Source organism: Canis lupus, chromosome 33 (assembly GCF_011100685.1).
Source record: "Canis lupus familiaris isolate Mischka breed German Shepherd chromosome 33, alternate assembly UU_Cfam_GSD_1.0, whole genome shotgun sequence".
NCBI lineage: Eukaryota > Metazoa > Chordata > Mammalia > Carnivora > Canidae > Canis > Canis lupus.
In genome coordinates this window covers 2,897,328-2,969,416 of record NC_049254.1, presented here as the reverse complement: position 1 = coordinate 2,969,416, position 72,089 = coordinate 2,897,328, and the positions used below count along the sequence as shown (strand labels likewise).

At 36.4% G+C, this 72,089-nt stretch overlaps 1 long non-coding RNA gene across 1 annotated transcript; it reads left to right on the top strand.

Moving 5' to 3' along the window:
• The first annotated feature begins 35,862 nt into the window (after positions 1–35,862).
• LOC111093697 lies at positions 35,863–50,248 on the top strand. The gene is made up of 3 exons (XR_005383028.1): positions 35,863–36,002; positions 47,097–47,178; positions 50,116–50,248. It is a non-coding gene; the product is annotated as an uncharacterized LOC111093697 (long non-coding RNA).
• Positions 50,249–72,089: the final 21,841 nt, after the last annotated feature.

Genomic DNA, 72,089 nt, shown 5'->3' with positions numbered 1-72,089 from the left:
CATATCCATACAAAGGAATGTTTTCCAAATTAACCAAAGATAATGAAATACTAGTACATGTTACAACATGTATGAAACTTGAAATCATTTTGCTAAAAGAAGCTAGTCACAAGAGATTACATATTTTATGGATTTCATTTACATGGGAAGTCAAGGATAGGCAACTATGTAGATACAGAAAGAGATTAGCATTTAATTAGATTCAGGAGGGGAGGAAGGAGTGAGTGCAAATGGGTAGATGCTTTTTTGGGATAATAAAATTTACACTGTAGTGATGGTTGTACAGGTCTTCTTGGAATATACTAAAATCATTCAATTGTATATTTTATGTTTAATTATATATTTTGAATGGATGAATTTTATGGTATGTGAATTACATGTTAATATAGAAGCTAAAAAGTATGATTATAACACTTATTAAAATATAACTTTCATATTAAATATACTAACACACTTTGTTTTTTTTTTTTTTTAAGACTTTATTTATTTCATGAGAGACACACAGAGAGGCAGAGAGGGAGGCAGAGGGAGAAGCAGGTTCCCTGTGGGGAGCCCAATGCGGGACTTGATTCCAGGACCCAATCACGCCCTGAGCCAAAGGCAGCCGCTCAACCACTGAGCCACTCAGGCATCCCCTAACATACTTCTAAGTGAAATCCCAACACCATTTGTTAAAAAATAATGTTTAAATGAAGTTAAACTGGAGCACCTGGGTGGCTCAGTGGTTGAGCATCTCCCTTGGGCTCAGGGTGTGATCCTGGGGTCCTGGGATTGAGTCCCAAATCGGACTCCCCACAGGGAGCCTGCTTCTCCCTCTGCCTGGGTCTCTCTCCCTCTCCGTCTGTGTATCTCATAAACAAACAAACGAATAAAATCTTTAAAAAATCAAGTTAAAGCCAATTAAAACACTTCGTTATTTTTTTTAAAACAATTTATTTTAATTTTATTTATTTATTTATGATAGAGAGAGAGAGAGAGGCAGAGACACAGGCAGAGGGAGAAGCAGGCTCCATGCACCGGGAGCCCGACGTGGGATTCGATCCCGGGTCTCCAGGATCGCGCCCTGGGCCAAAGGCAGGCGCCAAACCCCTGTGCCACCCAGGGATACCCTAAAACACTTCGTTAAAAGATAAACTGAGGCATATTATAACTTGCAAAAGTTTATTTGAGCAAAAAAATCAATTCAAATCAGGCAGCACCCCAATTTAACAGAAGGAAAGGAGCTCTGAGGAGTTGTACAAAATGAAAAACTTTTATAGGCAGAAGGGAGCAGGAATGAGCAAGTTGTACTAGGCCAAAGGGTATATTTATTATCGTGAGGTTGCTTTCCTACAGAAAAATGTAGGGGCCTGTCAGGCCGATTACCTAACTGCTATTGATCAAGCAATTCCTGATTGACTGGTTTAAGACTTCAATTCTGGGAGAGCCACGCTGTAATTAAGCTTGGTTTGGTGATGTCGGGCTTAGACTAAGGGGCTTCATTTGGGGCCTATTGTCTTGCTTTTTTTTAACACTTCATAAATTTCCCTGTCATTTGTCTTCTAATAACAATAAATATGTAATAGTGACAAAAAATACTTAAAAAGAAGCCTAATCCTTTCTGACACCTACTTATAATTTGAAATTTTGAATTTATAAAATAATGTTTTATTTTATATATATTTATAATTCATATGTTATATTATTTAAGTATGAACATAATGTTGCTTTAGGAAAAAAAAAGACAAAAAGGCCCAAAATGAAGCCACTTGTGCTAAGCCTATGTCAACAAACCAAAGCTTAATATCTAACCTAAATGCAATTTCAACGTTTTCCAAGATTTCAGTCCTAACTGGTCGGTCCGGAATTTTCTGGTCAGCAGCAATGAGAAAATCTGCTATGTAGATTATTATTTTGTGCCCCAAAGGAAGGAAGATGTAGTAATACACATTCCTTATCCCTTCCCCTTTCTGCCTGGAAGAGCTTCCCATTTTATACAGTTCTTTTCTTCAGAGCTTCTTTCTACATGGTAAGTGGGTGTTGCCTGATTCATAAAATCACTGAATAAAGCCAATTGGATCTTCAAATCTACTCAGTTGAATTTTGTTTTTTGACAATTAAATACTGATGTCATTTAAGAGTGGTATGCTTCTGAATATTTCATACAAAATTTATCTAATGAGGAATGTCAAAAAATAGTATCTTACTACAAATTGAATTTAAGCTATCAAATCTTTTGAAAAGTAAATTGTATGCCTTAGCTATCTGCATTTTTTTATTCAAAAAGCTCTAACATATAGGATAAGAAAATAAAATTTTAATTATCTTTGCTTTTACACTCATTCTGCTGCTTCATCCTGAATGTCATAAAGTCAAATGAGAGTGGATATAGTTTTAAAAGAGATAACTCTAACGCTCTCCCACACACTCTTACCTTCATAGGAAGACTTGCTCATTTATCTGTTGTCTGAGAAGCTTAATTATCTCTAATGGATTCTGTTGGTATTTTGGGTTAATAGACTTTCTTCATTTCATTAAGCTTTTATGAATTTTATAGGTTTTCAAACTAACTAGGTTGAATTTATTCACGCATATGCTCAATTGATGATGTATTTTGACTTTGTTCATGTAGGATTATAATAGGAGAGTAATTTTAAATTACTCTGTGTTTTCTGACCTTTTTACTAGTACTCTACACGGTAGTATTTCCCCATCTGCTCAGTGAAACGTGGCCAGGTACATCACGTTTTGACTCAAGACCAAAGGCTGTACTGAATAGAAAGCCACAGTCCATCCTGAGTAGGCTTTCAACCTTGCACAAGGACAAGGACAAAGACAAGGGAAAAGGAGGAGAAAGAAGGATAGAAGAAACACAAACCAGGAAAGATAAAGAGACAGAAAATAAGAGTGGACAGAGACCAAGAGAGATGCAGAGGAAAATGGGAAACGGGAGAACAAAGGTAAAAGCAGGGATCACAGTTCCAAATGGGCTTAAATATGAATTTAAATAGATGTATATAGAGGCTCTTACTTACAAAGAGAGGGGGAGGCAGATTATCCTACTTTCACCAACTGGAAGCTTATTTTACTGAAACTTTGCTTCCAAGGAAATTTAAAAAACAAAACCACCACAAAACTAGATTTTTAAGGTAAAATTTATCTGAGGTATTAGTATAAAACTGTTTCTGGTAAGTAGAGTAGTGATCATTAAAGACTTTTTAAAAAGAAAGAGAGAGAGCATTGCAAGGATAGCACTTCTTTGCTGCCATTCTTCCTATCTTAGTTTTTCTTTCTATGAGAAAGTCATCTTTCTCTACTGGAGTTCTTTTAATTTCATAAAACTCTATCTCCATCATTTTTTTTTACATCTAATTATTTTAGAAATAAGAGATGGAATGAATATAACCTGCTGTACATATGTGCCAAAAGATGGATAGAATTATAGGCCATATGTCCAATGAACTATGAGTGAATAGGAGGTACATTTGCTGTAAGCCACAAGCTCTGAATATCAGTGCAGTTGTAAGTAATTTTAGTGAATATATTCATAACTGAGTCAAACATAGGTACAAAAAAAATCTTGATTTGAGTCATTTAACCGCAAATGCTCATTAAAGAATTTTGGTTACAGTTCATTAGTCCTGAAGCAATCTACATTAAATTTCAGAGAGAGTACAGATTTATATTAACTTACACATAAAAAATAAATGATGAAAGGAAAGTGTATCTTGGATTACATTTTTACTTAAATGAAAACATGTATTTTTAATTTGAAAATAAATAATCCATGAACAAAATAGAAGACTTAACTTTACAGAGAATTTGAATGAAATTACAGTTTAAATGATTGACCAAGAAATTAAGCAGCCACTGTTAAAATTTTCTGTATGTAATATTGAAGCCACTAAGACACTTTTCAGATAAAGGCACATGAACATGGAAAGAGATATCCTGAAGTCCTGGTTGGAGCTACAAGAATTGAGCAATTGGCATTCCTTAGAAAGGCAAAATACCAGTAAATAACCCAGAAACAATACAAGTACCCCTTAATAACTTTTCAAAAAGTCATATAACTCAATGGAATATTACAGAATTGTGAAAATGGAAGAAAAGCAAATATTGATATTTATCAATATCAATAAATCTAATGGGGCTGTAAAATATAATAACTAAATTTTTAGAGCCAAATTTTCTGGTTACTAAGCCTGGCTTAGCCACATACTAGGTATTTAGCTTTATGCCTGATACTTAACCTCCTCATGATATATTGTCCTCATGTATAAAGTAGGAATAATTGAAGAAAACGTCAAAGATTGTAGCAATGTTAGACTACTTATGTTCATTTTAAGCATCACAGAATTGTTAATTTTTGCTATCTCACAAATTCCCCCCAAATATTACTGAATAAACAAATTTCAGAAGAATACATAAAACTTGCTAACATATTTAATGTTAAAAACAAGTAAACAATAGTAATTACTTAAGGAATATTTATATTGTAAATACATTTTTGAAAAACGAGAACATCATCAACTAGGAAAAAAAAAGAGGATAGAAGTTAATGACTTGAGGGTCAGAAAGGAATAATATGGCACGGTTATCAATCTATCACAGCTGCTAACTGAGGAAACAAATGGGTTAGCTGCCTTGGCCAACTGCTCCATCCCAGGGGATCCTGAGGGGGTTGGACAAATAGAAAGCACAGCTCCTGGCTGCATTTGCCAACACTGTTGCTGAACAAACCCAGATAAACTCATCCCAAGAGAAGCCAGTAACTCAAGAGATCAGGGTTTGGAAAAGACAAAGGGAGAAATTTATTTGGGGTGCCGGTAGCCAGGGGAGGCGACAGGTCAGGCTTAAGCCTCAACAACTGACTTCTCTGCTGGCAAGATGGATACCTAGTTTCTAGGGAGTTAGAGGAGGTGGGTGCGAGACAGCAGGCAGAAAGCATGTGATCATGGCTGGGACTGGTATGTGTTCAACAGATGACCATGGGCCAGGAAGGGATGTGTAGGATTAAGTCCCCTAGGCATTCCATTCCTACCAGGGCTTTTTTGTTCTGAGAGTTGGTGTGTTCTGACCATTGGAAAATATCTCCATCAATGTCTCAAGAAAGTTTGATAGGAAAGAAGAACGATGAGTTTCAGTGAGAACATAAATTAAGTGGTCTTGTCCATTTCAGGTTTTAACTGCTGGGGTCTATAGTTGAGCTAGAGGGCCTGCTGACAGAGCAAGGAATGCCAGTTTTCAATAGTGTTGGTAATATTTTATTTTAATTTATTGTAATATTTTGTGATATTTTATTTTTAAGCTAAGTTAAGACACTTGGTTGCTCAATGATTATTATGCTTTAAATTGTAATTATGCCCTATTTTTTTCAAGATTTTATTTATTTATTCGTGAGAGACACAGAGAGAGAGAGAGAGGCAGAGACACAGGCAGAGGGAGAAGCAGGTTCCCCGCAGGGAGCCCAACGTGGGACTCGATCCCGGGCCCCCGGGGTCACGCCCTGGGCTGAAGGCAGCACTAAACTGCTGACCCACCCAGGCTGCCCTATGCCCTATTTTCTTAATGCGAAACCAACTACAATAATTTTGTTAACCTAAAAAAAAAAAAAATGGATTGCCTACAACTATTCATGAATATTACTAAGTTCCGTTACATTTCTTTTTTTTTTTTTAAGATGTTATTTATTTATTCATGAGGGACAGAGAAAGAGGCAGAGACACAGGCAGAGGGAGAAGCAGGCTCCATGCAGGGAGCCCGACGTGGGACTGGATCCTGGGACTCTAGGATCACGCCATGGGCCGAAGGCAGGCGCTAAACCACTGAGCCACCCAGGCCCCATAAGTTACATTTCTTAAGAGCAGAAAGTTTTGTGTACTGCTGGATCTCTAGTGCTTACAAAAGTCACTGGTATATAGGGGATACTCAGTGCATATTAATGATCAAATTAATGTTAGTACCATTAGGTACTTAAACGAGATTAGAGGAAAATTATATTGAAATTTCACTGTAAGATTATTAAAACTTTATCTTCTAAGTACCTGAGATGATTGGATTTCTTCTTGATCTAAGTATTTCCTTTGATCCTCTTTTCCATGATATAGTTCTATCTCCAACTCTGGTTTCTTGGTCTTTTTGAGATTTGTCTCTTCTCCTTCTGCATATAGCCCTTATTCCCATTCTTAGTACTGCCAATACTGCCCTCAAATTCATGCTTCACACCCAGGTATAAATTCCTGTATTTGAACAATATTTTTAAGCTACCTATAAGAAGTTAGGCAAACAGAAATCCCCACAAGCCAGAGAGTAGTCTATAGATAAAGGAGAGGGAAATTATTTCCATTCATCATATTTTTAATCATAAGAATCATTTCTAAAAAGGACAAAACTCAAAGAAGCAAACATGAAAAATAAAACTTGCTAGGGAAAACAATGAAAATCATAGTTGTTCAATTAGAAATTAAAAAAACTAAATCTCAAAAGAAAAAAACAATTTCAAAATGAGGAAATTTGCCACTTTCAAACATTGGGCTGGTGTGAACATTGTACAAATCTAAGAAATTACTCTGTAGAGTAAAACATAGTTTGAGCCCACTAATCAACATGAATCCCATCTAAAAGTAATTCTCAATCTAAATTTTCTCAGGGAGTATAAGCTATGTAAGAAATAATTTACTCTTACAGTATATAACAGGTGTTACATAATTTTATAATTGATGATGAGAAGAAATGAACTCAATATGGGAAATTTAAATTTCATGTCCCACAAACAATACAAATATTACAGGACTTAATATTCATTTTTGAGTAATTTCTATATGTCCAGGGTTAGGAAAATTGCTAGCACCATGAAGATTAAGAAATACATGGTCTCCACCCTCAAATGGCTTGTGGTCTCATTAGAAAGATAGATAACTATAGCACTTACTGAGTGCTGTAAATAAGATTCACAGAAACATGTGGAATCCTAGCCAACAAATTCTAGCATAAATAGAAAAGCTAAGTTCCAAGTAGATATTGAAGACTATCAGTTTTCTGGGTGAAGACTAGGAGAAAAGGGGCAAGAGACATATAAAAGCATTCAGGTAGATGAAACTGCACGCAATGACAGAGCTATCATATCATGTGAAAAATCTGAGGAATACAGTTTAACTAGAGCATGAGTGTATTTGAGGCAATAATCAGAATTCACTAATGAAAATTCAAATTTAAATTTGGAAACAAATTTAAAGTGTCTTGCATGCATATTAAACCATATACCTTACTGAGCATAAATTTTGTTTTGTTTCTTTATAATTAGTCTCCCGGTGATTGCTAAGATATAAAATAACATTTTGCAGTCATCCTCACCAAGGACCTTTTTCCAGGATGTAACACTTTGTATAGATGCCAAATCTGAAGTTTGGATTTGTTATAAAAATCACAAGATAAAATTGGTAAATGGAAATAGTAATCTATTGAGATACTTTTAAGAAAATAAATGCTTTCAATTCTATCATTAAGAGATAATCCTGGGTCCATAATATCCTAGGACTGAAATTTTCTATTATTTATAGCTTCTAGAGTACTTCTCTCTGTTCCTAGTTCCCATCAGGCCCATTTTGTAAAAGGTGAACATTAGAAATGTGGTTCCCATATTCTATCAATACTGTAGAAAACTAGATTTCCTGCTACACTGAAACAGAAAGCTTCATGACATTGGTCTTGAAGATTTATTGGATTTGACACCAAAAGCACAGGTAACAAGGCAGAAATAGATGACATCGTATCAAACTAAAAAGCTTCTGCACAGCAAAAGAAATAATTAACATAGTGAAAACTCAATCTGTGGAATGCGAGAAAATATTTGCAAACTCTATAGATGATAAGAGGTTAGTATCCAAAATACAGAAAGAACTACTACTTCACAGCAGAGAAGCAAACAACCCAATTAAAAAATGGTCAAAGGACTTGAGTAGGTATTCTCCAAAGAAGATATACAAATGTCCAACAGATAAATGTAAAGGTGCTGAATGTCACTAATCATCAGGGAAATACACATCAAAATCTTAAATGAGACATCATGTCATACCTGTTAGGATGTCAATTATTAAAAGTGTTTAAAAAAGAACAATAACGAGTGTTGGGGAAGGTGTGGCTAAGTTGGAAACCTTGTATGCCGTTGGTGAAAATGTAAACTGGTACAGTTGCTATGGAGAACAGTACCGAGGGTTCTCAAAAATTAAAAATAGAACTACCAGATGATCCAGCAGTCCCACTTCTGGGTAGACATCCAAAGGAATTAGAATCAGGATTTTGAAGAGCTACCTGCACTTTTGTGTTTACTGTAGCAACATTCGCAAACACCAAGATGTGGAAACAGCCTAAAAATTTATCAACAGACAAATGAATAAAGGTAATGTCTTTTCATCCACAACAAAGACGGGAACTTTGTCTCCATATTTCATACCCTGCTGTCTTGAACAAGCAAGCTTTGACAGAGTAATCACTGCTTCAGTACTTATGATACTCCTTGATAGATAAAGGTTCTTTAGGGCTCACCAATAATTCCCCTCCAGTCCCCCGATTCTCCAAGTGTGGGACAGCTGGCAAAGACTTGAATCCTCTCAGATGGAGGGAACAGATGGATGATTCTTGCTGTTGGAGCTTCAGGATCTGACATTCATCCTTAAACTCTGAACTTGTTCCCTAACACAGACTGGATTCCATTCTTTGGGCATGTTTTTAGAGTCAGTTCCCCTTTGAGACTCTGTTTGTGGTTCATCCTGTAGTTTCGAACTTACACTGACGTTTCCTGCCTCCAGACACAACCTATTGTATGAACCTTGCTGGCGGTCTGTCCCCATTAGCTTCATTCTCCTCAGCTGTGCCTCTCTTGCTTCTGTCCCCACTGATTCATCAGACAACTGCCATGTCTAAGCCTGACGAAGGCCAATAAGAGGACTGGTCTCTAAGGGTGGTGTTTAGAGGCAGTGACATTGGTTTCCAGGAACTTGGGAAGTGGCAGGAACTTAGTTAATAAGACACTGGAGGTAAAGGTCAGAGTGATACCGGGAACAGAGCGGACAAGGCTAATGCTAAGTACCCAGCAGGGATTCCTATGACTAGAGGGGGGAGAGGAAAGTAGACCGAGATCCTGAGTCCTGCACGAAAATATAATATTTTATGTAAGTTTGATTTACATGCCATCCTCCAGGAACATATTTGACAAGGGTGTGAGGATAGCTCTGTGACTGTGAAGAGTACAGGCAGAGGTGTGATTGTTTCCATTTGACTCGTGAGAATGCAGAGAACAAAGTTATCTGCTTTGAGTCAAGGCGGATATTTTTAAGAGCAGTTATTTATACGACCTGCATCCGAGTTATAGATCCAAATGTTCTAAATACCATGCCAGTCATGGAAACATTGAGTTATCAAATGAATTTGCAGACTTTCTAAATATTAATAAAAGTAATTGGGCAGCCCGGGTGGCCCAGTGGTTTACCACCTGCCTTCAGCCCAGAGCTTGACCCCAGGGTCCTGGGATCGACTCCCACATTGGGCTCCCTGCATGGAGCCTACTTCTCCCTCTGCCTGTGTCTCTGCCTCTCTCTCTCTCTCTCACTCTATGTTTATCATGAATAAATAAATAAATCTTAAAAAAAGTAATTTGCTAGTAATGTCTATTTGAAATAATTTATAAAGAGAAAAAGGCTATTTCCCCCACATCTAAGGTCAATAAATCAGATACTACTAAATGTCTTTGATGGATAGGATTGATTCACTGATTTTTCAATATTCTAACATTCCTTTCAAACGATTGTGTTAACTGTACAAAATTTCCATTTAAATTTGGTCTATTATGGGCCCCCGGGTGGCTCAGTGGTTGAGTGTCTGCTTTACGCTCAGGGCGTGATCCTGGGGTCCTGAGATTGAGTCCCATACTGGGCTCCCTGCAGGGAGCCTGCTTCTCCCTTTGCCCGTGTCTCTGTCTCTCTCTCTGTCTCTCTCATGAATAAATAAATAAAATCTAAAAAAAATAGTAAATAAAAATAAATTTGGTCTATTATATTTTATTGAAGCTACAAAAATTGATTTTAACTATTATCATCTTCTCTCACAAAGCAGTTAGAAGAAACAAAAAACTTGAGAATTCAATGTAAATTGCAATAATTACCAACTGCATGCTATTATAAAAATACCTACTGTTTCTGACCTAATGTGTTTCTTAGTAATATCTTGAGTCTTGACACATTTCATGTAGGTGGACTATTAATTCTGACTACTTTAGTTTAATTTAATACTATACTATTTTGGAATGCTGTTTCTAAGTACATACGCTACTGAAAATTTAGTTTTTGAAAGTTATTATTCTGGTTTTATAGGTATGGACGCATCTGTTACTATTGTAAAGTTTATATAAAATGATCCTCTTATATTGTAGTGGGCCTTCAGATTTCAATCTTAGCTTTTTACATTATGATAATAATACTAAAATTATTTTATTCCAACTCATGGAAATAAGAAACTGCTATGTTATATTTAATTTTTAATATTAGTGCTGAAGTAGTTCAATGAATATGACCAATTATTGGAATTTGGTTCATTGAAAATTTTGAAACTTGTCTAAATTCTATACTAGAAACATAAACATTAGGATACCTAACTTTTGTCATCCCCTTAGTTTAAGATACTATTATTTAAAAGAGGTAGTAGAACTGAAGCACATATTATTTAACTTTATGTGTAAATGTTTTTTGATAATAAAACAGATATGTAAAAATGCAAGTCCTTTCTTTTTATATTTGAATAATGCTACTTTATAAAAACATAATTGTGTCTGCAAAGTTCAGAGAAGTTAATTTTGATTCCAAAAACAAACAAAAAAACTACTTTGGTTTGTCTTAACTTTCAATGACATTCTTCGGCTAATATTTGAGACCCCCACCTGCTGACATCCTGTAAGAAATATACTGCACTTTGGAATAAAGACACAAGAATACCATGGAATCATCAATGTGATGCTACTCAGCCTTAATGGTAAAACATCTCTTAGGAAGTTTTTATAGTATAAATGTCCCACTAAGAATGAGAAAATATTCCTAAATTTAACTATGGATCATATATTCCTGGGTAGCAACTATAAGAAGCATCAAAGACTTTTATAATGTTTCATAATGATGTAATAAAAATTGAGGTATTTCATTTATACTTCATTGCATTTATATACACCCATGTGGTTTGATTTTATGTCTTAAAAAAATGTATGCTTCATTAAGATCAAAACAATCGTGATTATCCCAAGTATCACTTCTATTAACAACCTTTGATATTAAATAATAATAATTTCTTAGACTTTTTACTTTGATTCATGTTTGAAGCCTGTTGCAGAAGATAACTCAGATATCTAAATAAGACCGCTGAGTACAAAAAAATGCATATGTATAGAAATACATAAAACCACATTTACCAGAATATTAATTCAACATAAACTATGATCATTAAAGAGCATAGTTCTTAATGCAAAGGTTTTATAAACAAAAATTATATTCCTCTTATTTCAATTTCACTCATTAACTAGTATAGTAAATGTTGACCCTAAGTTATACTTCTTCTACAAGTATCTTAAAATACACACGTCACTACACTAGGGTCTGGCATTGAAGATTGGAAATCAACTAATTTGATCAACTCAGCAAATCTGTAAAAACTCCTTATAGCTTTCTTTCCTTGAAATAAACTAAACCTGGCATCACACAATGAATGAAATATAAACAGACTGGATCCAGATGTTCAATCATCAAGATGCAAGATGGTTCATCTGCAGGAGAGGTATGTGATTTATGTGCTTTGACTGGGAGAGCTTTAGAATGGTAAGAATTAGATCAAAGGAGCCAGGAAAATTATCAATATAAATGCCACGCCAAGTTATTTTTTTTCCAGCCAATACCTGGAGCACTCTGTGAGTAGTACAGCAATCAAACGAACCAATAGAACTGTCTGTCATTAGTGGTTTTGCACTCATGCCCTACTAATGAAAATTGACAAAAAGACGGATAGTATGCAAAGGGGGCATAAAGGTTTGAAGTCTAAATTGAACAAATTAGCAGAGAAAGTTAATAATCTGGAAACAGCAATCGATGGCCCAAAGGAATAAACTGCTAGCATTGACTGAGTCATTATGTGAAACTCAAAGGAAATGATACACTCTAAAAATTTTGCAGCAATGGAAAAGAAAGAAGGTAAAGTTTTGTGACTTTAACTAGAAACTGGTGAGAACTGTACATGCTCCACAAACATCAAATTTACCTCAAGGGATAGAGAAACAAACCAGGTAGCCTATTTGAAAAATGATGATTCCTAAGTCTTTAAATTGAATGCGAGATGCAGTTAGCTAATTCCTCAGGTAAGAAATCAGCAGAGCAACTATACTCTGGGTTTTGTGTTTGCCTTTTTTTTTGACCTAGTTTTCAGGAAAAGTGTCTATGTTTGTAAGTTGACTATGGTACAATAATCTAAAGTGATCTCATTTTATTATTTTAGAAATGTTAATCCAAATTAATTTCTCTCCTGTATGAGATAATACAGTATAATAAAATGCATCACAGTATAATAAGACTCTTGGAGAATTAATGAATGCAATAGCAAATGGACAATTTAAAAGTGGATCTGCCCTTACAAATAGGCTCTACTTTCCCGGAATTATTATTATCTTTTTAATTTATTGATTATAGATTTAAATAATGCCCAAACAATCCCTAAATTTTACAGGAATCATGCATAGATATTTGGAATTAACCAGACTTGTCTAAAGTAACATATAAAAACATGGGTTTTGTCAAAATGCCCATTTTTGGACCATCTTTTAAATTCACACAAAAACCCTTCGATTTATATTATGGTCCTTGTTCAGAGCATTCTTTGCTCTACCCAGTTCTGTTTGACAACATTGTTCCACACTCTGAATAGTTTGGAATGCTGAAAAAATTCTGTATAGGGGCATCTGGTTGGATCAGTCAGCTAACCATCTGACTTGATTTCAGCTCAGGTCTTGAGCTCAGAGTTGTGAGTTCAAGCCCCACATTGGGCTCCATATCCAGTGTGGAGCCTACTTAAAAAAAATCTGTATGATATGATACGTCATAGGAAATAGATTCTTGGAACAGAAAGAAGAGTCAGCACTTCACATGCCAGAAGCCATTGATAGCTTGGAATTGCTGATACTGAGCACGTAGCAGAAGAGATCAGAAGCTAGTAAGGTATATATTAACATAGATCTAAAATTTTTATCTTTGTTTCACATTTGTTCTATATCTACAGGGTCAAACCAATAAATTTTCACAGAAGGCCAACAGGAATGACTAGTTAGAGTAACATGCCTAAGAAAATCAGAGGTTTTTAAATGGCACATGGACTGACCATAAAGGATGGTTCTGGGGCCCATTAGAAATAAAAGAACTAAAAAAATAAAAAATAAATAAAAAATAAAATAAAATAACTAAATCACAATAAAAAAAGTTGGGCCATGGAAATATTTAACAATTAGTTTTACAGGTGATTTTAACGTATATTCTTTGACTTGATCCATCAATGTCTTTGTTAAAAGAATGGTTTCTCTGAGTACTTGACTATGCCCATGTCACTGCCTTCAGATAATGGATTTTGTTTGTTGGCAGGTTTGTTTTCTGTAACAAAAGGCCGAAGTATTGGGGGATAGTCTCCCTTGTTATTCAACACATCTGTGTGTTATATACAAAAATATATATTGCAAAAAATAAACCTAAGAGTAAATATAAAAAATTAAAAATGAGTAAATATCACTTTACAGTAAGGATTTTGTTTCATATTTAAGATGTAATAAATACTCATAAGTTAAAAAATTAAATAGAAAAGAGACAAATATCTTATATTCCCCAGAGACAAACACTTTCAATGTTTGTGTATTTCCATTCTTTTTGTCAACATATTGACATATACATTCTGCATATAAATATACTATGTGAGTATATCTAAAATTCTAATTGTTTTATAAAACTTTAAAGAGGGCATGATATATCCATTTCTTCCTTTTTTTAAGATTTTATTTATTTATTTGACAGAGAGAGCACAAGCAGGGGGAGTGGCAGAGGGAGAGGGAGAAGCAGGCTCCCCCCTGAGCAAGGAGCCCAATGTTGGGGGCTCGATCCCAGAACCCCGGGATCATAACCTGAGCCAAAGGTAGATGCTTCACCGAATGAGCCACCCAGGCACAACTGTCCATTGATTTTCAACTAGATAGTTTAAATACACACACACACACACACACACACACACACACACACACAGTAAAGAATGGTAGCCTGAGGAAAGAGGACCAGATGTGCGTGTTGCAAAGAGACGACCTTTCTGTGAGCCCAGGAAGCACAGCTCCATGAGAGGGTACGATCATGAAGACTCAGGGCAAGGAGAAGCCTGCTTTAACTGGGTGAGTTCTTCACAGGCAAAACTATTAAAGGTTCAAATTAAATGCATAAACATGATTCTGAGGGCAGGGGAATCACCAGCTGGAAACAACAATCAAAAATGTGTCATAACTCTCTTTTGAAAATACATCCAGGATTCCTTTACCTACTACAGAGAAGTGATTAGAGAGATGACCGTGGCCAAGGGAGAATTTCTGCTTACAAAAATAATAAACGGGTGTTACTGGGGGGGGGGGCACATTCTTGAAGGTAAAGATACATCGATTCTCTTCTATCAGCAATTTCTCTGACTTCATCACCATTCTACCACGATTCCCTTAATATCCATTCTCTTAGTCACCTTTGGAGGCACAACGACCCTTGAAAGCACGTTGAAACGGACGGATAATGCAAACACAGCAAGAGAAGGTGTGAACACACTCAACTGCTCTTCTGCTTTATCTCTTGCACCAAAAGGAATTTTTAGAATAGTAAGATGAATGCTGATGAGAAAGTTAAACCCTGAGATTGTTCTTTATTCTTTTTTTTTAAGGTTTTATTTATTCAAGAGAGAGAGACAGAACAGGCAGGGCGTTGGCAGCGGGAGAGGCCACCCAATGCGGAGCTTGATCCCAGGACCCTGGTACGACCTGAGCCCAAGCTTAAGCCGCTGGGCTACTGAGGCTCCCCGCACCCTGACACTGTCAAGACGACAGCATTAGAGTTCTCGAACTGTAATTCATTTTAACATGAAGCACTGACTTTGACACGGCTGAGTCATCTCAAGGATGTTTTAAAAATCATGCTTTGAATAAATCCTCATAATCATTATGCTACCAACTTTATTAAAGCTACTTGTGAATTTAATTAATTGCAAAATGGTTATTCTGTTCATCATTTAAAAAGCACATTAATATACACTTCAGATTTGGAAAAAAGGACACTACGGGCACAAAATCACAAGGAAGTTTCCCTACCTTCTGATAACTTAGAATAGCACGGTATTGCCAGAAAAGTCGGAATATTAGTATAAGAAGAATCAGTTTCTTACTTACAGTTAGTTTATATTTGATCATGGCACGACACATTAGTTTATCATTTTAAATTCTTTTTTAATTTTTATTTATTTATGATAGTCACACAGAGAGAAAGAGATAGAGAGGCAGAGACATAGGCAGAGGGAGAAACAGGCTCCATGCACCGGAGCCCGATGTGGGATTCGATCCCGGGTCTCCAGGATCGCGCCCTGGGCCAAAGACAGGCGCTAAACCACTGCGCCACCCAGGAATCCCTAGCTTGTCATTTAAAAAAAAATCTTTTTTCTTAGCATGTAATGGGATTTTATAATACTCGGTGTAATTTTAACAATTAAGAAAATTATATCCAGAGGACAATTTTATGAAGCCCATAGACACAATGTAAAACTGTATTAGCATTATCTCTCTTTTTTTCTTTACTTGTGTAGCTATTATTGGATTTTTGTAGAATAGAAGAGAAACTATTCATACATAATAACAAAGAAAAATCCCCAAAAGGTGGGATAATTGATAACCTATTTCCCTAGGAAAGAGTGATGAGAAAAAATGCCATACGGTTTGTGGATGGAACTTGAGTTAGAAAGCATCCAATTCTTTTGCAACAAAACAAATAGCCTATAACCAATATATAGAACACTGGTTGTTCAGTTTACATTGCAAATGAATTTTAAAAATTCAATCTTGATTGTCGGTAATTCAGTAACCATTTGACTAAATTGAACATAAACATTTTATAATTTGTCCTCCTATGTTTAACATGTTTTTAACACAAACACGTTGAGAAATAAACATGAAGATTTTATTTTCTCAATTTTTATTCTGCTGTGAGTTGCCAGCATTATTGTCAAATTTCACTAACAAAGGAAAAAAATGATTTGCATGGATCTCTTCCATGTATGTATATCGAAGTAAAAATTATTTTCACGAGGAAGAAAAAAAGAGACAATTTGTGATCTTGTTTTTCCATTTGCCTGGTACTCTAAATTACTTATCTGGAATCTAATTGGAAAATCATTAAAAATTAGGTCCACTAATCATTTAAATCTGCCTCTAAACAGTTGGACAAGAGCAATAGTGTTTCTGTCCTTTATCATTAGTGTAATAAATGCTAATATTTGTGTATCATCTTAACCAGACTTCCCTGTGTGTGTGTGCGGATGTGTGAGAGAGACAAGCACACATTTGGTATCAATAAAAACAAACATAAAATTCTCCTTAGCTAATATGTGGGTCCTCCTCATTATTTGAAAGTGTAGACCTCATCTCGGGGCCAAAGTCCAAATATAGAATCCAGACAACCTGGGAAGATATTATTAAAGTTTGCATTATAAATGGGTAGAATCAATACAGCAAGAACTCTGTGACATTCAAGGTGAATACTTTTCAGGTGGCTCTCCACGTCCCCAGGGGGAAGCCCGGGTATGTGTGGGACTAAGAACGAGGGGCTATTAATTAGGATGCAGGTGGCTCCACTATCTGCCTCTCTCTGCCTCCCATTTCTTTAATTTTTAAAACTCCTGTGTTATACATACAAGTTCAGAATTGTTAACCCATCACCACATGGAGACAAATTTGCCAGTGAGAATGCAGTGCATACACGTAGTGCCACTAACATCTTCCAGTCATTTCTAAATTTCTTTAGCTCAGCACCTTTTCTACCCACCCTTGAAGTGAGGCTGTTTCATGCATTGTAAAACAGAAAGAGTCTCTTATTACCCACTGCTTTCCCTGATAGGATCTCTAAAGCTTGCATATATATATATATATATATATATATATATATGTATATATATATGTGTGTATATATAAATTTATAGGAAATATAAACTTAATATGTATACACATATATATTAACATCAAAATATACATGTCAAAATATTTTATAAAATATATTAATAACATATAATGATATGTTATATTAAAAATAAAATACATATTAATATATTAAAATTAAAAGCATATTATTATATATAATAATTCACATACATTGTGGCTCACATTTCATATACTGAACTTTGTGTTGTGACAACTGCATAATGTCATGTGTTCATAGCTATAGGATCCCATACGATAAACTTGACCACTCTAGACATCCTTGGTACCCACTGATATTTTAATGTCTTGTAGTTTTACCTCTGACAGAAGGTCACTAGTTAAAACCATACAGGATGTAGACATTTCAGACCTGGCTTCTTTCACTTAGAAGTAGGCATTTAAAATCCCTACTCAAGTTTTCAGATCACATGAATGAAGCCCCAGGAGTATGGATGCCGGGTAGTCTGGTAGCCCTGGGTTTAGATTTGTAAGAAAATGATATACTGTCCTCCAAAGTGGAGGTACCACTGTGCCATTTTGCACTTGCCTCAGCAACAAAGGAGAATCCCTGCTGTTACACAACCTCGCCAGCATTTGGTGTTGCTAGTTCGTTTTTATTTTCATTATTCCTTCTAAGTTCAGCTGGGGACATCTCTATTGATTTATCTTCAATTTCATGGGTTCTTTCCTCAGCAGTGCCCAGTAAAATGATGAGTCCATTGAAAACACGCTTCCCTTCTGTTACACTGTTTTTTGATTTTTTTTTTTTTAGCATTCCCTTTCAATTCTTAGCTTTTCCATCTCTCTGCTTGCCCTCCCCATCTGTTCTTGCATGTCCTCTATTATTGTTTTCCATTAGAGTGGTTAACATACTAATCATTGTTATTTCAATGTCCAGTCTGATAATTTTAAAATCTGTGTCCTACTGAGCTTGTTTATAAAGCTGGCTTTTCCCCTTCCTAATGTGCTTTTCCTTGCCTGTCAAGCACGCCTTATAATTTTTGTTGAAAGCTGGACGTGATGCATCAGGTAATTAGAACTGAAGTAAATGGGCCTTTAGTGTAAGGTTTTAGGTTCATTTGTCTAGGAGTTGTGCTTTGTGTAATGTTTGCCACGGTTGCAGGTGCCAGAGTCTTCATTACCTGTAATGTCATTGTTTTAAATACCCTAGATTTTAGACTTCCCTAAGAATTCTTTCTTAAATACAGTCTGAGCTGTGCAGTTCTCTCGGGCATGATTCACTGTTACTTTACTGAAATGTCGATGTGCTGGTAATGCTGGAAAGGTGTGGAGAGAAGGAAAGTATTCTCTACTTCTATGATTACATCTCAGGTTCTGTGAGGTGAAGATGTGTATCTCAGCTTCCCCCTCCTCCCTTACGTGAAATCAGAATGCTAAGCTGGAAAATTTCCCTTCCTCCAGGCCTAGAAAGGCTCTAGTCAGAGCTTCTCTTGTTGAAGAAATGTTTGTTTGGAAGAACTCTCCAGGGGTGTCTCAAAATGGTTGCCTTTTCCTCCCCTTGCCAGAAGTGCAAAGGCTGTTGTGTTCTTCCCCCCAACTGGGTTTTTACCATGAGAATGTGGTGAGATTCCTGGAGGTAAAACCCACAGACGTGTGGAGGACCCACTAAGATTGTGTCCTTCAGGAATATCCACACAGTTTCCATCAACTCGCCAGTTACCATTTAGGTGTCCCTATTGGTTTATGGCTCCAGAGGCTTGTGCTCCAGGAAAGTGGTATCAGCACTGACTCTCCGTCTTTGACTCTTCAGATTAAACTGTGATGAATTGGCCTATGTGGCAGTTAATTTTATATGTCCACTTGATCGGGCCATTGGATAGCTGGTTAAATATTATTTCTGGGTGTGTCTCTGAGGATGTTGCTGAGATTAACATTTAAATTGGTGGGACTGAGTAAAGCAGATGCCCACCTGATGTGGATGGACATTATCCAATCTGTTGAGAGGCTGAGTCAAACAAAAAAGGCAGAGGAAGGTTAAATTTTCTCTCTTCCTGACTGAGCTGACACAGTGTTTTGATTTTCTGCCGTTAGTGCTCCTGGTTCTTCTTGGAATCTATCCCATTGGCTCTGAGGCTCTCAGACCTTTGAACTACACCACTAGTTTTCTTGGGTCAATAGCTTTGTTGGAGGAAGTCATTGACAGGATGTGGTCACTTGTTTACCAGCAAGCTGGGCCTAGGCAATCGGAGGCTCCCTGCCCTGTCCTTGGAAGGAACTTTCTTAGCATCATTCCCATAGTAGGAGCTGTTCCCAAAACATAGCCTTGAGAAAGGAAGACATTAAGACTTCTGTGTGGTTTACATGACTGAACATACACTTAAGGCCTCTTTATAAGCTCTAGGTTCGTGATGGGCAGGTGTGGAACTCTATTTGCCTTGTGGCTGCCCAAGACAAACCTTGTAAGTTCCCTTGCTTATTAAAACATCCAATCTGGAGGGGCCTGCCTCTTTCTTTGGTTTCTTCTTGCCCTTTGCAAATGGGCAAGCTTGTAAACCAACAAGCTTGCAGAGAGTAGATCATGGGAATTCTTAGCCTCTCTAATTGTGTAAGCCAATACCTTATGATAAGTTACATCTCATAAATATGTGTATACACACATATATACACACATATACATGCACACTCATACTATTGGTTCTGTTTTTCTGCAAAACTATAATTAACATACTCCGCAACCTCATTCCACTAAGGAGCCAAGAATTAATTCATTTTCAGATTTCAGCTTTTTCTTGTAGGAATGGGAGCAACAATATCCAAGCCTTTTACATGATGATGGTAAAAATGGAAGTCTCTACAAAGCATTTTTGGCTATCAATTTAGAAAACCTTTAAGAAAGATTGAAAAAAAAAAACATGTGTTGGGTGGATGCTTGGGTTAACAGACTCAAATGGTTGACGAGAATATTTATATATATAAATATATCAAAATTATTACTGTCCTACCTCTAGCATATATGTACAAAGATGTTTAAATATAGGGGCATTTGTAATAACCACAGAAACAGCATATATTCCCAAGAATAAAAAAAGTGGTTAAATTAATTTATAAAATAGAAAAACTTTCAGGAAACCTGGGTGGCTCAGTTGGTTAGGTAACTGACTCTTGGTTTCAGCTCAGCTCATCATCTCAGGGTCAGGAGATTAAGCCTCGCCTTGGCTCTTCACTCAGTGGAGAGAGTCTGTCTGGGATTCTCTCCCTTTCCCTCTGCCCCTCCCCCCTGCACTCTGTCTCTGTCTCTCTCTCTCTAAAATAAATAAATCTTTAATAAAATATAAAAATTTTCAATAAGAATAATGAGGTAGGCATATGTGCACTGGTTAGGAAAGAACACAAAAACATATTGCTATGTGACAAAAGTAAACGAATTAAACTATGTAAGCATTTTTATTAAAATATGCACACATGTATTGTAGAAATGTATAAAAATAAACTTTTTCTGTATTTTATATATGTATATATAAACCTATGACATTCCTTAGCTTAGAACATTTCTGATTGTTTAGTTTGAAAGTAAAATGAAAAAAAAAAGAGTAAAATGAAGCAACATTTAGCATTCCAAGTGTACTTTCTACCTATTAGGTCATTATATGGGCCTTCTGAAATCTATTCCTTGATATATGGATAATATACCAATATGCTGTTTTTCCCTGGCTATACATTAGACTTATCTTGAGATTCATGGCAGGCCAGTTAAATCAGAATTATCTGAGGAGGGACACCTGGGTGGCTCCGCATAGAGCATCTGCCTTTGGATTAGGGTGTGATCCTGGAGCCCTGGGATCAAGTCCTGCATTGGGCTCCCCACAGGGAACCGGCTTCTGCCTCTGCCTGTGTCTCTGCCTCTCTCTGTCTCTTCGTGAATAAATAAATAAAATCTAAAAAAATAAAATTAAAATTAAAAAAATAAATTTAAAAAAGTTATAAAAAAAGAATTATCTGAGGAAAATTTTAGGCATAATATCTTCAAAGGCACCTGTGATGATTCTGGTGAGAGCTATCACCATCCATGGATCTCTAGTTCATCAAGACAAACTTAACACACATTGTTAATATCATTTCCTTCTGAAATACCAATAACATTACAAAGTTGAAGGCAGCAGGGGAGATGGCAGCAAAGAGCATTTGAAGTTTTGATATAGATAAGCAAGTAGTAACTTACTTAGCAGTCAGAAAAAAATGAAATTTAAGACAGAAATGGGACGATGCAGCAGGCTAAGCCTTGTTTGAATTGTAGAAAGCCTATGACTTCTGCTAACTAAATTAGAGGTTCAGATGGAGCAAAATATAAGGATCAGTTGAGAGTCTATTGGAACATGGGCTTCAGTTTTTCATGAAAATCTTTTATATTTAAAAATACTAACACTTCAACATACTTAAAATCTACAAGAAGTCACAGTTAAAGTTACAGACAATTTACAAAACCATTTACTTTAGGAAAAAACACAGTTAATGATTATAAATTATGAAGACTTTCTGCTCTTCACAATTCTATCATATAGGCATTTTTAACATGAACATGAATTATTTTTGTAATTAAACTAATAATCTAAGAAGGTTTAATCTTGTTAATGATTATCATTTTGAAACTAAGATTCTATTTTCTCTACTGAAATTTCAGGAATTATACTCTTAAAGTTTTTCTCTCTTCTACCAGATTATAATATAAAGATACATGTCATTATTTATTAATATAGTGAACATTTCTTACTTTTTTATGACTACCAAACATATGAGACTATGTCATGACATGCTATCCAGAATCCCCTTGCTATGTACTAAATGTTTGCATTTGCCCAAAATTCATATATTGAACCCTCATCTCCAATGTGATGGTATTTGGAAGTAAGACCTTGGTGAGTTAATCAGGATTAAATAAGGTCATGAGAATGAAGTCCCCATGATGGGATTAATGCTCTTAACAAAGAGGAGAAATATAAGATACCTCTCTTTTTGTACGCTCATATGAAGACACAACCATTCTAATCTCAGACCCCAGCCTCCAGAGCTGTGAGGAAGAAGTGTTATTGTTTAAACTGCCCAGTCTAGGATATTTACTACTGTAGCTCTAACTCAGTAAGACATCCCTTTAATGAAAGGCTTGCGCCAGTTGGTAAAGGTGCTGCTGGCATATACCTTTTCCTGTTAGCCTCCTCAGGGATGACTTCAACTGCAGAAAGTTACATTGACCAAATCCACATCCTTTTTAGGGAGGTTACATCCTAGACTGATTGATGTGGGGTTATAAAAGCCTAGATATCTCAACTTACCTTTTGACAACTATGAAGAGCCAATGTACTCCTGGAACTCCTTGTGTAGTTTTGGGCTTACATCAGAGTTTGACTTTTCCATCTGCCCAATCATACTTTCTTTCCTTCTTTTCTATAGCAATTGATCCTAGGGACACTCCTGACCATTAACTCCAAGTATAGAATCCTATCTCAAAAGTCTTTTAAAAAGTGAAATGTGTTTTCCAGAATCTTTAGCTGCTGACTTATCATTCCTTTATTTAGACCATCACAAATCAACATTTTATGGATCATTGGAACCCAATCAAAAAAAAAATATCATTCATTGAATTTGTGTTTCTCAAAGTTAGTTAAAATTCCAGAGCAATAATATTTTGGTCATATGCTCTGTGGCTTAGATCTTAGCAAACTGTAAACTAATGGGTAATGAGTCTTCATTGAGATGAAGTTGGGAGACACACTATAAAACTCAAGATTCCTGAATTTCCTGAATGAAAAGGATGTCATTAATATAATGTCCCTTCTTCTCCTCTAGCTTTTCAGAAGCCAGGAAAGATGGAACTCATATAGCTCAAAAAATATTCCAGAGAGAACCTTTTATATTATATACTCAAAATTATATATCCCCAAAATTATATCAAATTTTTGTGAAATAAAAAGTTTTTACGCAGTGAAGAAAACAACAAAACAAAGAAGCAACCTACTGAATAGGAGAAGATATTTGCAAATGATATATCCAATAAGGAGCTAATATCCAAATATACAAAGAACATACACAACTCAACATAATCATCATCATTCTTAGGTTAAAAAATAGGCAGAGGAAACTGAATAGACATTATTCCAAAGAAGACATACAGATAACCAAGACACACATGAAGAGATACTCAGCATCACTAATCATCAGGGAAATGCAAATCAAAGCCCATGAAATATTGTCTTACAACTGTCAGAACGGCCAGAATTAAAAAGATAAGAAATGAGTGTTGGTGAGGATTTAGAGGAAAAGGAAGCCTATGCACTATTTCTGGGAATGTTAATTGGTTCAGCCACTATGGAAAACAGTATGGAGTTTCCTCAAAACATTTAAAAAAGAACCACCATATGATCCAGTAATCATACTGCTAGGTATTTATCCAAAGAAAATGAAAACACTAATTCAAAAATATATATATCCAATGTTCATTGCAGCATTATTTACATGAGACAAAATGGAGAAGCAACCTAAGTGTCCACTGATAAATGAATGGATAAAGAAGAGATGGTACACACACACACACACACACACACACACACACACACTGGAATATTAGTTGGCCATAAAAAGGAAAGTTGGCCATTTGCTACAGACCTAGGAGGCATTATGATAAGTGAAATGTCAGAAGGAGAAAGACAAATTCCTTAATCTTCACTTATATATGGAATCTTAAAAAAAGAAAACAGACAAAAAGAACAAACAAATAAAACAGATCCATAAATATAGAGAGGACAAAATGATGGTTGCCAGATGAAGTGGGGTGATAAGCATAATGGATAAAGGGAAGTGGAGATTCAGGCTTCCAATTATGGAATGAATAAGTCATGGGGACAGAAGGTAGCCTAGGGAATGTTGTCAATGGTACTGTAATAGCTTTACATCAGATAGATGGGGCTACATTTGTGGTGAGCATCACTTAATGTATGGAGTTGTCAAACAGTGTGTGGTAAATCTGAATCTGATGTAACATTGGGGGTCAATGATACTTCAATAAAAAATAATAGATTAAAAAACAATTCTTTCAAACTTTTGAAAAAGTTTTTTGGCTTGAAAGAATAGATGAGTTATCAAAGTGACACAATTGGATGTTAAACCTTTCTGTTTTAATGTACTCAATTACTGGGTGTTTAGCAGAGGGAGAGGAAGAAGCAGACTCCCTGCTGAGCAGAGAGTCCCCATTAGGGCTTTCATCCCAGGGCCTGGCACCATGACCTAAGCTGAGGCAGATGTTCAACCAATTGAGCCACCCAGACATCCTCACATTTTTTCTTTATAGGTGACAAGAAGGCCTTAATGTTCCCCTCAGTATGACTTAAATTTTGGATAGGGTTTTTCTTGACTCTAGGGCCCTGTCCTTCCTTTTCCTAGAGCAATTATATTAGAAAATGTGCAATCATACCTTTTTTATCCCCTTTCAAAACCTCTCTTGCTGGTTTTATAACCCAGGAATTATCTTTCTCAAGGACCTTAGATATTAAAAAATAGGGCCCCTATCCCCAGTCTCTGTGCGAAGATAGGAGACTAATTCAATGGGCACCAATTTATAAGTACAGTTGGTCAAATGATAGAAAAACATTTCCAAGATCAAGAAAAATTCAATGTTCTCAAGGCATCCCATTGACTAACCTCAGAAGCAGAAGTAGGCAAAGAGAACTCATAGGTAAGGCTGGTCTGAGACATTTGAAAGGAAAAAGAAGAGGAAAAAAAGATTATATATGGAAAAGATTGTATATGGAAAGCTAAAGTCACTAAGAATTCTTAATATTTTCAAACATTGCTAAGAGTATCCCAAGGAAAATGTGGTCTTGGAGCATGTATGTATGGTAGATCCAAAGTTTATAAGTACACACTTTCAACTGTCAATTTCCACACACTTTAAGAATATAGAATTGACTGTCATATCATATTTTCCACCACGTTATTGCTGTAGGAAGCAAATTTTATAGGCTTCTTTAAAGTTGATCTTTTTGCCAAAGTTGCTGAATTCTAAGATTAGTCACAGTGATTGGTTGAACTATTGGATTTTCATGTACACAATCACATTATTGGTAAATAATTGTAGGTTCCATCCCATTTGAATCTTTGTAAGTCTTATTTCTTTTTAAAGGATCTGGCTTTCTAGGACAATTTTAAAGAAGCAGATAATCTGTGGTACAGTGGTAATCAGGGAAGCAATAATCTATTACAGGAAATCAGGTGGAGATAAGAATGCCAATAAAAACTTTTCCCTGAAGAATCTTTTGTCTTTTCTGGCTGTTCTCTCTATATATGCCCAGAGGCTTCTGTCTATCAAGGTTTTTCCTCTTTTCCTTAGTCTTTTAGGTCTGTATATTCTTCCCTCACATTATATCTCCAGAGTTAGATAGGGAAAAATGTCAACAGCCTATAATAATTTATCTAACCCCTTATTAAGATATACTATAAAATTATATTAAAATAATATAATAAAGATATTTCACCCTCACTTTAAGTTGTCACTTCTGTCCTTGTCACCAAAAGGTGGGCAAGCTGAAAATCAAGCACTTTTCTTAAACCAAACCAAGCAGTCAGTCTTAGCAAAATATGAAGAAAGAAGGTAGAGCCAGAGAAATATAGCAACTAAGTTTGCTTATCTAGAAGAGAAGGCAATGGAATCATAATCTTGTAAGAACACTTAAACAGAAATTTTGAAGACCTGCTGGAGGCTGAATGTGGACTAATATAAGAACAAGAAACCCCTGGTGGTTTCAGTCTTGAGAGCATCCCTACACTTTCATGGAGTTTCCTCCAAGATCCTTCTCCATATGAAAACTGGATAAAGATTATGGCAAGGTGGGGCAGGGGAGAAGTAATTGCTGTGAAACATGTGCAAAGCTTTCTCCATAAAGACATTCCTTAAAGCAAAGATTTTTGCCTGACTGAAATTCTAAACATTATGTTAGCTGGAAGAAAGGAATCCCTCTCCACCCTAAACCCTTCTAGCCCTTGTATGTTATCCAGGTAAAAGTGAGGAGAAAGTCAATAGAAATCAAGACCTCAAGGAAATAGATTGGGGATGCTGAATCTGAGAAGGGAATATGGACAACAGGAAAAATAAAATGACATATTCCTTAAGATTGAATAGCAACATTTGGGAAAGTCAAACAACCAAACACAAGTCCATAGAAACCTAATAGGAAGATTACAGTACATGCCCCTCTCATGCATTATTACCACACCAGAATAATATTTATGCTATTGTAAGAGTATAATAAAAGATTTTAGCAAAAAAGATTCAAGAAATAGACTTTCTGAAATAGAGAACAAAGGGAAACCTCAAAGTCAAGGGTGCAGACAATCGACAATCAAAAAAAAATTTGAAGCTCAGATCCCAAACATATTAACATAAAACCTCATATTAAAACCCATTTAATGGGGCAGCCCCGGTGGCACAGCAGTTTAGCACCGTCTGCAGCTCAGGTTATGATCCTGGAGACCCGGGATCGAGTCCCACATCGGGCTCCCTGCATGGAGCCTGCTTCTCCCTCTGCCTGTGTCTCTGCCTCTCTCTCTTTCTCTCTCTCTGAATAAATAAATAAAAAATCTTTAAGAAAAAATAAAAAATAAAACCCATTTAAATTCCTTGCAATAAAAAATTAAATTACATAGCAAGAGAGAAAATAGAAGAATGTAAAATGTTCAAGTGAAATAAACAATGTAGCAATAAAAGGGAAACCAAATAAAAAAATACAAAAATACCCACAAAACGTTTATAAATGTGGATATTAATTCACCGGCAGCAATGATAACTTAAATGATCCAAACACATCATAACAAACACACCAATTAAACAGAGATGGTTCTTGTTGAATAATGAAATATCCTAAAGTGTTTTATTTTAAAAAACACTTTAAATTTACAGACTTAAATAGGTTCAAAGTAAAGGGAAGAAGATATAGCATGCTAACATTAATAGATAACCAGGGATAATATACCTAAAGACATCAGTCCTAAAAATGTTTGAATGTAACAACAGATCATCAAAATACTCAAGACAAAAAGTCATAATTAAAAGGAGAAATAGACAAACCCACTAGTATAATCAAGTAGGCAGAAATTTAATAAGAGTATTGATGACCTATACGGCACCACAAATTACTGACATAATTGACATTTATAGAATACTCCATTCAAAAGCAGCAAAACACACATTCTATTAAAGTTCACATGCAACATCCATCAAGACAGAACACATTCTGTGCCACAGGACACACCATACCTACTTAAAAGAGTAAAAATCTCAGGATATAATAGCATTAAAGTACAAATCAATAACACAAAGAAAGGTGAAATTTTACCAAATATTTTGAAATTAATCAATACACTTCCAAATAATTCATGAACCAAAAAGGAAATTTCAAGAGAGTTTGGAAGCTATTTCAAACTATATGAAAATGCATATTATTAATATAATATGATAAGGTATAAGTATAATATGATATTAATATTGTATGATAATTAATATAATATGATAATGAACAAAAACATATTGAGAGGGAAATTTATAGCATTAAATGTATAGTCATGAAAAAAGAAAGTTATAAAAGCAAGAACCTACATTTTTAAAAGTAGACAAAGACCAAAAAACAAATTTAAATCAAATAGAATGGAGATGAGCAGAAATCCATTAAATTAAGAAAAACAATACAGAAAAATAAATGAAACCAAACATGGTTTAATAGGCTAATAACTGATAAACCTCTAACCAGGTTAACTAAGGCGGGAGTGGGGGCAAGGAGACACAAGTCAATCTCAGAATAAGTGGGAAGTTTGGGTTCAAGATGGTGATATAGGAAGATCCTGACCTTACCCCTCCCTTGGACACAACAAATCTATGGTAACATATTGAATAATTTCCTTTGAAAAAGTCCTGAAGACTAGATGAGCAGTACCTCCACAAGGAAGGACCAGAGTCACAACAACATGGGAAGGAACTACAGACATGCTCTTTTCAACAATCTCATGGGAAGGATCTAAAAAATATGAACCTTCCCTGAGTAGAGAGGGACGCCCCAAATTAGGCATACCCCTGGGGTCTGGGACCAGGGAGATAAACTCCCTAAAACATTAGGCTTTGAAAACCAATAAGGTACAAAATCCAGAAGAACCACAGAATTGTGGGGCTCTTAAAGGGATCAAGCACAGACTCACTCACCCTGGGAGCTAGCACAAAAGCAGTAGTTTGAAAAGAGTCGAGACCATATGTGGAAAAGAACTACTGACTAATCTCAAAGTAACTGCCCAAGAGACAGAAATCTGTTGGGACTCTCCCTGGGGACAGAAGTTCTAGCAGGTGACATTTTTGCAGTCTCACTCGACTTTGTAAGCACTGGCACTAGCAGATGACATTCCGTACCTCACTCTAACTTACTAGCGCCTCTGGGTACATCTCATGTCTTGTGCCGAAGGTGCACCACAGCCATCCAGGTGAGTGCATCCCCACCCCAGGCACAGACACACCACAGCCAAGTGAGCACCCACTCCATTGTGCCCTGGTTGCCACCCTACCACATCGCCTACACATGGGACACTCTCGAGTACCTGACTCTGGAGACCAGGCAAGATTGCGCTGTTAGCCCCTGGGACATCCCCTTACCTGTCCACTACTTCAAGCAGAGGTAAGGGCTTCACCTCATACATAGAAACAAACACTGAGGATTAGTCAAAACGAGGAGGCACAGGAATGTGTTCCAAACAAAACCCCAGAAAAAGACCTTAATAAAATGGAAATAAGTGATCTACCTGGCAAAGAATTCAAAGCGATGGTCATAAAGATGCTTATCAACCTTGAGAGAAGAATGAAAGAACACAGGGAGAATGTTATCAAAGAGAGAGAAAATAAAATACCAGACAGTAGTCACAGAGCTGACAAATACAATAGTGGAACTAAAAGAGGCAGAATGGATCAGTGAGATGGAGGACAAAGCAATGAACTTCACCCGAGTTCAGCACTACAGCAGCAAAAGGAAAAGGAATTTATTTTTTTATATACTTTTAAATATTTTATTTATTTGAGAGAGAGAGAGAGATAGCATGAGCAGCAGGGAGAGAGGGAGAGAGAAAATCTCAAGCAAACTCCACACTGAACTTGGAGCCCAATGTGAGGTTCCATCCCAGGACCCTGAGGTCATGACCTGAGCTGAAACCTAGTCAGATGCTTAACTAGTTGTATCACCTCAACAATCCAGAAGGAGAAGGAATTTAAAAAGGGAAGATATCTTAAGGGATCTATGGGCCAGCATCACACAGAATAACATCCACATTACAGGAATACCAGAAGGAAGAGAGACAGCAGCAGAAAATATATTTGAATAAATAATGGCTAAAAAAATGTCTAAATCTGGGGAAGGATAAAGAATTAGGAAATATGACAGAAATATGATGAGAGTAAGTGCTGTTGGAAAAATGGCACCAATAGACTTGGTTACTGCAGGTTTGCCACAAACCTTTAATTTTTTATGAAACACATTATCTGCAAGGAGCACTAAAGTGAAGTGCCATAAACTGAAGTGTGCTTGTAGATAAACTTGTAGAAACATACAATCTTCTAAAACTGAATCCTACAGAAACAAAATATCCAAACAGACCAATTACTAGTAAGGAGATTGAATCAGTAAATAAACTCCCAACAAACAAGGCTGGGACCAGACAGTATCACTTGTGAATTCTATCAAACATTTGAAGATTTAATATCTATCCTACTCAAACTCTTCTAAAAATTTGAGTAGGAGGGAATGCTTCCAAACTCATTTTATGAGGTCAGCATCATCCGGATATCAAAACCAGAGAAGGATATTGCTCACAAAAAAGAAAATTACAAGCCAATATTGCTGATAAACATAGATACAAAATATCCTCAAAAGATACTAGCACAATGATTTCAAGAATACATTAAAAAAAGATCATATACTATGATTTAGTGGGATTTATTCAGGTGACTCAGAGTGTTCAATGTCTGAAAATCAGCTATATATACCACATTAACAAAATAAAAGCTAAAAATCATATGATCACTTTAATAGATGCAGAAAAGCTTTTGTTAAAATTCGACATCTTTTCACAATAAAAACGCTCAACAAAGTGGTTATAGAGCAAACATACCTTATTAATAAAGGCCATTTATGATAAGCCTGTAGCTAATATCATACTCAAAAGTGAAAGGCTAGAAGCTTTTCCTCTAAGATCAGGAACAAGACAAGGACACAAAAATATACAGTGGGTGGGTTGGGGGGAAGGCAGGCTCCTTAATAAATGGTGCTGGGAAAACTGACAGCTACATGCAAAAGGATAAAAATGGACCGCTATCCTATACCACAAGCACTAACTAAAAATGGATTAAAGACATGAATATAAGCCTGAAACCAGGGATCCCTGGGTGGCTCATGGGGATCCCTGGGTGGCTCAGCAGTTTGGCTCCTGCCTTCAGCCTGGGTCGTGATCCTGGAGACCCGGGATCGAGTCCCACATCAGGCTCCCTGCATGGAGCCTGTTTGTCCGTCTGCCTGTGTCTCTGCCTCTCTCTCTGTGTCTCTCATGAATAAATAAATAAAATCTTAAAAAAAAAAAAGACCTGAAACCATAAAACATCTAGAATGAAGTCTGGGCAATAAGCTCTTGAGTTTTAGCAATGTTTTCATTTTTCTGAATTGGATTCCAAAGGCAAGGGCACCAGAAGTAAAAATGAACAAATGTGACTATATCACTAAATAGGTTCTGCACAGCAAGGGCAATCATCAATAAGATGAATAAGCCACCTACCAAATAGGAGGGGATATTTGCAAATCGTATCCAATAAGGGGTTACTATACAAGATACATAAAGAATTTATACAACTCAACAACAACAAACCAACCAGCCTGATTAAAAAATAAGCAGATAATCTGAATAATTTTTCCCAAAAGGACAGAGATGGCCAACAGTCACCTAAAAGATATTTAGCATCATTAATTATGGCAATGCAAATCAAAACCACAATGACATCACCTTGTACCGGTCAGAATTGCTATGATCAAAAAGACAAGAAATAAGTGTTGTTGAGAATGTAGAGAAAAGAAAACCCTAATGCAGTCTTGCAGGAATGTAAGTTGGTAAAACCACCATGGCAAACATATGGAGGTTCCTAAAAAAAATAAAAATACAACTACTATATGATTTAGTAATTCCACCTCCAGGGTCTATCCCCTCCCTCCCTCCAAAAAAACTAATTTAAAACCATGTATGGGGATCCCTGGGTGGCGCAGCGGTTTAGCACCTGCCTTTGGCCCGGGGCATGATCCTGGAGACCCGGGATCGAATCCCACGTCGGGCTCCCGGTGCGTGGAGCCTGCTTCTCCCTCTGCCTGTGTCTCTGCCTCTCTCTCTCTCTCTCTCTCTCTCTCTCTGTGACTATCATAAATAAATAAAAATTAAAAAAAAAATAAAACCATGTATGTATCCCTGTATTTTTTGCAGTGTTATTTGCAATAGTCAAGATACAGAAACAATCTTAAGTGTAGACTGATGTCTGAATGAATAAAAAAAAATTTATTTAGTGTGCATGTGTATACAAAGAAGATGTCTATGTGTGTATATATGTGTGTGTATACAAACTTCAAGTTATAAAATAGTTATGTGGATATAATGTACAGTGTGAGGAATATAGTCAATAATATTGTATTAACTTTGATGACAATGGGTCACCAGAGTTATTGATCAGTTCACAATGTATACAAATGTCAAAACACAATGTTGTACACATGAAACTAACAGAATATTATATTTCGATTTTACTTCAATTAAAAAAATGGAGCCATTCCTATCAGTTCAATGCGCATTAAAAGAAAGACATATAAATGTTATGAGCAACTCTAGGCCCATAAGTCTGATAGCATACATGAGATTTTTCAATTTCTTAGAGAATACAAACTATTAAATGCTATATTAAGAGAAATAACCTGAATAGATCTTTATTAAATATGCTCAGAAATTTTAGCCCTTCCTCCCTTCAAAAAAAGTTCTGGACTCAAAGTTTTACAGGTGAAATCTACCAAACACTTAACAGACAAGAGCCTTTTTATCCAGAAAGTAGAAGAGAATACTTTCTAACTCATTTTACAAGATCAGACTTAGAATAGAACCATAGGAAGATGTAAGAAGAAAGGGAAACTATAATCCAACATTCCTCATGAACATTGACATGCTAACAAAATATTAGCAAATCAGACCCAAAAACATATAAAAATTATAATAGATCAAAATCAAGTTGCATTTTTTCCACAAATGCAAGACTCATTCAACATTTTTGAAGCAATCATTGTAAATTATTTTATCAGATTGAGTAACAAAAGCCATGTAATAATCTATGAAGGAAAAAATCATGAAAAATCTCAAAAAGACCCACAACACAAGAGTAAAGGGAACTTCATTAAATAAGGGGAATATGCAAAGGAAAATAAAACAAAACAACTTATAGTTAACAGTGAGAAATGAAACACTTTTCCCCTAACAATTTGGAATAAGGCAAGGAAGTGCCCCCTCAACACTGCTTTTCAACGTAATATTGGAAATCCTAGCTAAAATAGTAGGATAAAAAAGTAATGGAATATGTACCACTAGGAAAGAAATATATAAACTATATAGATTGAAAGCTTGTCCATGCAGAAAAGAAAAAAAAAGTTTTGGAACTAAGCAGTAAGTTGGCAAAGGTCAATGGTTACAAGGAAAATCTATGAAAGTCAATTCTTCTTTAATACGCCAGCAATGAACAAGAATCGGAAATTTTGTAAAGCATCACTTAAAATAACATCAAAAAATGGTAGAAATAAAAAAAAAAAATCCTTAAGCAGAAAACTACAAAACACCAAAGGAAGAAATAAAGAAAGTTCTAAATAAATGAACATTATTTTTTTGTCCCTGTATTAGAAGACACAGCATTACTGAGATGTCACTTCTCAACTTGGGCTATAGATTCAAAGCAACCATAGTCAAACCCCCAGGGAGCTATTTTGTAGCTATTGAAAAGTTGATTCGACAATCGATGGGGATACGCAAAGGCCTACAACTAGTCAACACAATATTTAAGAACAAGGTTGGAGGACACCCAACACCCACTTTCAAGGCTTATTATCAAGCTGCAGTGCCCGCGACAGCATAATACTGGTGAAAGAACATACAGAGATCAAATGGGACAGAATAGAGGACACAGAAACAGACCCAGCCCGATGCAGTCAGCTGAACTTTGACATAAGAGCACAGGTAACTCGATGGAGAAAAAAATAGCCTTTTCAAAAATGCAGGCTGATACAATTAGACACCCGTATGCAAAAGAAAAAGAGAACATAGAAATAGACCTTCTACCGTGTACAGAAATTATCCCAATTATATCAAAGTCTTAAATTTGAAAGGCAGAAATACAAAACATCTAGAATAAAACCTATGGAAAAAAACTAGATGACCTTGGGTCGGGTGATATTTTTAGATATAACAAAAAAACCTTCATCCATGAAGAAGAAAAAAACCCACAAATTTGATTTATTAATATTACTAAATTGTTCTACAAAATTTATTGTTTAGAATATGGACAAGTCACAGGGTTGGGGAAATTATTTGCAATTTTTTGTTATCTGAGAAAGAATTTGAAACCAAATACACAAAGAACTGAAGATTCAATAAAAGCATCCAAAAGTTCAATTCTATCTTCAGAATATCTGAACAGATACCACACCAAGGAAGGTATCTGGGTGGCGTTTGACCATACAAAGCCATGCTCTTATTAGTCATTAGGGGACTACGTATTGAAACAAGATATATTATCCATGAGACATTGAGTTCTTAAAATTCTAGGTGAAAGTAGTTTCCCACAAAGACTACATCTCCTGCAATTTCATAACAATATTTAGAAAAATAAAACTGGAGCGAGGGTAAAGATCAGTGATTGCCTCTAGCTGGAGGTGGAGTGGAAACTGACTACAGTGTGCGAATCCATCTTTCTTGGAGGGAGTGGAAACACTCTGGGAGGATTATTGTGATGGTTTCCCAAATTCCGTAAATTTATTAAAAGTCATTGGGACATTTAAAGTGGGTAAATTTTACGCATCTTATGGTAAATTATACCTCAATAAAGATGTTTAAAAGTAGTTTTTCTGCAGAGGGAAAATAAGTAACTTTGTACTGAAGGAATTATCAGGCACCACCTTAATTAAGTGATGGAACTGATGATCATCAATAATATATTAAGTGAACCCGAATCAAGGAACATTCTATAAAATAACTGGCCTGTGGTTTCCTAAAGTGTCACTAACCACTGAAAACAACCGGTTACAGATGGAAGGAAAATAAGGAGACAGGACAACTGAACAGAACAGTGGGGACACCGGGATCCTCGAGACTCGGGGGCCTTCAAGAGCACATGCCGGCCGCGGCCAGGGCTGATTCCCTGGGTTTGATCATTCTATTATAAAAAATTAAAGAAAAATATACTTCTTTGTAGGAAATCCATACTCCAGTATTCACGGGAGGTAGGACACGGTGGAAGAAACCATTCCAGAGGAGATGGTGCTATTTCCGCAGCATCAACACGAGTTTAAAAATATCTAGGAGTAAGAAGAAGAATACGACCCTTTTAGTAGAAACATTAACCAGGAATCAACAATCTCTGTATTATTTAAGATGCTAGACCCCACCTGCGGGCACCACGTGGGGGCACCACCTGCAGGCAACACGTGCGGGCACCACGTGCGGTCACCCCACCTGCGGGCACCACGTGCGGGCCCCACCTGCGGGCACCACCTGCGGGCACCACGTGCGGGCGCCACGTGCGGGCACCACGTACGGACCCCACCTGCGGGCACCACGTGCGGGCACCACGTGGGGGCACCACGTGCGGGCCCCACCTGCGGGCCCCACATGCGGACACCACGTGCGGACCCCACCTGCGGGCACCACGTGCGGACCCCACATGCGGACACCACGTGCGGACCCCACCTGCGGGCACCACGTGCGGGCCCCACCTGCGGACACCACGTGCGGACCCCACCTGCGGGCACCACGTGCGGGCCCCACCTGCGGGCACCACGTGCGGGCACCACGTGCGGGCACCACGTGCGGACCCCACCTGCGGGCACCACGTGCGGGCACCACGTGGGGGCACCACGTGCGGGCCCCACCTGCGGACACCACGTGCGGACCCCACCTGCGGGCCCCACATGCGGACACCACGTGCGGACCCCACCTGCGGGAACCACGTGCGGGCCCCACCTGCGGACACCACGTGCGGACCCCACCTGCGGGCACCACGTGCGGGCACCACGTGCGGGCACCACGTGCGGACCCCACCTGCGGGCACCACGTGCGGGCACCACGTGGGGGCACCACGTGCGGGCCCCACCTGCGGACACCACGTGCGGACCCCACCTGCGGGCCCCACATGCGGACACCACGTGCGGACCCCACCTGCGGGCACCACGTGCAGGCCCCACATGCGGGCGCCGGCCAGGGGCACGGCCTGCCATCCTGCGGCCTGCGGGGTTCCGGGCGCCCGGGTCGCCCCCTTGCAGCCCCCCCGCCCCCACCGCGGGCCCCGGGAGACCGGCGGGCTCCACCTGGACGGGCGACGGCCAGCGACGCGGGGACAGACAAGGATTATAGTCGCTACCTCGAGTTGTTAGTGACCTCGGGTGTGTGACGCTCCCCAAAGGCCTGAGCCGCGGGCAGCTGCCTCCGGGACGTGAGTCAACCCGCACTGACAGGCTCTAACGTTTCGCTTCTAATTATTGGAAAACCAACCGGGGCGGGATTGGGAAGAGCGAGGTGTCTCGACACCAACACCAAACTCGCTCTTTCGGTTTTTCGTTCTGTTTTTGAGGAGGCTTCCGGCCACTCCATCTCGATCCCTCTGTTTGACGGCGGCGGACGCTGTGTTCTCTCCACACGAAATCTGGGCGTTTAGGGCGGGGGCTCATCCGTGCCTCAGGGCTCCAAGGGCTCCGAAACGTGGGCTTTCTCTGTCTTCCTAGTCGTGTTACAGATTAAAACATAATCAAAGACTGTAGGAATTCATACTTCAGCCAATTTTTAAAAAATGTAGATATAGGGGATCCCTGGGTGGCTCAGCGGTTTGGTGCCTGCCTTTAGCCCAGGGCGCGATCCTGGAGACGCGGGGTCGAGTCCCAGGTCGGGCTCTGCCTGGGTCTCTCTCTCTCTATCATAAATAAATAAATAAATAAATAAATAAATAAATAAATAAATAAATAAATAAATAAATAATCTTTAAAAAAATATAGATATAATTGAAATAGAACTTTATATTACTGCCGGGTATACAACATAATGATTCGATATTTGTATATTTTGTGAAAGGATCAAAATAAGTCTGGTTAAAATCCACCACTGTACATAATTTTAATTTTTTTTCCTTGTCATGAAAACTTTTAAGGTTTACTCCCTTAGAAACTTTCAAATATCCAATACAGTACTATTCACTGTACCCCTCTGCTGTACATGACACCCCACTGACCTATTTACTTTACTGCCAGGAATTTGCACTTTTTAACCCCCTTCTCTCATTCTCTACCCCTGACCCCACAATCACAAATCTGTTCTCTGTATTGACAAGTTTGAGGTTTTTTGTTTCTACTTTTAAATAAAGTCTTGCCATTTGAGACAACAGGGACTGACCTGAGGGCATTACACTAAGTAAAATAATTAAGACAGAGAAAGACAAATACCATATGATCACACTTATATGTGGAATCTAAAGACATTTAAATGTATAATGTCCCCAGCTTTATTCTTCTCTTTCAGGACTGCTATGCTATTCAAGGTCTCTTATGATTCCATACAAATTCTAGGATTATTTGTATTAATTTGTGAAAACACCATTAGATTTTTGTATAGGAATTGCATTGAATCTATACATTGCTCTGGGTACTATGAACATTTTAATAGTATTAATTCTTCTAATCCACAAGCACAAAATATCTATCCATTGAGTTGTGTCTTCTTCAATTTCTTACATCAATGACATAGTTCTCAGTGTGCAGGTCATTCACCTTCTTAGTTAAATTTAGTTCTAGATATTTTATTTTTTTCTCGTGCAGTTGTAAATGGGGTTGTCATCTGAATTTCTCTTTCTAATACCTCATTATTATTGTATCAAAACACAATAAACTTTTGTATATTGATTTTGTATCCTGCAACGTTACTGAATTTATTAGTTTTAACAGGTTTTTGGTAGAATCTTTAGAGATTTCTGTGTATATTATCATGTCATCTGACATAGTGACAATTTCTTTTTTTATCATATTCCTTTTAATTTAGTTTCCTTGCCTAATTGCTCTACCTGAGACTTCCAATACAATGTTGAGTAAAAGTAGCAAGAGTGGGCATCCTCATCTTATTCCTGATCTTAAAGGAAAAGCTTCCAGGTTACTGTTGAGTAGGATATTAGCTGCGGGCTTGTTGTACATGGCCTTTAGTAAACACCCCCTAGCTTGTCGCTTTTTATGATATTCATAGAATATATACTTAATTGTCCAGTTCAACAAACTTCATACACTCTGACAAGTTTGTATCTGAATTATATTTTTTCTTTTTGATTTATGATGTTATGTAAGCAATTTAACTTGTTCAAATATCCCTAGATATTCACTTTACTAAGGCCATTGCTATTAGATTTAAGAATCCTTTGCAGGGGGAGTTGCGCTAAAAAAAATCCTTTTTAAAAGAATTACTTTATATATAACATAATTCGTCACTTGTAAAGTAGGTAATTATACAAAGGAATAACTCAAAATATATTTATTAACCCATATAATACAGTCCCCAACCTTGTATTTTACTTGGAATTATTAAAATTTTTCAAGATTATTACTCTGCTTATTAGAAATGGTTTATTGAAATTCTTAACATTTTCATCAATATCAAACAATAGTTTGATGTTGAACCACAGAATAGAAAATTTTTATGTGATGTCTCAAACAAATTTGGAAATGATAGTGAAGTCCAGAAGTCATACACGATGGCATGGCTCAAGTGGCCCAGAATATGGACTCAGGAAAAATGAACTGAATTCCATTACTATCTGGCTTATGGTCCTGGCTAACAGTGTATCACCCCATTTGGTGTTAGTCACCATATTCTTTAGGTGAGAGTTTTGAAGTGACATCTAAAATCTCTTTCAGTTGTAGTGATCTCATATAAATATATATATATATATATATATATATACACATATATATCACACTCTTTGTGATGTTTCTAAAACTAAAGTTCTGTAAGTCAATCAGAGAAAGATAAATACCATATGATTACACTCATACATAGAATTTAAGAAATAAAACAAATGAATAGAGGAAAAAGAAGGAGAGAAATAGACTCCTAACCACAGAGAATATACTGATGGTTACCAAAGGGGAGGTGGATAGGGGGATGAGTTAAATAGGTGATGGGGATTAAGGAGGGCACTTGTGATGAACACTGGGTGTTGTATGGAAGTGTTGAATCACTATATCGTACACTTCAAACTATTATTACACTGTATGTTAACTGGAATTTAAATAAAAACCTAAATAAAAGTCCTGTGCTAATTATACCTCATTTCAAATACAAATCTCAAGAAAAAAATGTTTGAATTTGTATATTTATTATTTTCATGACACTTAAAATTTATTTTAAAACACATCATTGTTATAGCTCTCATATGATATGTAATTATGATATGCCATCAAGGTATCATCAAGCAAATTATAGCCAAATATCATAGGTCACCATATAGAACTGTAGTTTGATAAAGGTGCCTTAAGATGATTCCTTTTATCAGTTATGTTTATAGAGTTCAGTTTTTCTCCAGTATGTACGCCAAGTTACTACCTGAATACAAAAGTCCTCTGAAGGTTGAACTAACATTTTATGTGTGAAATAATAATTCTTTAATTCAGACACGGTTCATTTGTTACATCTTTAGGAAAGATTTCTGCTAACTGCTAATTTCCACAAGTGACTAGATGCTGTGCTCTGGTGGGGGGGGTGTCATTTAATATTTCAACAATGGAACCATTGTGTGAATAAAGTTGATGGTGTCTAATGTACCTTGAAATGTGCCCTAAAGTAGATTTCTATTAGTAGAGTCAGGGACTTGAAAGAAAATAGGTCTTAGTTTCAAGTAAATTAGAAATCCCATACCACCTCAATTCCTTAGTGGAAAAAAAAAAAAAAGAAAAAAAAACATGTTGACTCTTAGGATGAATAATACACAAATATCCAGTGTGAAGCAAAATGGATTTTAATAGCCTCGGGTTGGTGGTATGTTAATTATTGTGCTAGTGACACTCTGGATGAATAAGACCCTCTCATGGCATATGATAACAGAAATGTAATAAAACTGAATTAGCTCAAAGTCAAAATGATGTTCCTAACTATTCAGAAGTATTTGGGGAAATAGTTAAGCTATTTTTTTATTATAAAATTCCAAAATTAAGCCTGCCAGGAAAGTGAGATGCCGAGATCAGAATGACCATAATCAATTACGTATTTGAAAATTTTTCACCAAAGGCAACTCACTAGTCATGATGGAAGTTTAATTTTTCAGAATATCCACCTTAAGTTAATAGTGATGAAGGCATGTGCAATTACCACCACTAACTCCTCTTTGGCTAAGTGAATCCTAGTTCTAAGATGTATCTAGAATCCAAGGACATCTTATCATGTCTACTTGTTCCTACTCTATGTAAGCAGCTATCTTTTCTCATGAAGCTACTCTCCTCTTTCATGTTGATTAACGGGCTATATCCTAATGTGCTGCTCTTCTAGTTTCATCCACGTGTCTCCTACATACTAATTTCCATTCATCATAGAACCTAGAGTTATCTTTAAAAACATATCAGATCCTGTCACTCTGTTTGAAACCCTGCAGGTTTTCTATTCTATTAAGAAGGAAAAGTCACACTGGGCATAGAGCCTGCTAAAGATGGTCTCTGTCCCTCCCTCCTTCCTCTCGCTGTCTCCCTCTCTAAAAAAAAAAAAAGAAAAGAAAAGAAAAAAGAAAAAAATATAAAAAGACAGAGAAAAGTCAAAACCTTTTTCTGGCTTCTGAAGATGACTTGATCTGACCTTGTTACCTCTCTGATTGCTTTTTCTCCCACTCTACCCTCCTCACTCTTCTCCAGTGTATAATTTATTTGTTATTCCTCACATGTACCAGGCAATATCTCAAACCAAGTTTTTTTTTTTCCTTTTCTCTGTGCCCAGAACACTTTTTTCCAGATGTTTATATGGCTAACTCCCTAAAAAACTTCATGTTTTTCTTTGATGAGACTTACACTGACTAACCTATTTTATACAGTAAAGTGCTAACCTGGAGTAAAATGCCACTTCTATCCTTTATTTTTGGTGACCTTACCTCTTATCCCATTTAACATGCTCTATGGTACCCCTACTTATTTTGCATATTGTTTATTGTCTGCTTCTCTACTCTAGAAAAGGGATAATTGCAATGGCGTAGCGGTAAAATGGCTCTTAAGAAAAAATAAGGCCTGCTGTGAATTGTTTGCATGATTTTCATAGTGTAAATATTCCCACCATGGCCAATTGGAGTCAATGACTGCCTCACAAACATCCTAAATAATTAATAAGATGTTCTTATAAACTAGGATCTGCCAACTCCAGTCCACCGCTGGTTATCTGTGGTTTTCATCCACAGATATATCCCAAGTCATTATTGCTAGAATCACATCAAGTGGCAGATTTATTTATAAGTTTATAAAGCAGTTCAGTACATTATATTCATTTTTGTCTGTATTTTATTTTTTTTAAGATTTCATTTATTTATGAGAGAGAGAGAGAAAGAAAGAGAAAGAGAGAGACAGGCAGAGGGAGAAGCAGGCTCCATGCAGGGAGCCCGACGAGGGACTTAATCCCGGGTCTCCAGGATCATGCCCTGGGCTGAAGGCGGTGCTAAACCACTGAGCCACCTGGGCTGCCCTTTGTCTGTATTTTAAAACTGAGTCTAACACAAGCCAGAAATAAATCAGTAATTTATGTCCATTTATATCACACTGAGATTATTCATCACTAATTAAATATTTTGATGAGAATAGAAAAGTAATAGTGAAAAATATTTTAGTTCTTAAATCGTTAAGTACTTTCACATTTCTTAATTTTATACATGATCAATACCATACATTATATTTTCCATATGGGAAGCATCTACAGCCATGCTTTACAAGCTCCTGCATTATTTTGCAAACTTGAATAAAGATAAAGCCTTATTTTCAAATTATCACTCATTAATGTCACTTCATTTTTCTTTATTTTTAAATTTAAATTTTTTTTTTTTAAGTAGGCTCTACCGCACCCATGGAGTCCAACAGAGGGCTTGAATTCCTGACCCTCAGATCAAGACCTGAGCTAAGATCAAGAGATAGATGCTTAACTGACTGAGCCAGCAGAGTACCCCCATTTTCCTTTTATAAAGGTTTAATAACATAGTTACCATCATGTATATCTATCATAATTTTTAAATCAATGATTAAATCTCATTTCATTTTCTGGGTCTACATGGTGAAATTAGCTTTTGTTATTGTTTCTAACTTAACGTGGGACCTGGTTTCTTGAAATAACCAGTTTTTACACAGATTAAAAGTAGGCAAAGTTTGCACATAGATATAAAGATATAAGTGTATTGATATCTAAAATTGAGAAATGGGATGCCTATTATTATCTAAAATAAGATTAACTAATGTTTTCTCTCCGAAAAAAAAATCCCATAATGACATATGAAAAGGTCAGAAAGAAAAACCCAATATTTTAGAGAAAAATGTGTATTTCACATTTTAAAAGTTAACTTAAAATTGAAAATAACTTTAGTTTTATATACAAGTGTTTAAAATTTGAAAATTAAAAGAATATTAAAATACCAAAGACATCCTAAGGTGTGTCACTAATGGGATAGAAAGCTTAAGATGAAAAAAAAATCAGGATGATTTTCAGACATATAAATACAGAAAAATTACAAACAATTGCTGGGATCGTGAAAGAAATTAAGTGATTTTTCAGATGTGGAGTAAAATTACATTCTCAAGTGACATTGCAATGCTGGAAAAAAATCTTCGTTGTTTACTTATTTAAATCACTTGCCAGAACCTTGAAAATTACTTGAATTATGCCCTATTTCTACAACAGATTAGGAATTTCTTTATGTATTTATGACCTGGAAGTTACTTAAGAATTAACCAAATTTGTCATTTACAATAAGAACTATAAGAAAGGCTTGAATTATGCCAAAACCAATTTCTGGTTGTTGGCAGACAATACTACATTATTCCATTAAGCAGATCAACATATGTAGAAGATTGGCAGGACAATGAGCACCTGCGTTTTCCTGGAAGGCACAAAAGTTTTTTGTTGTTTTTTTTTCAATCTAATATGTTTTCAAATAACCAAGAGATTCTTACTATGAGTTAACTATCAGATATGATTGCATTTGGTTACACACAATAGAAAACCGGCCTATATATTTTATTTCTAGTGTTCCTCTTGTTTTCACATTCCTTAAAATTATACAGTGCACTCCTATAATTTTGTGATATATTTTAATGCCCAAGGGATACATAGTTCCTCAAATTTAATAATCCATTGTTTTTAAATTTTCTCAAAAATAAGGTAGCTATTAACAATATTGGGTTTTATTAGAGATGAACTTTAGAAAATTCCTCAGATTTTCCCAAACATAAAAGCTTTCAGAGCTTGAGATTTTATTAACAATTAAAATTGACCTTGTTAATACTCAGTATTGTTGGAAAAATATCTATTCATAGTTAGATTAATAAATTCCTGTTGCTCTGTTATGTAAAGCATACTCATATTTGAAGACATTATTTTGTTTTTTACTTCATTTTAATATATCTAGTATGTCTTTCCTAATCAGCTGTCATATAGACCTCTCACTATATGTAATTTTCAGCTTTTTTCATAGATGGCTTCCTATCCCACTAGAATTTACCCAAAGGTGCCCAAAGTGATTTCATGTACACCATATATCCTAAATGTTATATTACCCCAATCTCACAGACCAAATTTTATGGATTTCTGGATTTCTGGAAAGCCTTTAGGTAATCTGTAAAATGATTGACTATGAGTGTTCTTTGTGGCCCTGAGAACAGTCTACATGCACATATATAATAATATAATAGACAAATCAAGTGACATAAATATGGAAACATTTAATTAGCATAAATTTCTGTAGACTATATGTGATAATATTAAGAAACAGTAATGTGTAAGCTATTCAAATGCATTATCTCATCTTTCTCACAATTTGTCTATTTTAATAATTTCAGGAGTCCTGTAACTTTTAACTAACTCAAGAATTAAATTGTCAAGGAAAAAAAAAAATTAAATGGGCGAAGAATCAAAAGATGGTAATAACTTCATTAATCTAAAATATAAAAATTATGATATAATATGGTGAGACACTTAGTTTAACTGCCCAATATTTAAAACTAGAGCTTACCAGGGGCATCTAGATGGTTCAGTTGGATAAGCATCTGATTCTTGATCTCAGCTCAGGTCTTCATCTCAGGATCATGAGTTCAAGCCCCATGTTGAGCTCCATGCCGGGTGTGGAGCCTACTTAACAAAACAAACAAAACAGTGCAGTTAAGATTTTTTAAAGATGTAATAATCTCTTGGGAAATGTTTTACAGCATTGACGTTGTGGGTAATTTGTGGATTATGAAATCAATTTAATGGTCTTAAAACATAGGACAGAAAATATGAGAATGAAATGTCAGTAGTAAGGTTTACTTACTTATTAAACTTTATTTTAGTTGTGTTTGTGTCACCAAGAAAGCACATTTTTGTCTTTGTGTCGCAGCCAAACACTTTGAGTATCACTGCTCTCAGGCATAGATCTGGGAGTGAATTGGCTTGGTCATTGAGTCAGAGCTTTTTCAACTGTACTACATTTTTTATTGTGTGTGTATATTTATAGACTCACTAAAAATCTATAAGAATTCTGATTAATTCATAGGTCCTTTAATAGTTAATACTGGTGAATTTTTTTATTGCTACACTAATAGAGTTAAATATTTTTTATTGTATTTTCAATTTGTACTACTTCCTTACTAAGAAAGCTGTGCCTATATTTGTACGCTTATGGCCATTTGTGTTTCCTCTCTTGTGAAATATGTTTGCTTACATATATTTTCAAAAAACATTATGAAACTGTTTTTCTTTGTTTCTATTTTATTTTTCCATCTTTTCAAAACAATTTTTAGTGTTCTTTAAATAGGCATGCTTAGGTAGCTTAGATAGCTTTTACTATATTATATATGCTGTAAACCTCTACTCTGAAGGTTAGATTTTTACTTTCTTCATAATGCCACATGACAAACATATGTAAGTAATTATAGTTGAATTTATAAAAATCTCCACTTATAGTCAGTGCATTTTTCATATTTTTAAAGAAATATTTGTATCATATATCATATATCCATAAGCACAGATATATATTCAAAATAGTTTAACTTTTTTCCCTTTGCCTCTGGATTTATTTTTCCATGTGGTTTGGTTTAAGCCTCATGTCTCACTATTTTTTCCAAAAACTTTAAAAATCATTAAATGAAGAATTTGTCTTTTTCCAGGTTGCGAGTCAAGCTCTGCCAGTAATTACTTTCTATGTATGGATCTCTTTGGTAGTTTAATATATGATCCTGCTTTGAATCATTTGCCATATCATCTTTTCCTTTGCTACACTCGTAATTATTGTAGTGATATATCAAGTATTAATATCTGGTGCTGGTACTTAACCTGATGAATTTTTTTAAGTTCTATTTAGTTTTATTGTTTTTAATTATTCATTTCTTTTAACTTTCTTGTACCCAAATTAGATAGCTTCTATGGTATCAATTTATATCAAGTATTTTATTTTGCTTTAGTCAAATGTGTGGAATATTTCCAATATTTTGGTCTTTATCTGACACAACAGAAAGAATAGTTATCCTAAAATCATTTCCTTGAAATTCTTGGAAATTCAATGATCCCATTAGAGAATTGTATGGTAACAGATGATGCTACACTTATGGTAAACATAGCATAATCTATAGAGTTGTTGAATTACTATATTGTGCGCCTGAAACTAATGTAATATTACCTGTCAACTGTACTAAGAAAATCTTATAACTTCTGAATAAAGAAAAAGAAAACTTTCTTTAAATGCCAACTTGTTCTATTCTAAGCACTTAATCTAAAGTTAAGTTAATTGATTTTTGTGATCTTTAGTTTCCTCATACAAGTTTGATTAATATAGATTTTAATGCCATTTGGTCGTTGGTATTTAAAATTAGCTAATACATGCCTGATGCCCAGTCTGCTCTATTAGCACCATTAGTCATGATTCGGATTAACAACTTCACTGTCTACATTCAATTTCACCCAGCTCCAAATTTCCTTAGCTTTTGTGAAGACTGTTTTCCAATTTTAATTTTAATTAAAATTATTTTTAATTTACATTTTAAAAAGTTAGCATACAGTGCAATATTGGTTTTTGGAGTAGAATTTAATGATTCATTGCTTTCATACAACACCCAGTGCTCATCATAACAAGTGCCCTACTTAACACCCATCACCCATCCAGCTCACCCCCCTCCTATTTTCCTCCATTAACCCTCAATTTGTTCTCTATCGTTAAAAGTCACATATGGTTTGTTTCCCTCCCTCCTTTTCTTCCTTTCCCCCTTCCCATATTCTCATCTGCTCTTTCTTAAATTCCACATATGAGTGAAATTATGTTATTTGTCTTTCTCTGACTGACTTATTTCATTTAGCATAATATACTCTAGCTCCATCCATGTCCTTGTAAATGGCAAGACTTAATTCTTTGTGATGGCTGAGTAATAGTCCAATATATATATATATATATATATATATATATATATATATATATATCACATCTTCTTTATTCATTCATCTGTTGATGGACATTGTGAAGATATAAGATAGGAAACAGCACAGTGTGTATAGCAATAGCATGAATAGAATAGGAAAGTCCTAACTTCCAAGCACAAATTCTCCTGACTCAGTTATTCTGTATTGCCTGTAAGGTCACTGCATGTGATACTGAGGTGTGAAATAACTTCAAATCAGAAAAGCAGTCATCACTGTAGTTGACTTCAACTTTTCTCTCAGGAGTATGTAACTAGCCAGACTTGCAACACTTTAGAGTATGTCCTAGCTTTCATCCTCCAGTACAGCTGTAATTTAGTAATACCAACTAGTTAAAACCTATCTGGGAGATGTAGGTGTCTGGTCCGATGTATAAATCTTGGCCAGATTATCAGCCATGTTGGACCTAGTATAGGTAAATTCGTAATAATTTCTTGAATTATTGTTTCAAAGAGAAAGCAGAGAATCAATTTCTTATACATTATCTCCCTGAAAGATAGGGAACAGAACCAGTTATTAATCATTATCCTCCCACATTCAATTGCTAGCTGAGTGTTTACATACAGAAATCTTAATAATATTATCATTAATAATGTAAATTTAGTAGTTTTACTAAATGTTAATACTATTTAAATATTAAATATTAATACTAATTAAAATTAATACAAAATATTAATTTACATTAATAATGTAAATTTAGTTTTATGTATTTTCTGTTTGATATGTAAAGTTGAAATAAAAGCAATATCATATTTTTATCATAAAGCAACTGAGAAATTGTATTCCTAGCAGTATGGTGGAAAAAGATCTTCTGAAGATGACTCTAATATGAATAGCTCCTGGATAAACTGAAATAAACATTATTTTGTTGCATTGCTAGATTCACAGTAGAGATCAAAGCCCTTCATAAAGGAAGAAAGGAAGGAAAGAAGGAAAGGATGGAGAGAACAAAGAGAAAAAAGGTAAGAAAGAAGAAAGGGGAAAAGATGGGGAAGAGAAAAAAGAGTAGAGGCACCACGAATAATGAAACTCTTGAAACAAATGTTTTCAGTGGGATCAAGAGATTGACACTTTGAAAACATCACAAGTAAGAGAAACTAAATTTGAATTTTCTAAAGTAAGTCTAGCACTGAGAAAAGAACCAGATTTCTCTCAACGCAGTAGCACAGTTTGGTCCCTACTTAAATGATATTTTAAATCCTTCCTATTTGGGGTTAAGATTTCCCAGTTTAGACCCTCAGAATATTCAGAGATTAAATTCAACAAAATAAAACAAGCAAAAAGGCCAGCATGAGTGAGAGTCAGAGAAAAATACAGAAAATATTTAGATCACTAAGGATTTTAGATATCTGAAATTTTAATTTACAATATTGAATAAGTATGTTAAATATGTTTGAAGAAATAGAAGAAGAAATATAAGTAATGGAGTAACAATATGTCATTAAAAATAATAAGGATGATTTGAATCCAAACATAATACCTCTAGAAATGAATGACAAAATTGTGGAAAACAAAAACTAGCTGATAAGATTAAAATAAGACTATTAAATAACCGATGAGAGAATCAGATATCTGGAATGAACCACAGAGAAATAAAGAGATTAAAAATATTAAGGTGAGATCAAAAGATATAGAAGAGAGATGAGAAGGTCTGCATAATACCAAAGAAATGAAGATCAAAATCTAAAACTTTCATAAGAATAGAGGTATTCTTAATATTTTATGTCTATGGAATTAGAAATTTTCTTGAAATATAAAAAGCTAACGTAAAAATTTATTGTATTCAAGGGATATCAAAAAGGAAGTGAAAATAGAGACTATAAAATGGAAGAAATAATTTGAAATAGATGCATTTTCAATGAGACTATATGCTAAGACTATAAGAAACTCCAACAAATTCATATGTAATAGAAAAATAATAGCAGGGTCCGCTGCTCCCTTTGCTAATGGCACAGGGTCGGGGGGCCTGGGAGAGCAGGGGGGCGAGAAAGCAGAAGCCTGGAAAGCTGTGAGGCAGCATGGCTGAGGGGACCAGAAGCTTCTGGAAGTCCTGACAGCTGCCCCTTCCGCATGTACTGGGACCCCGGGTCCCCCACTGCTGGCCGGTGGTGTGAAAGGCTGGGCATCCATGGGCGGGGGGGTGGGGAGAGGGGGGGCAAGCTCACCTTCTCTCTCCACACCCCCCACCCCTCCGCGTGCATCGCTGGCAGGTCTTGGATGGCCCCCTGGCCTGCTCCTCTGTCCCCTCTGCTCTGCTGTCCTGTCCCCTCCCTGGCTCAACGTCTCCACCAAGCACTTGGTTTATTTAGAGAAAGGAGAATAAGGAAGGGGTGAGAATTAAAAAAAAAAAAAAAGTAATAATTCTAATAATTCTATTCTATTTGTCAATAGAATTTGACAAAGTCATGTCAACAAATAGCTTACAAAAAAGTAAAATAAGGGAGCACCAGGGTGCCTCAGTGGTTGAGCACCTACCTTCTGCCCAGGGGTGACCCTGCGGTCCTGGGATCCAGTCCCACGTCAGGCTCCCTGCATGGAGCCTGCTTCTCCCTCTGCCTGTGTCTCTGCCCTCCCCCCCTCTCGTGAGTAAATAATTAAAATCTTAAAAAATAAACAATAACATTGGAAGTAACAATAGACAAAGTATTCAACCTCATCAAAAATTAGAGAAGTGCAAACTAAGACTACATAGGATACCAGTTTAAATCCATTAGATTGTCAATAAATGGTAAGACATCAATGCCTGGGCAAATAGCTGAGAGATGGGTACTTCTGGTATACCCGCATTGGCATCAATTCTGAAAATCATATAGTATCACGGCTTAAAATTTAAAATACTGGTTCTCCCACTTACTAAATTTAATTTCTGTGTATGTACCCTAAAGAAACCCTCGTAGCCATGGATCAGGAGACTTCATAAGAACGTACCGGGCCGAGTAATATTCCATTGTATTTTACTCGGTCAGGTACGTTCTTAAGAAGTCTCCTGATCCATGTCTACGAGGGTTTCTTTAAAAAAAAAAAAAAAAAAAAAAGAATGTACCTGGCCATCTTGCTTGTATTACCAAACAAACAAAAACAAAAAGGAAAAATGAAAATGAAAGCAACTCAAAAGTTTATCAACATAAAGAGTGGGTAAGAAATAGTGCTATACTAATGCAAGGGTGATCTTAAAAATTAAATATTAAAGATCCACATCTGCATAAAACATCATAGACATTTAATGTTGGGTTAATAAAAAGCAAGTCACACAGGATAATTTAGACTTAGATATTTGAGATAAGTCTCAAAAAAATAAAAGAAAAACTACGCTTTGTTTTGGATTCATATATACATTGTTTATCATTGAGGTTCAGACAGAAGCACAGAAACATCTCTATTTATAGGAGGCAGAAAGAGATTAATACAGGGAATTAAAAGCTCACAGAATCCCCCGAAGAGAGGAGTAAGCAAAGAGTGGGGAAGATTGCACTGACTTCAGAATATCAGGAGGCTATAAAATCTCAGGAAAATCCTTAGTATTCTTACTGGCTGGTAGGCATATATCAAATGGATGATTTATATTAAAATACATATATGCAGTTAAAAAGCCTCCTCTTTGGACTCTGCCTTCTAAATATTACATGTTTCTGGAACTCCTGCGTGGCTCAGTGGTTGAGCATTTGCCTTTGGCTCAGGGCGTGAACCCAGGGTCCTAGGATCCAGTGCCACATGGGGCTCCCTGCATGGAGCCTGCCTCTCCCTCTGCCTGGGTCTCTGCCTCTCTCTCTCTTGGTCTCTCATGAATAAAGAAATAAAATCTAAATAAATAAATAAATAAATAAATAAATAAATAAATAAATAAATAAATAAAAACATGTTTCTCAATATCAAAGTCTAACCCAAAATGCTCTTCACAGTTGTGTCAAGAAACACAGATCTTGGTTTCTTTCTGATGAGATGGACAACATATGAGAAGATAAGTCAATGCGGTCATATAAGATGATAATCTGGCACCCTGGCAAATGTGTTTTCTTTTTCATTAAAGCACTGATAAATACAAAATTCAGGGTATTTGCTATGTCTGTGTAACAGAGGGCTAGGAAGTTGGAGGAACTCATGTGTACAGTCATAGGCACTGGCCGAGGTCAGTATTTGAGTCCAGTGGTACAAGTTTACCTATTTCTATGCTTTACAACTTTCACCTTTATTCCATCTCACCAAATAAAAAGCTCACTATAAAATTTGAAAGACTGGAAGAATATTTTATTTAAATATTCAAAATCCAAGCTATGTTTACAAGTACATGGATTTAATTTACTGCAGTGCGAATGTTAAAGTTGCATCAGCACATATTTTAACAATGTAAATGTTTTGATATATTATATATGGATATATTAAATAAGTACTGTTTACAAAAATATCCTATTCTAATTCAAAGTTGCCCAAACACACATTTGTTTTTGCTCTGTTAAAATATATTAATAATTCTATATTCTTTATCTGAGTTTCTTTTTTGAGTGCAAGAGAAATTGATTGTTCCTAGAAACAAAGAAAGATGATTCTTAGAAATATCCCAGAAAACAGCAGTTAGAAAATTTAATATACGGATTCAGGTATTAATCAAAATTTTCACAGTAATATTATTTGCTAATAGAAAAATATCAAGTTTTCTTTAAGCCTATGTAAAATGCCTCTTTACTCCCTTCAAACCAGGAGCCAAAGAACTTATTTTTGCCACATTGCTATTCCAAAATTGCCTAGGAATTAAAAAAAAAAATGTATTTCCCTAAACTAGACAAAACCTCTAATTTATAAAATAATGTTAAGGAATATATAAAAGGACACCTAAAGGAATAAAATGAGGCTTATTATAAAACTAATTAAAGTAAAATAATAATTATAGTAAGTAACGATCTTAATAAACAACTTCTAGTTATAAAAATAATTATTTTAATGTACCCAAAGAAGAAAAAAAAAGCAAATGTGTGGTCATTTTGAGATCATCAGACATTGATAGATAAATTGTCATTGTTTCTAAATGGGAAGAAACTTTATTTCAAACTCACAGAGGTAGTCCTGGTTCTCTCTGCTTCTATATCAGGTCAACTAGTAGTATATATACATACATATGTGAGATACTTATTAAAGCACTTCAGTGGGAGCTTTCTGGAAGTCCTTATTATGTCTCTTAAGTCTAGAACATAGTGTTACATAACAAAGGCCTTCATTCTTTAAAAAAAAGCATATTTAATATATTCTTTCATTAAAATGGGCATCTGGAAGAAAAGAATTTTCACTCGCCAAGAAAAAAAATATTCTAAGTTCAATTCATGTACTTTAAAAGGTATTAACTGAATATATGTTTATATACCAATATATGTACATATATATATTTATACATACAGATACATAGTTTACTTATCTGAAAATGATAATACACCATTTTATTTTTTAAAAAAGGGCAAATTCTACAGTGGAAAAGAAAAAAGAATAAATGCATTGGTAAAGCACCAGCTACTGCATAGCTATTCTCTGCTCCTTTCTCATGCTGAGTCCTTTTCATTTGCTGAACAAATAGCCAATTGCTGGTGGAGTGAGTAGAACTATTCAGCTGTGCCAGCTACTACCACCTGCTGTAACTAATTAAGTGTGATTATAAGGTAGTGAAGAGGTGGCAACATTATCATAACCACCTGAAATTCTTGGTTTGAGAGCATGCCCAGAATCCCAGGGCATTCCACCAACAAAGACAAATTGTTCAATTCCTACAGAAGGTCTCTGAAGTCATTTATTTAGACCAATGGTGTTGTTTTTTTGTTTGTTTGCTTGTTTGTTTTTTTGGCTACCGATAATACCAGGTAAATTAGTGAATCAATATATTTAATCCGATATCAGATCATTCAAATCAGCATGGAAGTCAAATCAACAGCTATAATCCAGCCAGTTAGATTTCATTTCTTCCCATAAAAAAATATTTCATTTATCTAGAAAGAACATATGCCATTTAAAGTAGAAATTAGTCTCCCAAGATTATTTGTATTACGAGATTTATCCAAAATTTTTGATGTCTCGCAGAACAGCTCTAAATGAGTAAGGGTATTTTTGATAAACCTCAGTCGTTACAATGAAAGTTGTTAACCCATCTAAATGTAAAGCAGAGCCTATTGAAACCAATTCAGTTACTTTATCAACATTACCTGATGTGACTTATTGGCACTGAAAATAGAGTCCTCAGGAATATAAAATGGAAATACTCCAGAAATGGCAATTAGGCTTGCAGTCTTCCAGTCAATTCTCTCTCCCTCTGTGTGTGGAACTGTGATTAATATTTGTAATGTTTGACTGTGGGATTGCCGAGGCAACATTCAAGAATATTAATGGATACAAATATAAGCACATCAAGGAAATCATTTTACAAATTTAGGCAAAAAAATTACCTACCAAAATATTTAAAAAGTGGGAGCAAAGAGTTCTTTTAAACCTATATTGCTCAGGTAATTGCTTTATGGGCCATTATTTGTAATGAGAAGGCTATGTCCTTTTTAAACAAATCGTTTAGCAGTTTTTTTTAATCAATTCCAGATCCAAGTTGTTTATCAGATATATGACCTGCAAATATGTTTTTCCATTTTGCTTTGCATTTTGTGGTTTGTCTTTTTAGAGTGTCTTTTACTTTTTTTTAGAGGTTATTATTATTATTATTATTTATTATTATTATTATTATGTTAGGTGAAAAGGGAGGGGGAGAGAGGAAGAGGAGGGAGAGAATCTCCATGCTGGGCATGGAGTCTGACACTGGCTCAATCTCAGGGCCCTGAGATCATGACTTGAGCTGAAATCAAGAATTGGAGGCTTAACCTAGGTGTCCCTTTACAGTGTCTTTTAAAGAGTAGAAGGTTTTAATCTTGATGAAGTATAAATTGTTCTTTTAAGCATCATATCTTATGCATCATATCTAAAGAAATATTTTCCAAATCCAAGGTGATAGATTACTTCTAAAACTGTTATAGTTTTAGGTTTTACTTTAGGTCTGTGATCTGTTTTAAGTTAAATTTATATATGGTATGAAGTATGTATCAAGGTGGGCTTTTTTTTTTTTTTTTTTTTTTTTTTGCAAATGGATACCTGATCTTTTCATACTATTTATTAAAAAAAAACTATACTTTCCTCACTTAAGTTGCTCTACATGTTTGTCATAAATCAGTTATCTATATACTTTTGGGTATACTTCTGGATTCTCTTCTGTTCAGCTATCAATTATCTATCTTACTGACAATTCCATAATAAAATGATTACTGTAGCCTTAGAATAGTCTTAAGATAGTGTTAAGTCAAAAAAAAAAAAAAGTGTTGTCCTCCAGTTTTATTTTTTCTCATATAGCTTCTCCAGAAGAAACCTAGAATTAGTTTTACCACTTTTCCAAACTTGTATAGATATTTGAATTGGGATTTTGTTGAATCCGTAGATCAACAATTGTAGAGAGAACTGATATGCAAACTATATGCGGTCTTCTGATCCATGAACATTATACAGCTCTTCATTAATTTAGAACTTCTTTAATTTCTCATAGCTACATTTATTTTTAGTATAAAGGAACTTCACATTTTTGTCATATTTATTACTATTTTATTTTTCAATACTATTGCAATAGATATTATTTTATTAATTTCAATGCCTTATTGTTTTTTTACAACTAAAAAGATCAACTTTTCATCCTACACACTAAAGTCACTAATTAGTTCTGGTAGGTGTTTGTTTATTTTTTGTTTCATTTCTCATTAGATTTTCTACATGAAATATCATGTTATCTTTGAATAAGACATGTTTATCACTTTTTCCCCAAACTGAATGACTTCTATTTTTTTCTTATTATATGGAAAGAGCTTTCACTATAATTTTGAATGAACATTAATTGCTCTTGTTCCTGATCATAGGTGGAAATCAACCAGGCTTTCATCAGTAAGTGTGAGGTTAACTGTAGCTTTATCATATATGACAAAGTTCCATTTTACCCTTAATTTGCTGAGACTTTTCATCAAGAATCATTGTTAGATTATATAAAATGTTTTTCTGCATCTATTGAGAAGATTATGAATATTTTCTCTTTTTTAGGTTCTTAAAGGTTAATTATACTGGTTTATTCTTAAATATTAAACTAACCTTTAAAATTTGCTTGAGTGATTTTTTAAATTATTATACCTATTTTCATGAGAGATATTGGTCTGTAATAAAATTTTCTTCTACTTTTCCTGCCTGACTTTTACATCAGGACTATGCCGGCTTCATATAGCAATTAGAGAAATATTCTCTCCTTTCCAACTTTCTGAAAGAATTTTTAATAGATTGGATATATTTTCTCCCTAATTGTTTGCAAAATTTACCAGGGAAGCCATCTGAATATAGAGATTTCCTGGGAGGAAGATTTTCTCTAATAAATATACAACTATTTTATTACAAATTAATAAGTACAAAGCAGTCACTGCATTAGAAATTGAGCAAAATGCTTGAATAGGCACTTCATAAAATGTAATACAAGAAATGGCAAAGTAACAGAGGCAATACACAATCAGGGTAAAGCAAATTAAATCTACATTGAAATTCTAAATGATACGTGTGACATACAAAATGTAAGTGAGGATGGAGGCTATGTGGAAGGAATTTCCACTCACTCTATTTGTTAGTGTAAATTTATAAAGTCACTTTTAAAAGTTGTTTGGTAATGTACACTAATGTTGAGCATATACTTATGTGATTCAGCAATTTCAAACTTCACACCCAACAGATTTGTGTGACTCTGTGTCAAAAGACATACACAAGAAAGTTAATAGCATCTTTTGCAATAGCCAAAACAATAGAAACAAAAATAAATTAGTCAATTGAGATAAATTAAAGTCAATAAGCAGCAATAAAAATAAATGAACCACTCAACTTACAATATTATGGATGAATCTCAAAGACATCAATTAAAAGAAATTAGATATAAAACACACAGCATATGATTTCTTGTATATAAGCATTTTTTTTAACTCTAAGTTATATTATTCAAGGAGTCATTTATAGCCATACCACCCTGAACGCGCCCGATCTCATCTGATCAAGTAGTAGGTTTTCTTTTTCTTTTTTTGCTTTTTTTAAAGGATTTTGTTTATTTATTCATGAGAGACTCAGAGAGAGAGGCAGAGACACAGGCAGAGGGAGAAGCAGACTCCATGCAGGGAGCCTGACGTGGGACTCGATCCCAGGACCCCGGGATCACGCTGAAGGCAGACGCTCAACCGCTGAGCCACCTCGGTACCCAGTAGTAGATTTCCTTTTCAGTTTTCAATGCAATGTTATTGCATAACAGGGTAGTATGTCTGTGGGGAGGGACAGGATTATGATTGGAAGGAGAAGGAGGGGGCCTGTGGTTGTTGGTTATATCAACCTTTTCTTGGTTTCCTATGTTGTGCTTTGCAGTAAGAACAAGAGATTTTTTTCCCTGACATACAGCCACGCAATCTGAAAGAAAACTGTTTTTCAAAATGTTTATTAATTACTGAGTAGTTACAATGTAAAGTTAGTTCTAAGTAAGAGCATTTATTTCAGTGAGAATCAGTGAATTATAATTTATTAACATAGCTCCCTAATTTTCAAGATAGACCTTAGATTCTTATTGGCTCTGGTTAAAGCTAAGAACATTTTCAGGAGACAAAAAAAGCAATGAAAGAAAATCAAAGATACACTTGACCTCTGTTATATTTTATTTACAATCTACCTAAAAAAAAAAAAAAAAAAAAAAAAAAAAAAAAAACTTGATGTCAAAAAAAACCCCGAAATTGAAAAATACCAAACCTGAGCTTTGTAATTGGAGCCCAAAGTTGGCAAAATAAGCAACTGGATGGAAGCAGCAATGATGGATGATGGATGCAAACATGCTCAGAACAAAGTATTTTTTATATGCTAATTTAGAAGTAAGGATTGGAAGCCTATGCTAATCATATTTTAAAAAATCACAATTTATTTTATGTAGAATTCCACAAACTTGAGTTATTAAGAAGGATAGAAAGAAATGTCTACTACATAATATTAGTTTATGGATCATTGGTATCATATTCTATAACACATATAATATATCCTACTATATAGTATGCACCATTAGAAACATAAAAATATTATGGAAATGAATTTTTAAAAGCAAATGCATATTCAGGTATGTGGGACCACAAATAACTGACTTTATAGAAAGATAATCACACCATAATGACTCTACTTTTAAAGGAAGACAATGCTTAATAATAATTCCTCATCACTATAGGACATTCTACAATTCTTCTCTGACTTATTATTAGAATAAAGTAATTAATTTAATGAGCAAGAAGTCATATTTCGCTGATACTTACATAAAAATGAAAATCTAGGGACACCTGGGTGGCTCAGTGGTTGAGCATCTGCCTTTGGCTTAGGGCGTGACCCTGGGGTCCTGGGATCAAGTCCCAGATCGGGCTCCCCGTAGGGAGCCTGCTTCTCCCTCAGCTTTTGTCTCTGCCTCTTTCTGTGTCTCTCATGAATAAATAAATAAATCTTTTAAAAAATTAAAAAAAGGAAATCTATGTAGCTGAACATCACATATGATTGTATAAATGTTATGCTGTTTGATACTGCACAACTATATAGGAACATAAATGAGATAAAGGTGTATTACAAAGTTTTGAAATTTAAATAATTTTAACTGGGAATTTAAATTCTTCATGCAAGAAAGAGAAACAGACATTTGTGAAATTATTCCCCATTAGCTCTTTGTTGATAGCATTCAGTATGACATGTTTGTTTGTTTTTTTGCTCATCTGAAATCTCATACCGTTCAAGTCTCTTTGAACATACCAATAGCAAGAACATACCTATTTAACTAACTAAATAAATAAATAAATAAATAAATTTCAAGTACCACTTAACATTTTATTCATTTATTTATTTATTTGGTCAAAAGCAATTTATAAAACAAAACCCATTAAAATAAAAAAAAATGTGTGCTGCTTTTCAATACACATTGTAATGCCATCTGATTTACAGTTTTCAGAAAGTAGTGAATGCCTTAAGACAAAGTCATGCCAGTGAAGAAACGCTTATGCTACACTTGTACTTTGCCAAGCATAGAGTCTACATTACTTAGCACAGAAGCGGGTCGACTGAAAACTGTGGGCATTTGGTGGTGATTAGAAAATTTCCCTGCAAATTTCCAAAAATAATTTGTCTTTAAGGTAATCAATGGTAGATCTAAAGCTTCAAAATGTCTCTAAGGGATAGAAAATAATGTCCATATCTTACTGATAGGAAGCCTGCACTTATGAGGAAAAGGCCATATGCTCCAATGAAATGCATAGGAATAAGGTGTGTCTGACTGTAATCAGGTAAAGTCATTTGGAGAAATAAGCAAGGAACTGGTCCAGAGTATAGACAATTGAAAGAAAGGGGGGCCTGGCCCAGCAATGCCAGGTGAAATAAAAATAATGCTATTGTTGAGTTAATTTTTTACTCTTTTCACATTAGTTCCTGCTACTCTGAGTTATCCTAGCTCACTCAAGTCTTCTAATTATGTTCACTGGAGGAAAGAAGCTAATATGCTAATTTATGATGGTGTGACACTTTTCAAAAGTCCAACAGGGTCATAGTGTACAGAAAATTAAAACGAAATTTCCTTTGCCCCATGTTAAAATTCTTGTTCATATGATCTGACATTAAGAAATGAAAGTAAAACCTTTTGGGAAGGGAAATTAATTACACATTCCTTCCTACGCCTTTCCTGTCAGATAGCTTCCTATTATCATGTGTGTTATTAGTTTTTAGGCATTTTATAAGAAATTTGCCATTGCTATTTCTTCTAGTAAGATGGCTTCTGGGTGCCATGTTTAACTCATGAACACTCCAGACTTTCACTTTTGGTTCTTTGGGGATAGCTTATAACAAAATCATTTCCCTACTGAAAACAAGTACAGCTGGATAAAATAGTTGAAAATATTTTTGAAGGCATCAGAGATCTTATGTGACAGAAGGTAAGAGATCATGATCCTTGAAGAAAGGAACATTCATGGAGATAAATTCAAACATCATACATGCAAGTGTCTCCCTTGGGTAATATGGCAATTCTTTGGGGGAATATAGAGAAAAACACACTGTTTTTCTTTCACTCTTACTAGGTGTGTGTGTGTGTGTGTGTGTGTGTGTGTGTGTGTGTGTTTTCCCACACTGAGCACTTCTGCAACACCTTGTGGGTGTCCTAAATTCAGCTCAGTTCTGACACTAACCAAACTTAGTTCAGACCCAAGAGGTAAAGGCTCACTCCTCAGCTCTATAATTTGCTGGAGTGGCTCATAGACCAAGGAGAGTAGTTGCCTTACTATTGCCAATTTATTATAAAGGATATGATTTAAAAAAATAGAGGTGAAAAAAGAGATGAAGAGATACATGAGTGAGTTGGGAAAGGTCCCAAACACAGGAGTTCCTGTCTTTGTGGATTTGGGGTGCATTACGGCCCTAGAAGCTCTCTGAACACCATACTTTAGATTTTTATGGTGGCTTCACCATGTAGGGATGATGAATTATTAATTCATTTTCTTAGCCCCTCCGCCCTCTCTGGAGGAGGGGTAAGGCTGAAAGTTACAAGCTAGTAACATCAATTGATGTCTCATTAAAACAAAAGATATTCCCATCACCCGAGAAATTCCAGGGGTTTTAGAAGGTCCATGTCAGGGACCTAGGTCAAAGACCAGATAGTCGCAGAAACCGAGAACAGGGCAGCCCTGGTGGCTAAGTGGTTTAGCGCCACCTTCAGCCCAGGGCGTGATCCTGGAGACCCGGGATCGAGGCCCAAGTCGGGCTCCCTGCATGGAGCCTGCTTCTCCCTCTGCCTGTGTCTGTGCCTCTCTCTGTTTCTGTGTCTTTCATGAATAAATAAACAAAATCTTTAAAAAAAGGAAACAAACACTATATACACACACACACACACACACACATATATTCTTATTATTATATCATGGGCATAAAGCCTACTTGGAGGCAGATAGGACTTGTAGGGTCAAGATCCTAGTAAACAGGAGGAACAGACAACTAAGTCCAATCCCGTGCATTGGTTTTTTTCACAAATATTTGTGATTCCTAAGCTTCTCATGATGAAAGCCTAAGAAGATGAACAGAAAGTGACAGAAAGCCTGTGTGGAGCTTTTGCTATTCTTATAGTGTGGGAGACTAAAATGGATGAGTGAGAAAGTGGCCCTAGTAAAACTCACAGGCTCTCTGATGGGACTTCTCAAGATCTACACCCAGAGACTAAGCTAAAATCAGAGGGAGAACAAGCATTATCATGGTTGACACCTTGACTCAAGTCATCTTAGTTCCTGAATCGATCGAGATCTCTTCCTACTGTAGCTGCCTGGCAGAGAATAGGATGAGAAAGGAAAACACAGCAATGAATCAGAGCCTCTATGATCATTGTAGAATATCTGGCATTCAGTGAAAAAACTGCTAGGTATACTGAGAACAAGAACCAGGAAAAAGTAAGACAACAGGAATAGACCCATGGGAGGATCCAAGTGTTGGAGACATTAAACACTGACTTTAAAATTTCTAAATGGCAGTGGCATCTTTCATTTATTTTTAGCTTACATATAAAATTTTACAAAAGTGAGCATACTATATACCAGAAACCAGGAAAATAGACCTATACATTTGGAAGTAAAAAAGGGAAGGTATAAAAGGCAACACTGGAGATCATCCCTCCATTTTACGACCTTCTCCCAAGGTAGTCTCATGATCAGCTTGCTTCCCCTCACAACAAATATGCCTGCACATGGAGGGGACATGATAGAAGTCAGCCCTTGGGAAGTACAGCAAATCTTCGTAGGGCCTGAATCTTGAATAGCTTGGCTTGTTTGATCAGGGGTCAGACTGGCACTCAGAGAATTAGCTTGGCATATGGGGCAAAGCAATGACTGCAGCTTATATTAAGAATTAGCTGTCATGTGGGACACCTGCACCCCAATGTTCACAACAGCAGTGTCCACAACAGCCAAACTGTGGAAGGAGCCTCGGTGTCCATCGACAGATGATGGATAAAGAAGCTGTGGTCTATAAACACAATGGGATATTACTCAGCCATCAGAAAGGACAAATACCCACCATGTGCTTCGATGGAGGGTATTATGCTGAGTGAAATAAGTCAGTTGGAGAAAGACAATTATCAAAAAGTTTCACTCATACATGGAATGTAAGAAATAGTGAAAGGTATTATAACGGAAAAGAGGGGAACTGAGCGGGGAAAAATTAGAGAGGGAGACGAACCATGAGGAACCTCTAACTCTGGGAAACAAAGGGTTGGGTTGTGGAAGGGGAGGTGGATAGGGATTTGGGGTGACTGGGCGATGGAGATTGAGGAGGGTATTTCATGGGATGAGCACTGGGTGTGATACTCTATGTTGGCAAATTGAATTTAAATAAAAAAAAAAAAAGAATTGGCCATCATGATTCTTGCCCTCACACTTAGCTTCTTTGTGTCAGAAAATATGTTGTTTGTATAGATTCCCATGGCTTTTAAATTATGAGTTGGCTTTTCCTGATAACATTTATTTTGAAAACTCCCATCAGATAATTACTATTGTCCTAGGTGGTCTCTCTTAGTAGGGAGGCAAGTAAGTCACAGCACATATTTTATTTATTTATTTTATCCATCCTTTCCAGTATCAGAATATAAAACTCATGAGGCAAACATTTTTATCTGATCCCTGTTTCTGTTTCCTATTATCTGGTACACACTCTGTGAGGCACAGAGTATTTGTTAGACATATACTGTAAATGAATCCCATTAAATCATTTATCCTTTTTATTGGCCTGTATATCATGCTGACCCCAATGCAAGCTTGTCTTTGTTATTTGAAGCATTAAAAAAACAAATAACAACACTGAAAACTATTTACTATGTGGAGACTTACATATCAATCTATTTTTCCCCAATTTAATAGTAGACAAATATAAATATATTAGCCAAAAAAACCCCGAATACTCAAGTTGACACTTTACCTACCTTCATGACTCGATAATCATCTATAAGACATTAAGAAATATAACCATGAAGGCCAAGCTCCTAACTTAAGGGCTATTTTTAAAACTTATAATTAGGTATGTTATTAATATCATAAAAAGACTTCATAAAAGCAACAAAGTCAATTTTTGCTCTTCATTGCCAATAAAACTCAAAGTGTCTTTTCATAGGCAGATTTCACATTGGTGGTGTGTTCATGAGTTATCAACTTATTTTCGTAGATATAATTTTATGTAATGTCCAAAATATTTTAAAGTACTAATAGATACGATCATCCCCATTTTATAAATTAAAAAATTAAGCAGAAATGTTAATGCTATTCTAATGTCTGATAGATGATGGTAAAGTTCAGATCTGGAGATAGTGTAGCTTTGTCATAGTTCGATTTAATCATATACAATACACTATTTCATAGTTTCAGTTTCTCAGCAAAAGGAATATAGTTTCCTAGAGTTTTGGGAAATGCTATATATGTAGAAACCTCTTCCAATACTCAAATATTTCTTTCCATGGGTATGAATTTCCTGAAATTTCATGGCAAAGTTAAATGATAACATCCTGCATTTGTATGTGACCAAGTGGTGAAACTTCTGAATTAATTAGATTACATCATTTTATAAAGATGTTCGGAAACTTCAAAGAGAGTAGATTACTACGGCAAAAATTTAAGCACTATTTCTGATCTTCATTTGTTCCAGAATATTCCTTTCTATTGCATCGTGAAAAAAGGCCCTGCAGTATGGATCGTATTTTCCCATGAGAAAACTTTTAATAATTAGAGATGTGATTCTAGACTTAGGTAGGTGTGATAGTGTTGTAAAATAAATTATAGCACCTAAAATTTTTTTAATAATAAACCACAGTAAAATTATATTCCAGACCTTAAAATATGTACCATCTGGTATTCAGTATATATCCAATAAATGTTGAATATGATAAAATGCAGCTGCACTATATACTCAAAAATGATTCAGTGTATTAAATTGCAACTCTATGTTTCATCACAAATTTTACCTAAAACAGATTTTATCTATAATAACCATTAACATATAATTAATTGCATGCAGTTGCATTTTAATTTTTAAGTATTTATTAAAGTAAAACATATTAAAATATAGTGATTTTGTGCAATGTTTGATGAGCTTTGATAAACATATATAATCATGTAAACATATATAATCACCTTTCTTAAAATATACAATATTTTAGTTGGCCCAAATATTTTTGTCAGTTCCCTAACTATCCTCAACCCCAAGTAAATATGGATTTGCTTTTTGTCACTATAGATGAATTTTGCTTCTTCTGAAATTTCATATAAATGAAATCAAACAGATAGATCCTTCTGGGTCTGGCATCTTTCCTTTATTAAGATGCTGCTATCTATGATTCCATTTATGGTTCCATCCAGATTTTTGTACCCGTCAGTTATTTATTCATTTATATCACTAATTAAAGACCACAATTTATTTATGCATTTATATTGATGCATGTGTAGTCGTGTCAGTTTTGGGGCTACTGTGAATCAACCCGCCCTGCATACGGCATGCAGGATGCCATGGGGACATGTTGCATTTCTCTAGAGAAGTACAGAGGGGTAGCGCAGCTGGGTCTTAGGGTGAGTGTATGCTCATTTTTGTAAGAAATTCCCAAACTGTTTTCCGAAGTGGTCGTGCCACTTTACATTCTCACCAACAGTGTATAAGGATTCCAAATTCTCCACATTGTCCTAAAGGTTTGGTATTATCAATCTCTCTGATTTTAGACGTAATGGGGAGTGTGTTGCTATAATTCATTGTATTCTTATTTCTTTTTTTTTTATTTCTCTGAGGACTAGAATATAGAGTAACTATTTAAGTGCTTGTTGGCAATTTTTAAGATCATCGTTTGTAAATTGTCCAAAACTTTCACCAATTAAAAGATGTGGATTGTTTTCTTATTATAGAATTGTAAATGTTTTGTATATTCTGGGATTAGTTCTATGTCAGATATGCATGTATGTCAGATACACATGTATACATGTACGTGCGTGTGTGTATGTATTTGCTGTTTTTTAGTTTGTGACTTGCTTGGAGTCCAATTTATCACTTTTCTAATTTTTATAATCACTTTTATTTTACAATTAGTGTGTTTTTGGTTCTATCTAAAACTTATTTGCAATCTCAAGATCATAATGGAGCAGACCTATGATTTGTTTTCCTCTAATTTGTTTTGTGGTTTTAGTCTCTGTGTTAAAGTCTAATATCCATTTCAAGTTAATTTTTGGTATATATTACTTAATTACACCGGCGTTCTGTTTCCTAGAGTGTTTTCTTTATATGTCTTTAATTTAAAGTGGGTGTTCAGATTTGAACATCCGCATCTGCTTGCTTTTTCTAATAGTAAATTTAACCTGTAGCATACAGAAAAATACAGTGTCATTCTAATGACGAGAGCACAGGATAATTCACAACTCTGCATATGATATATGTTTATCACACATGAAAATACTGGTGATGAAGACCTAAGTGATGAACACAATTTTTTTGTTGTTGCAAATAAATATCACTATAAAATTGAATATGGGATGTTTCCCGTATTCTATCTTTTTGATATATTTATAATAGCCGATGACTTTTTTTTTTTAAGGTTTTATTTATTTTTTTTTACTTTATTTGAGACAAAGTGTGCACACAATGGGTGAGGGATGAGCAGGGGGAGAGGCAGATGCCCTGCTGAGCACAGAGTCCAACTCAGGGCTCCATCCCAGATCCATCATGACCTAAGCCCGAGGCAGATGCTCAACCCACTGAGCCACCCAGGTGCCCCAACAGCAGATGCTTTTAATCACTATGACTAGCATCAGGCCAAATTGGCCTGACAAACAAGTGACAAATCATTTGAAAACTACTATTCTTCAGCTTTCTTTGTGATTGAGCAGCAGTGCTTAGATGCTCTGTCCTTTGGGCGTACTCTGAGCTTTACCAGAGAAACCCTGAATGCAATTGTAAGCTATTAGTAGAGATTTTTTAAAAGTAAATTTTAACTTGCCATTACAGAATGCTGACCATGTGCCACTCCCATGGATCCACAGACTCTAATCGGGCTTTTATAAATTAATTGGTTAATTTAATTATTAAATTTAATATTAAATATTAATTTAATATTTTAAATTAATTAATTAAAAATAAATATGCTTTTATGAATAAATAAATAGATAGCTAAATAAATAAATAAAAATAAAAACTTTGGTGGATTGTCTGACAATAAGACAATTACTGAGAAAAGAAGAATCTGTGCTGCTGAACATCCACTCAGAGAGAGAAAGACTTTAGCTTAAGCGAGGAAGATGTATTTTTAAAATCTCCAACTATGAAATCCATTGCAAAATACCTTTTCTACGTAGCATTTCAATCTAATAATACATCAGTCTGATAGTATCACTAATTCATAACTCTCTGGAGCTTGGAACATATTGGAAGTCCTCTCAGATCAATGCTAAGAATACCGCTGTTTACTTAAAAGCCACACAAACTAACCTCCCCTTGCTCACCACTTTGATATCTTCCAAATATGTGATCTGTCTGTATTCATCAGCGACATGTTATAAAATTCTAACATCAAGTACTGTGGACATTACACACGTTCTTTAAAAGTAACTAAGGCAGAGGGGGAGGGGCAAGATGGCGAAAGAGGAGGGTCCCCAAGTCACCTGTCCCCACCAAATTACCTAGAAAACCTTCAAATCATCCTGAAAATCTATGAATTCGGCCTGAGAATTAAAGAGAGACCAGCTGGAACGCTACGGGGAGAAGAGGTCGCGCTTCTATCAGGTAGGAGGACGGGGACAAAGAAATGAAGACACAAAAGGCCTCCGAGGGGGAGGGGCCGCGAGGAGCCGGGCTGAGGCCGGGGCGAGGGTCCCCAGGACAGGAGAGCCCCGTCCCGGAGACGCAGGAGCTGCACCGACCTTCCCGGGGGAAAGGGGCTCCAGGGAGGTGGAGCAGGACCAGGAGGGCGGGGAGGCCCGCGGGCTCCGGGGACACTAACAGGCACCTGCGCCCCGGGGGAGTGCGCCGAGCTCCCTAAGGGCTGCAGCGCACGGGGGACCCGGAGCAGCTCGGGGGGCTCGGGGGCGGCTCCGCGGAGGGGGCTGCGGGGGGGAGCAGCTCGGGGGGGCTCGGGGGCGGCTCCGCGGAGGGGGCTGCGGGGGGGAGCAGCTGGGGGGGCTCGGGGGCGGCTCCGCGGAGGGGGCTGCAGGGGGGAGCAGCTCGGGGGGCTCGGGGGCGGCTCCGCGGAGGGGGCTGCGGGGGGGGAGCAGCTGGGGGGGCTCGGGGGCGGCTCCGCGGAGGGGGCTGCGGGGGGGAGCAGCTCGGGGGGCTCGGGGGCGGCTCCGCGGAGGGGGCTGCGGGGGGGAGCGGCTCGGGGGGCTCGGGGGCGGCTCCGCGGAGGGGGCTGCGGGGGGGAGCAGCTCGGGGGGCTCGGGGGCGGCTCCGCGGAGGGGGCTGCGGGGGGGAGCAGCTCGGGGGGGCTCGGGGGCGGCTCCGCGGAGGGGGCTGCGGGGGGGAGCAGCTCGGGGGGCTCGGGGCGGCTCCGCGGAGGGGGCTGCGGGGGGGAGCAGCTGGGGGGGCTCGGGGGCGGCTCCGCGGAGGGGCTGCGGGGGGGAGCGGCTCGGGGGGCTCGGGGGCGGCTCCGCGGAGGGGGCTGTCGGGGGGGAGCGGCTCGGGGGGCTCGGGGGCGGCTCCGCGGAGGGGGCTGCGGGGGGGAGCGGCTCGGGGGGCTCGGGGGCGGCTCGGGGGTGGCTCCGCGGAGGGGGCTGCGGGGCGGGAGCAGCTCGGGGGGCTCGGGGGCGGCTCCGCGGAGGGGGCTGCGGGGGGGAGCAGCTCGGGGGGCTCGGGGGCGGCTCCGCGGAGGGGGCTGCGGGGCAGGAACAATTAAAAGACCTTGAAGATAGATTAAGGGAAATAAACGACAGCCTGAGGAAGAAAAACCTACGTTTAATTGGGGTTCCCGAGGGCGCCGAAAGGGACAGAAGGCCAGAATATGTATTTCAACAAATTCTAGCTGAAAACTTTCCTAATCTGGGAAGGGAAACAGGCATTCAGATCCAGGAAATAGAGAGATCCCCCCCTAAAATCAATAAAAACCGTTCAAAACCTCAACATTTAATAGTGAAGCTTGCAAATTCCAAAGATAAAGAGAAGATCCTTAAAGCAGCAAGAGACAAGAAATCCCTGACTTTTATGGGGAGGAGTATTAGGGTAACAGCAGACCTCTCCACAGAGACCTGGCAGGCCAGAAAGGGCTGGCAGGATATATTCAGGGTCCTAAAGGAGAAGAACATGCAACCAAGAATACTTTATCCAGCAAGGCTCTCATTCAAAATGGAAGGAGAGATAAAGAGCTTCCAAGACAGGCAGCAACTAAAAGAATATGTGACCTCCAAACCAGCTCTGCAAGAAATTTTAAGGGGGACTCTTAAAATTCCCCTTTAAGAAGAAGTTCAGTGGAACAGTCCACAAAAACAAGGACTGAATAGATATCATGATGATCCTAAACTCATATCTCTCAATAGTAACTCTGAATGTGAACGGGCTTAATGACCCCATCAAAAGGCGCAGGGTTTCAGACTGGATAAAAAAGCAGGACCAATCTATTTGCTGTCTACAAGAGACTCATTTTAGACAGAAGGACACCTACAGCCTGAAAATAAAAGGTTGGAGAACCATTTACCATTCGAATGGTCCTCAAAAGAAAGCAGGGGTAGCCATCCTTAGATCAGATAAACTAAAATTTACCCCAAAGACTGTAGTGAGAGATGAAGAGGGACACTATATCATACTTCAAGGATCTATTCAACAAGAGGACTTAACAATCCTCAATATATATGCCCCGAATGTGGGAGCTGCCAAATATATCAATCAATTATTAACCAAAGTGAAGAAATACTTAGATAATAATACACTTATACTTGGTGACTTCAATCTAGCTCTTTCTATACTCGATAGGTCTTCTAAGCACAACATCTCCAAAGAAACGAGAGCTTTAAATGATACACTGGACCAGATGGATTTCACAGATATCTACAGAACTTTACATCCAAACTCAACTGAATACACATTCTTCTCAAGCGCACATGGAACTTTCTCCAGAATAGACCACATATTGGGTCACAAATCGGGTCTGAACCGATACCAAAAGATTGGGATTGTCCCCTGCATATTCTCAGACCATAATGCCTTGAAATTAGAACTAAATCATAACAAGAAGTTTGGAAGGACCTCAAACACGTGGAGGTTAAGGACCATCCTGCTAAAAGATAAAAGGGTCAACCAGGAAATTAAGGAAGAATTAAAAAGATTCATGGAAACTAATGAGAATGAAGATACAACCGTTCAAAATCTTTGGGATGCAGCAAAAGCAGTCCTAAGGGGGAAATACATCGCAATACAAGCATCCATTCAAAAACTGGAAAGAACTCAAATACAAAAGCTAACCTTACACATAAAGGAGCTAGAGAAAAAACAGCAAATAGATCCTACACCCAAGAGAAGAAGGGAGTTAATAAAGATTCGAGCAGAACTCAACGAAATCGAGACCAGAAGAACTGTGGAACAGATCAACAGAACCAGGAGTTGGTTCTTTGAAAGAATTAATAAGATAGATAAACCATTAGCCAGCCTTATTAAAAAGAAGAGAGAGAAGACTCAAATTAATAAAATCATGAATGAGAAAGGAGAGATCACTACCAACACCAAGGAAATACAAACGATTTTAAAAACATATTATGAACAGCTATATGCCAATAAATTAGGCAATCTAGAAGAAATGGACACATTCCTGGAAAGCCACAAACTACCAAAACTGGAACAGGAAGAAATAGAAAACCTGAACAGGCCAATAACCAGGGAGGAAATTGAAGCAGTCATCAAAAACCTCCCAAGACACAAGAGTCCAGGGCCAGATGGCTTCCCAGGGGAATTTTATCAAACGTTTAAAGAAGAAACCATACCTATTCTCCTAAAGCTGTTTGGAAAGATAGAAAAGATGGAGTACTTCCAAATTCGTTCTATGAGGCCAGCATCACCTTAATTCCAAAACCAGACAAAGACCCCACCAAAAAGGAGAATTACAGACCAATATCCCTGATGAACATGGATGCAAAAATTCTCAACAAGATACTGGCCAATAGGATCCAACAGTACATTAAGAAAATTATTCACCATGACCAAGTAGGATTTATCCCTGGGACACAAGGCTGGTTCAACACCCGTAAAACAATCAATGTGATTCATCATATCAGCAAGAGAAAAACCAAGAACCATATGATCCTCTCATTGGATGCAGAGAAAGCATTTGACAAAATACAGCATCCATTCCTGATCAAAACTCTTCAGAGTGTAGGGATAGAGGGAACATTCCTCGACATCTTAAAAGCCATCTATGAAAAGCCCACAGCAAATATCATTCTCAATGGGGAAGCCCTGGGAGCCTTTCCCCTAAAATCAGGAACAAGACAGGGATGTCCACTCTCACCACTGCTATTCAACATAGTACTGGAAGTCCTAGCCTCAGCAATCAGACAACAAAAAGACATTAAAGGCATTCAAATTGGCAAAGAAGAAGTCAAACTCTCCCTCTTCGCCGATGACATGATACTCTACATAGAAAACCCAAAAGTCTCCACCCCAAGATTGCTAGAACTCATACAGCAATTCGGTAGCGTGGCAGGATACAAAATCAATGCCCAGAAGTCAGTGGCATTTCTATACACTAACAATGAGACTGAAGAAAGAGAAATTAAGGAGTCAATCCATTTACAATTGCACCCAAAAGCATAAGATACCTAGGAATAAACCTAACCAAAGATGTAAAGGATCTATACCCTCAAAACTATAGAACACTTCTGAAAGAAATTGAGGAAGACACAAAGAGATGGAAAAATATTCCATGCTCATGGATTGGCAGAATTAATATTGTGAAAATGTCAATGTTACCCAGGGCAATATACACGTTTAATGCAATCCCTATCAAAATACCATGGACTTTCTTCAGAGAGTTACAACAAATTATTTTAAGATTTGTGTGGAATCAGAAAAGACCCCGAATAGCCAGGGGAATTTTAAAAAAGAAAATCATATCTGGGGGCATCACAATGCCAGATTTCAGGTTGTACTACAAAGCTGTGGTCATCAAGACAGTGTGGTACTGGCACAAAAACAGACACATAGATCAGTGGAACAGAATAGAGAATCCAGAAGTGGACCCTGAACTTTATGGGCAACTAATATTTGATAAAGGAGGAAAGACTATCCATTGGAAGAAAGACAGTCTCTTCAATAAATGGTGCTGGGAAAATTGGACATCCACATGCAGAAGAATGAAACTAGACCACTCTCTTTCACCATACACAAAGATAAACTCAAAATGGATGAAAGATCTAAATGTGAGACAAGATTCCATCAAAATCCTAGAGAAGAACACAGGCAACACCCTTTTTGAACTCGGCCATAGTAACTTCTTGCAAGATACATCCACGAAGGCAAAAGAAACAAAAGCAAAAATGAACTATTGGGACTTCGTCAAGATAAGAAGCTTTTGCACAGCAAAGGATACAGTCAACAAAACTAAAAGACAACCTACAGAATGGAAGAAGATATTTGCAAATGACATATCAGATAAAGGGCTAGTTTCCAAGATCTATAAAGAACTTATTAAACTCAACACCAAAGAAACAAACAATCCAATCATGAAATGGGCAAAAGACATGAACAGAAATCTCACAGAGGAAGACATAGACATGGCCAACATGCATATGAGAAAATGCTCTGCATCACTTGCCATCAGGGAAATACAAATCAAAACCACAATGAGATACCACCTCACACCAGTGACAATGGGGAAAATTAACAAGGCAGGAAACAACAAATGTTGGAGAGGATGCGGAGAAAAGGGAACCCTCATACACTGTTGGTGGGAATGTGAACTGGTGCAGCCACTCTGGAAAACTGTGTGGAGGTTCCTCAAACAGTTAAAAATAGACCTGCCCTACGACCCAGCAATTGCGCTGCTGGGGATTTACCCCAAAGATACAAATGCAATGAAACGCTGGGACACCTGCACCCCGATGTTTATAGCAGCAATGGCCACGATAGCCAAACTGTGGAAGGAGCCTCGGTGTCCAACGAAAGATGAATGGATAAAGAAGATGTGGTTTATGTATACAATGGAATATTACTCAGCTATTAGAAATGACAAATACCCACCATTTGCTTCAACGTGGATGGAACTGGAGGGTATTATGCTGAGTGAAGTAAGCCAGTCGGAGAAGGACAAACATTATATGTTCTCATTCATTTGGGGAATATAAATAATAGTGAAAGGGAATATAAGGGAAGGGAGAAGAAATGTGTGGGAAATATCAGAAAGGGAGACAGAACGTAAAGACTGCTAACTCTGGGAAACGAACTAGGGGTGGTAGAAGGGGAGGAGGACAGGGGGTGGGAGTGAATGGGTGACGGGCACTGGGGGTTATTCTGTATGTTAGTAAATTGAACACCAATAAAAAATAAATTAAAAAAAAATAAAAATAAATAAATAAATAAAAATAAATAAATAAATAAAAGTAACTAAGGCAATACGTATATTGAGAGGGAAACAACGTGTAATTTGCATTATCTAGTCTGATTTAATATGCAGAAGAGGGAAACAGCGAAGGTCTTGTCAATTATGTGTCTGACCTGGTATCTATTGTGTAATGAGATAATTTAAGTTAAAAATAATTGCACGGTTTTCCTGAATACACCAACCATATTAATCATTTATATAACCATCCTTCTGCTTTATCTATGGTTTAAAGCTAGAGCCAAGGTTTTTATTTGCTAAATCTAAAGGTCTAACATTGTCTTTTACAATCTTAGTCTTCTGGAAGATTAAAGTTCTTTCCTATAGATCTTGCAGTTAAGCAAATATCAGTCTGGCTGATTTATATTTTGCAGTAATTTATTTCTTTCTGTTCATTTACATACTTCACCCATATTTCTTTTCTTATATTTTATGGTCTTAATTTGCATAAGAAATAAGATTTAAGGCATTTTCCTGTTTTGTCTATTTATTACTAAATCAAAATGTAATGTTCTACTAATATTTCAATTTGGAAATTTGAAGTACAGCCTAGTGCATATGATGGAAAGGAATTAAAATCATCATTAATTATCAGAATTAAAGTTTATAAAGTCATTACAATCCCTAAACCTAATAACATTTTTCATTTATTGAAAGTTCCATGACTGGAACTTTGCTAATTGTTTCACACATATTATCTCATTTAATATTTACAAAAGCTCCTCAAGGTAGGCATTTTCACCATTTTATAGGTAAATTTCAAATGGTTTCAAACAGTTAAATTGTCCAAGGTTACAGATCGTTTAAAATTCAAAACCCTATTAATAAAACGTTTTGTTAAAGATTATATTACACTAAACTATATTAATTCCACAACTAAAGATAATTATATCTCTGCATAACTTTAATTTTTTAAAGTACAAAACATGAATATTGACATTATTTCCTACAAGTAAATAAGGATAAACTCATCCTTCCTTTTTATTTTTGTGTTGGAATTGGGAATTTTTCACCGAAAAACAAAAAGTAGAATTTTACTCAAAGAAAAGAGTTAAACTACATGACAACAGTAAATAATAAAAGTAGATTCTTGATGTAAAAATACAACGTGTATCATCTCTGACAACTGTAATCCTAGTATTTAAGAGGAAAAATCAGGTTTGCCTTCAAAGGAAGGAACTTATTGTCTGGATTTTACAGGCCCTTGACAATTGTTTGCAT